Raw genomic sequence first — 72,089 nt, forward strand, 5'->3', positions numbered from 1 at the left:
TCCACACCAAACATAAAAAAGAGGGTGGACAAAAGTATTGGCACTGTTCGAAAAATCATGTGATGCTTCTCTAATTTGTGTAATTAACAGCACCTGTAACTTACCTGTGGCACCTAACAGGTGTTGGCAATAACTAAATCACACTTGCAGCCAGTTGACATGGATTAAAGTTTACTCAACCTCTGTCCTGTGTCCTTGTGTGTACCACATTGAGCATGGAGAAAAGAAAGAAGACCAAAGAACTGTCTGAGGACTTGAGAAACCAATTTGTGAGGAAGCATGAGCAATCTCAAGGCTACAAGTCCATCTCCAAAGACCTGAATGTTCCTGTGTCTACCGTGCGCAGTGTCATCAAGAAGTTTAAAGCCCATGGCACTGTGGCTAACCTCCCTAGATATGGACGGAAAAGAAAAATTGACAAGAGATTTCAACGCAAGATTGTGCGGATGGTAAAGAACCTCGACTAACATCCAAATAAGTTCAAGCTGCCCTGCAGTCCGAGGGTACAACAGTGTCAACTTGTACTATCTGTTGGCATCTGAATGAAAAGGGACTGTATGGTAGGAGACCCAGGAAGACCCCACTTCTTACCCCGAGACATAAAAAAGCCAGGCTGGAGTTTGCCAAAACTTACCTGAAAAAGCCTAAAATGTTTTAGAAGAATGTTCTCTGGTCAGATGAGACAAAAATAGAGCTTTTTGGGCAAAGGCATCAACATAAAGTTTACAGGAGAAAAAAGTGGCATTCAAAGAAAAAAAACACGGTCCCTACAGTCAAACATGGCGGAGGCTTCCTGATGTTTTGGGGTTGCTTTGCTGCCTCTGGCACTGGACTGCTTGACCGTGTGCATGGCTTATGAAGTCTGAAGACTACCAACAAATTTTGCAGCATAATGTAGGGCCCAGTGTGAGAAAGCTGGGTCTCCCTCAGAGGTCATGGGTCTTCCAGCAGGACAATGACCCAAAACATACTTGAAAAAGCACTAGAAAATGGTTTGAGAGAAAGCACTGGAGACTTCTAAGGTGGCCAGCAATGAGTCCAGACCTGAATCCCATAGAACACCTGTGGAGAGATCTAAAAATGGCAATTTGGAGAAGGCACCCTTCTAATATCAGGGACCTGGAGCAGTTTGCCAAAAAAGAATGGTCTAAAATTCCAGCAGAGCATTGTAAGAAACTCATTGATGGTTACCGGAAGCCGTTAGTCGCAGTTATTTTGGCTAAAGGTTGTGCAACCAAATATTAGGCTGAGGGTGCCAATACTTTTGTCTGGCCCATTTTTGGAGTTTTGTGTGAAATGATCAATGTTTTGCTTTTTGCTTCATTCTCTTTTGTGTTTTTTCATTTAAGACAAATTAAATGAAGATAATAATACCAAAGAATTTGTGTTTGCAATCATTTTCAGGAAGAAACTGAGTATTATCTGACAAAATTGCAGGGGTGTCAATACTTTTGGCCACAACTGTACACTATCTCAATCCGGAGCTGAATGTGCCGAGCAGGGCAGAGTCTGGTCTCTTATACCTCTAGTGATGCTGTGCGGCCAGCCAATCACTGCATGACAGCAACAAAGATGGCTGCGCCATTTCATTGCCTGGCAGATAATCGCTACATCGTGATTGGGTGTGTAAAGTCCGCCAAAAAAGCTGGGTGGAGACCCGAGTTCCCACCCAGTAATCCCGGAACTGCTCGGTGCTCGCCAAGTACACCGAGTACCGTGATACTCGGGCGAGTAACAAGTAGTGGCGAGCACGTTCGCTCATCACTAGTGGGGAGATATTAATCTTACACAGCTGTCAGCTTGGGTTTCACAGCTAGCTAGGTTGTTAGCATGGGTCTGACAGCTGGATAGTGTTATAAATAAAATATATGTGGGCGCCCCTTCCTGTGCCGTGTTGTATGAATGAATGAGCCTCTGAGTGCACAACACTGAGCACAAGAAAGCAATGATAGAGGCAGAAGAAAGTATGTTGGAAGATTATCAGTGCTTCAATGCTGAGTGGTGGCAACTTCAGAAAAAAAAAAAATGTGTTGGGAGATACTGATCTTGCACAACTGACAGCTTTGATCTCACAGCTAGCCAAGCTATCAGCGTGGGTCTGAAAGCAAGATAGTACTAGGTGCGTCGTGCAGATATTAGCTAGCATATAGTTCATTCATTCATACTGTACAACACGGCACAGGAAGGAGCGCCCCCATATATTTTATAACACTATCCAGCCGTCAGACCCACTCTAACAGCCTAGCTAGTTGTGAGACCCAAGCTGACAGCTGTGTAAGATCAATATCTCCCTACACATCTTTCCCCTCTGCTGTCACTACTCAGCGCTTTGAAGCACCGACCTACCCAGCTTTTCTTAAACACTCTGCAGCCCAGACCACTCATCCAAGGAGGGAACACTGTCAGCAACAAAGGTAACTTTGTCTATGTAGTACATGGCTACATTTGTTCAATACATTTAACTATTTGTATCACTGCTGATACCTCTGACGGTCTCTAACGTTTGAGGTCTTAGGGAAAGGATTTTAGTGAATTAATCTTATATGTATATAATTTTATTATTTATTTTGTTTTTGTGTATTTTTTGCTCCTATTTTAGGTGTATCCTATTTATCATACTATTTAGTAACTTTATAATTCCGGACTCCTGGTTAGACACACTACTTAGTGCCACCATTTCATTGTTTCTAGGAGGCACATTTTTATTAACCACTCTGTCTCCGGAGACATTAAGAAATATCCCTCACATTGGGGCTCTAAGAGCAACATTTTTTGCATGTTTTCCCTTGAACCCCCTCTTTCTGTGTGAGGACAGACTATACACTAAGTTTTTGTAAAAGATGTATCTACACACATTGGGGTGTTCCTCACTCTGTGTCACTTGTGTATATATCATTATACACTTATGCATATATTATATATAATATATATAATATATATATATATATATATATATATATATATATATTTATATTATAATCCATATTTTTTATTTTTATATATTTTTTATTTTCATGTCTATATGGGTCTGGATGTAACTCATTGTGCATTAATGCGTTACTAATCTGTGAATTGAATATTATATACCTTGCTCAACGGTGCATATGGTCTTGCATTGGTTTGCATAGGGTGCAAATTTCTTATATTACTACTAGAGATGCGCCTTCAAATTTGTGATCGATTCCAATTGCTAGACTGCACTGACAGATTGGTAGAACGCATATCCCGAGACGATCGGCGCGTCATTCTCAGGCGCCGCTGTATAGTGTAGGCGGTCTGATGACATCACCCGTTGTCTTGGTGACCAGCACTGTGAGATTATCGGTGCGCATGTCTCGTATTTAGAGATAACCGGCGCGTTACCTCCGGCGCCGTTTAATGACGTGTGCGGTTCAGTGACGTCACCAGTTGTTCTGGGTGAGCCGCACCGCCATCTTGGCGCCGTCTGTTGACGCGATCTCCGGGTCCTATTGTGATGACATGCGCCATCTATGATGATTCTCTACAGCTGCGATGGGGTGATATAAGGGAGAGTGGGACAGAACATGCCATCACAGCCCCCCGACGAAGCCCACGCGAAATGCGCGTAGGGGCTACACGTGTGGCATACTAATCAGCTATGGGTAAGCGTTTTTGAATGGTTTTCAATATGTGGCCTCCAAATTGAGATTTTGAGCTATTATGCTGTGACAGTTTACTACTGTGAGGGGGTCACTTTGTGGGATGTTTTGGATATCTGAGAGTAAGATTTGAAGCACTGGCACTTTATTCATATCTATATATCCATTATACACTTTTTACTCCATTGCTCTTAGTATTGCTGCATGTGTGTTTTTTCTGCACCTGAATTCTTCATCATATGGAGCTCTTTAATCATGTGACCCGTCTTTATGTGTTTCTTGTTTATATCATGAATCTTTGAGAATAAAACTATTTTAATTATTCTTCTTGGTGGATGTCTTTACTCCAAGTGTTTTTGTATACAAGGTATTGGGAGTTATTCCACAGCTAGTGCATGTTATGGGGTGGTCACCATGGGTCAGGGCCACCTGTAATCATATGTTCACTGCCCTTGAAATCTTGTTTGCTATTATTATTGTCTGTGTTTTCACAGTTTCCATCTTGGGACAGATGGACTTTCGCGAGCGCGAGAAAGCGTGGCGCACACAACTTGACAGAGTATTTGATGAGGGTTCAGGTGCTGTTAATGATTGTAAATCCAAAAATGGTGGAGAACTTTTTAAAAAATATAAGGAACTGTTGCTCAAAAGAGCCCGCTTATGGTGGAACAAAGCATTCCTGGAAAAATACATCATGTGTGGTCTGATTCCGAGAGGACTAAGAGTTCAAGTCTTCCCTTCCTTTCCTGTTAATGAGGAGGTTTTCATTAAATCATGGGAAGATGCAGCATCATTGTGTTCAAAAACATTTATGGAATTATTAGCGAAATCCAATCAATCAAAAATGGAGGAACTAGATGAAGAACTCAAGATAGTTCAAGATGAGATGAATCAACAACTCACTCCAGAGGAAGTGTTGAGATATAAAAATGAATTGGATGTAGAGTCACTGAAATGGGAGAAGGAGATAGTGCAAAATAAGACAAAGAAATATCAGCGTGATGTGGCTGATTCACAAAATGGCCGGATGTACAGGTGGAATAATAAAAACAATTCAGCTTTTAGATCACGGTCCAGAACACGTTCTGTCTCCTTCTCATCAGTCTCATCGACTGAGGAAAGGCCTCAGGGTTCTGATCACTCAAAAATTCCGTGGGACAGAAGAGACTTTTTAAGGACCCTCGTTCGGGTAGTTTTAAGAAAAATTCCAAACGTAAAAATTTATCCTCTCCTCCTGTTGATAAAAAAGCGACTAAAACGCAGATAGAAGTTCTTGAGTTGGGTTTATCTTTTTCTCCATGTAACAATTTTAATTTTTTCACAGCGCTAAAGGATTTACACCTATTTTCCCGTAAGCTGGTGTTGAAAAAGCTTCACTCCAGAAATTCTGATGATGTGGGAGGGGTAATATCAGAACAAGAGGCCCTGGAAATATTGGAGGAATTGGAGAGAGAATCTACTGCCGGTATTTCAGGTATCTCTTTTCCTCACATCATTTTTGTTACCAGCAAACGTATCTGGTAACTTAACCAGGGATTCAGGTGGGACTAAAATGTAGGGATGGGCTAATCTACTCGTTAGGATTCGTTACTCTGCGAGTAGTAGGGGACTCGCAGGAGTCGGTACTCTGCGAGTTTCCAAGCGATTACTCGCACAGTAACGAGTCCAATACAAATCAATGGCAATCCTAGTTTTTTCAGAGTTTAATACAAGCAATCCTAGTTTATTAGCGATTTTGTGTCCCCCTGCTGACACAAAATCGCTAAGAAACTAGAATTGCTTGTATTAAACTCTGAAAAAAAAAAAAATAGGAGTCTTAGCGATTTTGTGTCCCCCTGCTGACTAGTGTTGAGCTTTCCGATTGGCTGCCGAAATGACGTCATCATGATGCGCTGTCTGTGCGCATCATGATGCGCCGTCAGTTCGGGCCTTCAGGGGGGCTGTGCCGACTGTCCGGGGGTCTGTACCGGCATGCCGGTGGTCTGTGCCGGCCTGCCGGTGGTCTGTGCAGGCTCCGGTGGTCTGTGCCGGCCTGCCGGTGGTCTGTGCAGGCTCCGGTGGTCTGTGCCGGCCTGCCGGGGGGCTGTGCCGGCCTGCCGGTGGTCTATGCAGGCTCCGGGGGGCTGTGCCGGCCTGCCGGGGGGCTGTGCCGGCCTGCCGGTGGTCTGTGCAGGCTCCGGTGGTCTGTGCAGGCATCGTCCGATGGGACTACAAGTCCCATCGGGCGATGCCTGCTACCATGACAGTGATTGACACATTAGCCAATGATGGGACAGTAGTAGTCCCATCATCCGGCTAATGTGTTGAATGTAAAAAAAAAAAAATTACATGCTACATACATACAACATGCATACTACATATATACTACATGCAACATACATACTACATGCATACTACATACATACTACATACAACATATATACTACATATATACTATATATACTACATGTAACATACATACTACATATATACTACATGCTACATACATGCAACATACACACTACATGCTACATACATACTACATACATACTACATACATACAACATATATACTACATATACTACATGTAACATACATACTACATATATACTACATGCAACATACATACTACATACATGCTACATGCATACTACATACATACACTACATGCATGCAACATGCATACTACATATATACTGCATATATACTACATGCATGCAACATACATATATACTACATACAATACATACATATAGACATACAGTACATATAACATAGAGTACATACTTACCGTCACTTGTCACTTTGATCCCCGAAGCCATTGTCACCTGAGGGTTAAATATCAAAATAAAAAAACACCAATATACTTACCCCTATCCGCAGAAGTCCACGAGGGTCCCACGTCCATCTTGCGTGGAGAACAGCAGCATCAGCTGATGCTACCGTTCTCTACCAGCTCCAGGAATACAATGACGGAAGGTAGGTATCCTTCCGCACTGTATTCCTCCACCACTTTAAAAAAAAAAAAAAGTCCCTAGTCTCACTTTATGCCATTGCTGCGTGGGAATTTCCCACGCAGCAATGGCATAAAGTGAGACTAGGGACTTTTTTTTTTTTTTTTAAAGTGGTGGAGGAATACAGTGCGGAAGGATACCTACCTTCCGTCATTGTATTCCTGGAGCTGGTAGAGAACGGTAGCATCAGCTGATGCTGCTGTTCTCCACGCAAGATGGACGTGGGACCCTCGTGGACTTCTGCGGATCGGGGTAAGTATATTGGTGTTTTTTTATTTTGATATTTAACCCTCAGGTGACAATGGCTTCGGGGATCAAAGTGACAAGTGACGGTAAGTATGTACTCTATGTTATATGTACTGTATGTCTATATGTATGTAGTATATATGTATGTTGTATGCATGTAGTATATATGCAGTATATATGTAGTATGCATCTTGCATGCATGTGGTATGTATGTAGTATGTATGTAGCATGTATGTAGCATGTATGTTACATGTAGTATATATGTTGTATGTATGTAGTATGCATGTAGTATGTAGCATGTATGTTGCATGTAGTATATATGTAGTATGTATGTTACATGTAGTATATATGTTGTATGTATGTAGTATGTATGTAGTTTGCGTATAGTATGTATGTAGTATGTATGTTGCATGTATGTAGCATGTAGTGTGTATGTATGTAGCATGTAGTATATATAGTATATATGTAGCATGTATGTTGCATGTATGTAGCATGTAGAGTGTATGTATGTTACATGTAGTATATGTAGTATATATGTTGTATGTAGTATGTATGTAGTATGCATGTAGTATGCAGCATGTATGTAGTATGTATGTTGCATGTATGTAGCATGTAGTATATATGTAGTATGTATGTTACATGTAGTATATATGTAGTATGCATGTTGCATGCATGTAGTATATATGGTGTATGTTGCATGCATGTAGTATGTATGTAGTATGTATGTAGCATGTATGTAGTATGTAGCATGTATGTAGTATGCATGTAGTATGTAGCATGTATGCAGTATGTATGTAGTATATATGTAGTATGTATGTTACATGTAGTATATATGTAGTATGTATGTTGCATGTAGTATATATGTAGTATGCATGTTGTATGTATGTAGCATGTAATTTTTTTATTTTTTTTTACATTCAACACATTAGCCGGATGATGGGACTACTACTGTCCCATCATTGGCTAATGTGTCAATCACTGTCATGGTAGCAGGCATCGCCCGATGGGACTTGTAGTCCCATCGGACGATGCCTGCACAGACCACCAGAGCCTGCACAGACCACCGGAGCCTGCACAGACCACCGGCAGGCCGGCACAGCCCCCCGGCAGGCCGGCACAGCCCCCCAGAGCCTGCACAGCCCCCCGGCAGGCCGGCACAGCCCCCCGGAGCCTGCACAGACCACCGGCAGGCCGGCACAGCCCCCCGGCAGGCCGGCACAGACCACCGGTGCCTGCACAGACCACCGGCAGGCCGGCACAGACCACCGGCAGGCCCGAACTGACGGCGCATCATGATGCGCACAGACAGCGCATCATGATGACGTCATTTCGGCAGCCAATCGGAAAGCTCAACACTAGTCAGCAGGGGGACACAAAATCGCTAAGACTCCTATTTTTTTTTTTTCAGAGTTTAATACAAGCAATTCTAGTTTCTTAGCGATTTTGTGTCAGCAGGGGGACACAAAATCGCTAATAAACTAGGATTGCTTGTAGTAATATCTCTCTCCCCAGCACAGGAATCGCTGCAATACTCGCATCCCCATTCATTAACATTGGACTCGCTAGACTCGCAACGAATAGCGAGTTTCCGACTCGGACTCGTTACAGTCTAGCGATTCCGAGTATTTCAGGATTCGCCCATCCCTACTAAAATGACATCTTTATTCCCCACCTGCTGAAAGCCTGCGGAAAGCGCCCCCTGAACGGAGTCCGCAACCTGCCGTTGGGACTGGGCCAGAGTTTGGTGTTCCAAACTTAGCTTCTGCAGCGTCTGAGTCAAGCATTTCACCTGCTCAGATAAAGCATGCATTGGGTCCATGCTGCAGAAGTGAGAAAAAAAAAGTTCACGGTCAGTTATAATGTCAGGAACACCGCACTGCACTTGCTCACTGAGCCAGTGCATGTGTCCTGAGTACGACAAACTGTGCTCTAAGATACCTGAGGAGCGGGCAGCAGTGGTGAAGATGCATGCTTCAGATCAGCAGGTCCTAAAGCACGTGACTGCTGGGGACGTGGCCTAAACTCCAGAGAGCTAGGAGCTGAAGAAAAACTCCTAGCAGGATAACTACGGGAAAAAGTTACCAAGGGGTATAGACAGGGACGTAAACAGATCAGGCCGGGGTCAAAGCACGAGATAGCATGACAATATCAAAGGATTAGACAGAACGGATACTCAGGACGTAGCCAAGAAGTCAGAAACCAGAGAAACAGATATACAGTACAGCATCAACAGGCAAACTCACAACAGGGGACAGAACCGGGTCAGAACCATGTAAGCAAGCTAAAAGACAACAAACAGGCACACAGGGGTCAACACACTCGGCCAAAGGCAAAAGTATAACTGACGGGGATTGGAGTTTCCCCAGGGCTATAAGAAGCTCTCCCTGAACCAAAGAGAGGCCACAATAATTAACCCCAGGCATGCAAGTCAAAGCCTGCATGGGGCACCAGACATTAACCCCTGACGTGCAGGTCAAAACCTGCACTTGTTCAAGACAGTGTCATCCCCGCCATACACAAGTACGTGCCCCATAACATCAACCGTGCCCTGACCAACACAGTTACTGGAAAGGTCCACTTAACCACCGACATGTGGACAAGTGCTTGTGGCCAGGGATGCTACATTTCATGGCACACCAGGCGAACCTTGTGGAAGCCGGGACCAAGTCGTACCCTGGGATGGCACACGTGCTACCGATGCCTCAAATTGCGGAACTAATTCAATCAGGGTTTCTCCCACATCCTACATGTAACGCCGATGTATTTGTACCTTGTTTCTCCGGCGTTACTTTGCATGTTTCTGTTTTAACCCTTTGCTCCCTTCACCCTAATTAGCTGGGATACTGTTGTCCGTTACATGTATGGATGCTGCTCAGTTCCCTGCTTTGCTGCATAGCCGTATATGTGTTGTGATGTCTTTGCCCCGCTGCATGACCATCTGCATGCGTGGTATCTGGCTGCCGCTGTGGAAGCTATCCGCCTGTTGCAAGGTCCTCTGCAGCTGATGCATAACTTTCCACGTGTGTCCAGGCTTGCAGCCGCTGCCAGGTGACTTAAGCCTCAGTTCCTGTGCTGTTTGTGCTGTAACGGTTTCTGTCTGTGCTTAAGGTGTGCGCAGTCACACCTTCCCTGCTTTTATTAGGGTTACTGTGTGCACTTGGATTGCTGTCCCCAGCCTATTGCTGAGGGGCAGCTCCTATATATAGTTTCTCTTTCCTTTTGGGTGTTCCTAGAGCTTTGCATTAAGTTCCTGAACCTTGCCATGTGTGTTTGGTGTTCAGCTCCTGTTCTGCCTGTGATCAGTTCTAGGAAAGCTGATGTCTTTTGTCCCTGGATCTGTCCTGTCTATGTGCTGGTACCAAAGTCTTTGTTTTGATTCCTGCTGTGTTAATTTCCTGAAGTCCTTCTGTGTCTGGAACCATGTACCGAGTGACTTAGTTCCCTGTAGCTCGTGTCCTGTGAACAAACCTGGGTTCGTCTTTTGAAGATGGAGTTCGGTGGTTTTGCTGAGTGTCTACTATGCTGTGCTCAGCTGGTTATGCGGTGCTAGTTCTGTCCAGCTCCAGTCCAGTCCGGTGGTGCTTGCACCATCCCGCTTGAGTTCCTTCTTAGGTCCCATGTCCAGAGCCTGACGATCGCTGCCTGGAGCCTGGCGATCGCTCCCTGGTGTCTTGAGATCGTGTCCGATGTCCAGAGTCCGGCTACCGCTGTCTGGTGCCCAGAGACTGACTTCCGCTGCCTGGTGCCTGGAAGTCATATCCGATGTCCGGAGTCTGGCATCTGCTGTCTGGTGCCTGAAGCCTGACGATCACTGACTGGTGCCTGAGGGTCGTACCTATGTCCGGAATCTGACGACCGCTTCCTTATCTCCTGTCAATGTCCTGCCCATGTCCCAATGCCTGGCCTATGGTCCTTGTTGTCCAGCCTGTGTCCAGACGTCGGGTCCGTGGTCCTCATGGTTCAGTCTGTGTTTCAGAGTCGGTCCCGCCTGTGTTCTTGGGAAGTCTTCAGCCTTGTTTCCCGGTGACGGCTCTGCCTGGATCTTACCAGCCAATGACCTGTGTTGCCATGCCGGTGTTCCTATTCCTGTACTGTCTGGGTCCCAATGTTCCGCCGGTTCCCTGGGGTCCACCCTGTGATGACGTCTGTCCTGGATCGATGTCTGATGATCTCCTGCTGAACCTGTGCTACGCCTGAGGCCTGAGAGAGAGGCCCTCCTAGTATGCCCATGCCAGATGACCCTGGACAGCATCAACCCATGATGACCTCCTGCACTCGTACCTGAGACGTGTATCCTTCCCTTCCCTGATGTGTGGAATCGGGAGCCTGGCATCATGTTCTGTTTATGTACTGTGACTTTGTTAAAGCAAACATTGTTTCTTCATACCTGAGGTTATGCGGTGTCATTTACTCCTGCATGTCGCCATCTTGTCCACATGCTCAGCTGCCACAGACCCTGTTCTCTGCCCTTCCCTAGTCTGGGTAGGTCCAGTGAGTCTACATTTCGTTCCCACCTGGGATGCCTGCCCCACATCGACATGGTCTGGCAACGTGGAGGTGTTGGCTGAGCCGCAGCCAGAGGCGTATCCGGGGGGGCAGCCGGGGCAGTTGCCCCGGGCGCAGCCAGCAGGGGGTGCAGTCGGGCCGCCTAATGCAGCGGTCCGCAGTACAATTGAAGCTCTGACCGCTAGGTCAGAGCGACGTCAGCAGCGTGATCAGGTCATGTGATCACGCTGCTGACGTCACTCCCTGGCGCCCAGAGCGCTCCACTGTGGAGCTGAAGAACCACCGAAGATGGGAGATGGGGGGATGTTAATGTGTGGGGGAGTTAATGAGTGGAGATGGGGGTTAATGTGGGGATGGGGGTTAAGGAGTGGAGGGGTGTTAATGAGTGGAGATGGGGGTTAATGTGTGGGGGCACGAGAGAATCCTAACAGCGTGCAGTGAGCACTGTGAGAATTCAGAAGTCTGCAGTCACATAGAATGTCTGCAGACTCAGCACAAACCTGTACAACCCCATTAATGCTCCTAACATAAATAAAAACATGAGAATAAGTCAGTATCACAAATAATATTTACATCCAGGTACCTTATAGATGACGTCGTCTCTGCAGTCATTCTTCTTTTCTTCTTCTTGTCCAGACCCCATGATGAGTTTTCTCATCCACAGCCGTCTCTGCAGACTTCCATCTTCTCCGATCTTCTACAGCAAATCTCCACACGATGCCCTTAAAGATAGAAGTGTCATTATAATTCTCCTAAATAAAAATTTCTGCAATATACTGTCGCCTCACACTATTCCCCTCCCTCCTCATACAGTCTCCTCTAACATCCCACCTGTTCACCATACTGTCTCCTCATATATTTACCCCCTCACTCTCTATACTGTCTGCTCACACATACCCGACTTCCCATACTGTGCCTACACACATGACATCACCCTCACTCCCCATACTGTCTCCACATACATTTCTCCCATCGCTACTCATACTGTGTCCACATACATTTACCCGTTCGCACCCCTTACTGTCTGCACCCATCCCGCAAACCGTTTCCTCATACATGCCTCGGTGTCATGATCCATGACGGGGTTTCGCTTTGGCCCGTCATGATCAGACTGGGGGTTAATTGTTCCGCCTCTCTCTGGCAGAGGACGGCTATTTAATGCTCACTGGACCTAGGTCCGGTGTCAGTTATACTCCTGCCCTCGGCTGAGTTAGTTGACCTTGTGCGTACGTGTGCCTTGTGCCTGATATCTTGCTTGCTTGTTTGGTTTTGATCTGGTTCTGTCCCTGTTACGAGTTCTGCCTGCCCCTCTTGTACTGCGCTACCTCTCGTGTATGACTCTCTGCTTGTGACCCGACTTCTCTCTGCTCGTCTCCTTGGTACCACGTCGCCCTCTTGTGTATGACCTTTGGCTTTGTCTGACTACCCGTCTGTTTGTTCCTCCATACGACATCCGTTTTGCCCGACTCTGAGTTGTTGTATGGTGTCCTGTCATATCTGAAAGCAGGACGCTAAGCCCCGCCCCCTTGCAGTCACCTGACCATAGGTCCTGTGCCAGCTTGCTAATTTCAGTGTCCGCAGGTCCTGTGCCTCTTTTCTTTCCAGCGCTGACTGGACCCTGACATTGATAGTTTGAAGCACGCATTGTCACCTATGCTGCCCGCTCCACAGCTATCTTTTAGCACTGTTTCTGTACTCAGGACACGCGCACTGGCTCTGTGAGCGAGTGTAGTGCGGTGTCTCTGACACTCGGCAAACAAAATTTATGAAATATAATGCTCAACTTTATAAGACTAAAGCAATTCTGATAGTTATTTCAATACATATATGCTGATACAAAGAAAGTACCTCGATTACCACCACAGAGATAAACAGTATTTTATCTCTGTGGTGGTAATCTGAGGTATTTTCTTTGGATGGATGAAATGGATTAAAAAAACGCTACATGGTACATCCAATGACAGCCGCACAAATTTATCAGTAGTTCAAACTGTAGAATAGTCACAAATAATACTATAAAGGCCAAAAATAGCCAAAATTTTTGTACTGACAGCAATGCCCCTAGACTATAAAATACTATGCCAAAACCACATGTTAAGCCATCAACAATCAGGAGACCATGAAAAGTGTATAAAAGTATATAATAATACCTGTAGTATTCTGACCAAGCTGCTGCTGCGGCCGAGTGGGGGGGGGGCATTGTCATTTGATGTACCATGTAGCGTTTATTTCATCCACTGTAGTTTTTTCTGTGCCCAATCTAGCTGCATGCGTTTTTTTTCCTAGTTAGTTTCTTGAGGCATTTATATCTACATATTGATATGATTTTATGTACTATTATCTTGTTGTGAATAAAATTATGCTATTTTTCCATACACTCCTTGTGCCATCAATTTATTTTTGGCTTTGAGTTAGTATAGTTGAATACGGAGTGGGACCTATGTTGCTTAGGCTTTAAGGACTAACATGTACAATATGCATTTGCAATGGTTCATGTAAAGAACATGCTGTGATGAAAAAAATCAATCTACCTACCGCAGTGGAAATATATTTAGTTATCCCACCGCTGCCATCAAATGTGATTAAAATAAATCTACCGACCGCAAGGGGAATATGTTTAGTTATCTCACTTCTGCCACCAATATGTCACGAACTGCAGGGATTTATGTATATCCCACTTTCCAGTTCCGGTTTGGAACTCGCATTTCTCCGACGACCCCCTTACCCTCAAGGTCAGTCTGGGAACTGCACCTAGGATAATTAGTCACCAGACAGGCCGCCTGGATGTGTACTGGCTATTAGGCACACTGCAGCGAGGGAAATATAACTACTCCCAGCCACAGCCAGGCAATACGCTTATAAAACCCGTTCCATCACTGCCAGCTTTGCCCAACAAGCCCAGAACACACTTCGCTGCCACCAGCCCCTATTCCTTAATTAATAATGGGTCAGGGGCCAACCCAATCAGTAACAAATTTAGCCTCAGAGGATGTGATGATACGTTATAGAGCAAGGAGAAACTAAGCTAGTAATTTTATATATTTTACTGTAAAAAGAATAGGCAGTGTTTACAAAAGGTCTAAAAGATATTACAAGGTGAGACAATTGAAATATGTACAAGGCGATTACAAAACAACAGGGATTAAAATTAGAATGGCACTTACAATTGCTTAAGTCATTTCACAGCAGACCATGTGGTGCGGGGGATGGGCGATACATCACAGTGCATCACAGAGCCTCGCTGTAACAGGGTTCCAGGACAAAGACCCCTGCAGACTGAGTGTATACTACCTTATACCCCCCTGGTCGTGACATCACTGAGGGGGCTGAGTTATGGCAGTCTTCCTCTTTTCTCAGAGGGGCTAACACGTACCGAAAACTCATGAGTATCATATCTTGGGGAGGGAACCTCGTATGGCGACGAACAAAGTATCATCTTACTCAGCAGGACATTGGTGTTCATTTAAGTCCAAACTCGAAGTGCCTGTATGATACGGTTAAGTAGGAATCCATTTCTTGGATTCTGCTGAAGCTGGAGTCTAGAAAACTATAAGGTGGCTAGTTCTATCGGAGCACATTCCAAATATGTAACTTTCATACTTATAATACCAACTGGGGTAAAGATATGCCCTCTTACATATGCCTAAAGCACATGGCTTCAGACAAAGGATTGGTTTATGCTAAGTAACACATTCCTGAGGGAGGGGTAGTAGGGGTTTAATATTACACACACAGGCAGAGGGAGAGAGAAGGCAGAGAAATAGCTGCAGCCGTGACGGGGGGGGGGGGGGGGGGAGGGGAAATCACGCACTGGTGTCTCACATTACAGAGAGTGTGTAGCAAGAAGGAGCTGAGAGGGGAGGGGGGGGTCGAAAAGCCCACAGCGTGTCTTTGCACAGCTATGGATGTAGCAGAGCTCAGTGTGTGTGTGAATGGAAAGTTCTAGAGAGGTACCTTGACTGAGCATTTTCGTAGTATCATTACACCTCCCCCTTTTGGACTGTGCTACGGAGGCAGGACCTCTCGGTACTCTTCCATGCGCACCTCAGCAGGTTCGCCTCGGTGGTACAACCCATCTGCTTTGCCATGCTCGCTGCCCTTTTTGTGTTTCACGGTGAAGTCATACTGCTGGAGGGCAAGGCTCCAGCGTAGCAAACTACCGTTGGTTCCGGACACGGTGGGCAGCCAGCTCAGGGGGTTGTGGTCGGTCACCACAGTGAAGGTGCGACCGTACAGGTAGGGCTGCAAAAGTTGCAGTGCCAAAACCATGGTGAGTCACACCTTCTCTATGGTGGAGTAGGCCACTTCCCTCAGCAGAAGCTTCCGGTTCAGGTACAACAAGGGCTGCTCTTGGTTCCCCGAGTCCACCTAGCTGAGCACAGCACCGAGACCAAACTCGCTGGCGTCGGTCTGTCGACTGCTTTTAACACGGGAGAGTTGCACAGGGCTGTTTTCAAAGCCCGAAGTCCACCTCACAGCCATCTGTCCAGTCGACTGTTTGGGGTAGCTTCCTCTTGGTGAGGTCCGTCAAGGGCTTTGCAAGGCTGCTATAGTTGTGTACGAATTGCCTATAGTACCCTGCAGTGCCCAAGAAGGACATCACCTGTTTTTTGATCCTGGGGGTGGGCCAGGACGTGATTGTATCCACTATCTCTGACTCTGGTCTCATGGAGCCCCCGCCTAACCGATGTCTCAGGTAGTGGACCTCACTCATGCCCATCTGGCACTTTCCCCGCTTGATGGTCAGGCCTTCTTGGTGAACACGCTGGAGCACCTCCTGGAGATGCTGAAGGTTTTCCTCCCAGGTGGAACCGAAGACGGCAATGTCATCCAGGTACGCCACCGTGTATTTCTCCAGTCCCTGAAGCAGGTGGTTGACCATCCGCTGGAAAGTGGCAGGGGCATTTTTCATGCCAAAGGGCATGACCATGGACTTGTACAGTCCGAAGGGGGTGATAAAGGTGGATTTCTCCTGCACCTCGGGACTCAGGGGAATCTGGCAGTATCCCCAACTCAAATCCATGATGGATGGGTATTCTGCTTTTGCTAACCGCTCAAGTAGCTCCTCGATGCGTGGCATTGGGAGCGTGTCAGAGGCTGTGATGGCATTGAGCCCCCTGTAGTTCACGCAGAACCGGGTGGTCCGATCCTTCATAAGGCACGAGAACTACAGGTGAGGCCCACGCATTTTTGGACCGTTGAATCACCCCCAGCTGTAACATCTCATCGATCTCCTGGCGCATAATCTGCTGCACCTCGTCAGAGATCCATAGTGGGGCATGATTCCCGGTGTCCACTGTGTGGACCGCTAACTCTGTCCTTCCAGGTCGGTTGGAGAACACGGCCAGGAAGGGTTCCAGCGTGGTCCGCAGCTGTGACTGCTGGGGTTTGGTTAACAATGCGCTTACCTCCGTGTCCTCAATGGACCCACCGGCCTTAGCTTGGGCCAGCATGTCCAGGAAGGGGTCTTCCTCCCCGTCCTCGGGCAGGTTGCAGACCGGTAGGATGCAGGCCTCACATTCGTGATGAGCCTTAATCATATTGATGTGAAAGGCCTTTCACCTACCCCGAGCGTGGTCAAGCATGACCACGTAGGTGACTGGGTTGAGCTGTTGGTGGATGACGTACGGGCCTTCCCAGGCTGCCTGAAGCTTATCCTTTGGTATGGGGACCAGCACCCACATCTTTTGACCCATGTAGTAGGTCCGCTCCCGGGTGTTCTGGTCATACCAGTGCTTCTGGTTAGCTTGAGCCTGCGTCACGTTGTCATGCAACAACTGCGTCAAGGTCTGCATTTTGTCACGGAAGCGCATGACATACTCCACGATGGACACTTCTGAAGGGTTCGGCTCATCTTCCCAGGATTCCCTTACCAACCTAAGAGGTCCCCGGACTCGCCTGCCATACAGGAGCGCGAAAGGGGAGAACCCCGTTGAGGCCTGCAAAACCTCTCAGTAAGCGAATAGCAGGTGTGGGAGGCACCGCTCCCAATCGTGTCCTTGGGTCTCAACCAGCACGCGGAGCATCTGTTTGAAGGTACCGTTGAAGCGCTCACACAAGCCATTCGTCTGTGGGTGATACGCACGCGATACCAGATGCTTCACTTGCATTTTCTTACAGAGAGCCTCCATTAGGTGAGACATGAATTGGGTCCCTTGATCGGTAAGCATCTCCCTGGGAAATCCTACCCGTGAAAAGATGGCCGACAGCGCATCCGCCACCTTATCCGCCCTGGTTGAGGACAGAGCTACTGCCTCTGGGTACCGGGTAGCATAGTCTACCACAGTGAGGACGTATTGCTTTCCAGAGCTGCTGGGGACGGCCAGCGGGCCCACAATGTCCACCGCGATCCTCTGGAAAGGCTCCTCTATCACTGGCAAAAGGATCAGGGGAGACTTAAGAGCAGGCCCTGCCTTTCCCACTCTTTGGCAGGTGATACAGGAGTGACAGTATTTGGTCATGTCTGTCCCATCTGAGACAGCCAGGCTTAAGTTTTGCTGATCCTCAAGTGTCCAGCAAGTGGAATCTCATGGGCAATCCGCAATAGCTCACCCCTGAATTGATAGGGGACGACCAGCTGTCTCTCCCTCAACCACTCCTTTTGATATTTTTCGGGTACTGTCTCCTGGTACAACCTTCCTCGTTCCCAGAACACCCTCTCCTTATCAGTCACGGAGGTGGGCATCTTGGCAAGGCGTCTCAAGTTCCCCAGGCTCGCATCTGAGTGCAGAGCGGCCTGGAACTCCTGGCTGGAGGCAGCCAGTAGTGACGTCAAGGTCCCTTCCTCACTGGGACCCTCTGGGATCTGCTCTGGGTCCATCTCTGGTTCAGTCAACCTGGTGGCTGAGGAGGTTCCGGAAGGCAGGGCGTTACCTGCGTTCTGGGCACTCTGACTGCGGGTGACAGCGGCTATGTAGGCTGTCTCCCCGGGGATTTCTACAGACCCATCAGCCGGCGCTGTTATGGGTTCTACCTCCCCATCCACCCCCAACACTTCAGGAGCAGTTCTATTTATGGGCCAATTACCTTCTTCGGTGGCACTGCTCAGTTGCATGGCATCACCTTCTTCACGGTTCCCATGCACCTCCCCATTTCCTTTAGCACCGTTGCTTGCTCCCGTTAGGGGTTCCTCAGCCATCTCACCCCGCAGAGTGACATGGCTGAGCACTCCTGCTCCTATGGACACTTCAACCTTTTCAGAAAAATGGTTATCAGACACAGCCTGCACATTTACATCACCATCATCGCTAGGGAAAAAATGGTTATCAGATGCATCATTACTCGGTAAAGCATTGTCAGGTAACACATACAGTTTCCCATCATCATCAGCATCACCCTTATTATCGGATTAGGTGTCAGGGACGTAATATGCAACCATCCTCCCCAAATCAGTCCCCAATAAAACATCGGTAGGCAACTTTTCAGTCAACCCCACTTCTTTCACCCTGCTCCCGGCACCCCAATCAATAAAAACCCGGGCCATCGGCAAGGGACAGCGGACGCCCCCAATCTTGGTGACAGTCAGGGTTTTCCCAGGAATAATCTAATCCGGGGGCCGCCAGTTCGGGTCGGATGAGGGTTCATTCAGCCCCGGTGTCCTTGAGGCCTCTAGCAAGATGGGCCCCCATGCGGACTTGCTGCACATTGTCATCGGCCCTCCTAACCACCCCACCCACCAAAACAACTGCTGCATTAGGCCCGGTGGGCTTGGCTGGAGGGTTCTTCTGCTTCTTCGGACAGGTGGAGCTGATATGTTCAGTCCGTTTGCAGGAAAAACACTGGCGAGGGTCTGATGTAGGCCTGGGGTTAGCAAATGGGACAGGGCCTCCAGTGTCGACTGGCAGGGGCACTGGGGTTGTTTGCAGGCTTACCCCTTTTTCAGCTGGCAGTGACTGGCTTCTGCACCTCTGGTTTACGGTTGGCTTCATAGGTGCCGGCGATCTGCGCTGCTTTGTCCGAATCCTTTGGCTCTCGGTCCAGCACAAACTGTCGCACTTCAGCTGGGCAAAGATGTAGGAACTGGTCTTTGATCATCAGGTCCCTCAGCTGCTCAAAGGTGGTTGCTGACAGTCCTTGGATCCTCTAGTCAAAGTAGGTCCTGAGTCCTTGCACCACATCGTTGTAACTGTCGTATGGGCCACGTTAGAGGTTCCGGAAGTTCTTGCGGTTTATCTTGGGTTAGCCGGTATTTCTTTATCAGGGCCTGTTTGATGGCCTCATAATTTCCTTCTTGTTCTGGAGGGAGAGAAGCAAAGGCCTCCAGAGCTTTTCCTTTCAGCCCTCGGGTCAAATATCTGGCCCATTGGTCCTCGGGCAGCTGATACTGTCTTCAGTCTTTCTCAAGGGCTCGCAGAAAAGTGTCCAAGTCCCCATCCTTTTCCATCACTGGAAAGTGCTCTGGCTGCAGCTTAGGACTCTGAGCGCTGCTGGGCTCACTGCTCAGTGCTGTGGAGGGTACCACCCCCAGCCGGGCCATCTGCAGTTCATGGTCTCTCCAAGCTTGGGCCTCCCGCTCAGCTCGCTCCGCCTCTTGCTGGGCTTGCCGCTCGGCTCTCTCTGCCTCTCAAGCTTGCAGGATCAGCTGCAGACGTCTGTCCGTATTGCCTGTGGGGCAGTGTTGTAAGGCCATTTGCAGATATCGGTCCACGGCTCCCTGGCTGCAGGTAGGACCGTCATGCACCAGCTGGACCTCTGTGGCGGCACCATCGGCACTGGTGCTGTCTTTTGGGCCCTGGGTGCGCTCCTAGCTCTCTTCCAGTTGCACCAGAGCCGCGACCAGCTGTTCTTTGGTTTTGTCGGGGACATCGATCTGGTTCGACGTGCACAGGGCAATGAGAGCGTCCTTGAACTGCCACTTACAATAAGCTTCTCCCCGCTTAGCCATGGTTGGCAAATAAAAGATAGGACAGAAAAACAAAGAGAAGGGAGGGTCTAATCGCTATACACACTATTGTCTCAGGACTAATAAACACTGAGTTCGTTCTCCAAAACTATTGCTGCAGGGTCTCCGCAAGAATCGTGCAAGTTTTTAGTGAGAGGAATGATTGCTCAGACCAGATCCCTAATGCTATTATCCCACCGCTGCCACCAAACGTGATGAAAAAAAATCAATCTACCTACCGCAGGGGGAATATTTTTAGTTATCCCACCACTGCCACCAAATGTGATTAAAATAAATCTACCTACCGCAGGGGGAATATTTTTCGTTATCCCACCTCTGACACCAATATGTCACAAACTGCAGGGATTTATGTATATCCCACTTTGCATTTTTGGTTTGGAACTCGCAGCTCTCCGGTGTCCCCCTTACCCTCAGGTCAGTCTGGGAACTGCACCTAGAATAAATAGTTGCCAGACGGGCCGCCTGGATGTGTACTGGCTATTAGGCATGCTGCAGCAAGGGAAATATAACTACTCCCAGCTGCAGCCAGGCAATACACTTATAAAACCCGTTCCATCACTGCCAGCTTTGCCCAACAAGCCCAGAACACACTTCGCTGCCATCAGCCTCTATTCCTTAATTAATAACGGGTCAGGGGCCAACCCTATCAGTAAGAAATTTAGCCTCAGAGGACGTGAGGATACGTTATAGAGCTAGGAGAAACGAAGTTAGTAATTTTATATATTTTATTCCAAAAAGAATAGACAGCGTTTACAAAAGGTCTAAAAGATATTACAAGGTGAGAAAATTGAAATATGTACAAGGTGATTACAAAATAACAGGGATTAAAAGAAGGAAGACACTTACAATTGCTTAAGTTATTTCACAGCGGACCATGCGGTGCGGGGGATGGGTAACACCTCACAGTGCATCACAGAGCCTCGCTGTATCAGGGTTCCAGGGCAAAGACCCCTGCAGACTGAGCGTATACTACCTTATACCCGAATGGTCATGACATCACTGAGGGGGCTGAGTTATGGCAGTCCTCTTTTCTGAGAGGGGCTAACACGTACCGAAAACATATAAGTATTGTTAGGAGTCGGGTTCCGGTTGCTGTATAGCAGGAATCCCGAGCCTTGCATTCGGCAGTCTCCCATTCCTCTCCGGCCGCACAGGAGGCTGCTCAGCATACTCATTGATCCAGGCGCTCTGCTCAGACCAGCTCTGTAGGTTTAGTTGCTGCTGCCACCTCTGGTCCAGCTGTAGCAACGCAGGCTGGTCAGCAGCAAGATACTCCAGGGACTAAGTCCTCCTTTCGGTCCACTGAGCATGCCCGTGGGACGATCTCTCATTGGAGATCGGAGGTCACATGCTCACGTCCTTCTCCAGCTCGGATTGGACCATCAGAAAGGTCAGGATGGTCCCGGAAGGACGCGACTATAAAAGGTTCGCATCGCCGCTCGGCCATGCGCTAGTATAGACTGCATTACCAGACCATGAGGAGTGAGTGTTGTATGCATGTATGAATGTCTCTTGTGACTGACTCATTGGAAACCCCTACCCTTGGTATGCATGTGTTGTGCAGCCTAGCCTGTTAAGCGCCCAGGCTTAGGTGTAGGTAGAGGCAGAGTCTCAGACTAACATCAGTGTTCACCTGTGGCTCTGCACGCCACCTTATTCAGCAGCTATAGTGTCGTCTGCAGGTGCGACGCCGCGTGCTCAGTAGGTCTAGAGGGACTCAGACCTCATGTCCTTGGGGCTGAGTTCTGTGACCGCATACTGAGCGCTCTCTTGCCGAATTCTGTGATTTTAACAGGCTCCGGCATTTAGGTTCAGCGGTGGCGCGGCTCTGTGTCGTAACAGAGTTCGCTTCTGTTCACACTGTGTGACGTTAACGCACGTGTGACCTCTTGTTTACCGCTTTATACTTCCGCCATTACTAAGCGGCAGTTTACCACCCCTGCACGGTGGACCCCGGGCTGTGAACGCACCTTACTATTATTTCATTATTTGGTGTGTTCCGCCAGCCCTAACAAGTATCATATCTCGGGGAGGGAACCTCGTATGGCGACAAACAAAGTATCATCTTACTCAGCATGACATTGGCATTCATTTACGTCCAAACCGGTTAAGTAGAAATCCATCTCTTGGATTCCGCTGTAGCTGGTGTCTAGAAAACTACAATGCTGGTAGCTCTATTGGAGCACATTCCAAATATGTACTTTCATACTTATAATACCAACTGGGGTCAAGATATACCCTCTTACATACGACTAAAGCACATGGCTTCAGACAAAGGATTGGTTTCTGCTAAGTAACACATTCCTGAGAGAGGGGTAAGAGGTATTTAGTATTACACATGCAAACACATGCAAGCAGAGGGAAAGAGAAGAGAGAGAAAGAGCTGCAGCCATGACAGGGGGGAGGGGAAATCACACACTGGAGTTTCACGTTACAGAGAGTGTGTAGTGAGGAGTTGAGGGGGGGGGGGGGGGGTCGAAAAGTCTTTGCACAGCTATGGATGTAGCAGAGCTCAGTGTGTGTGTGAATGGAAAGTTCTAGAAAGTTACCTTGACTGTGAGCATTTTCATAGTATCATTACACATGCCTATATGTTGTGAACTCATTTTCTGGTTTACCTCTGGCTTCTGGTGAGGGTGATGGAGCTGGATGTGTTGACAGAGGAGTCGTGAGTTCTCCATCCGGGCTCCCTCTAGTGGTAACAATAGGTAAGGAAGCTGATCTAAATTGCAGAGACCTGCCACCTGAGGAGGAGGACTGTGAGTGGACATCAGGAGTCTCTGACTGGATTTAAGACAGCCGACTCCCTAATTTTGTGCTGGTGATTTTTTCCTGCCCTGAGGTTCTGGTTTCCAGTTCTGTTCCTGCCTTCTCAAGCTAAGTGTGCTCTATTTTTTCACATGAGATTTGGTCTTGTTTACTCAGTTTTTGTGGTCAGCCAGCCCCTGCTGGGGCTGTGCTGAATTTCCATTCTTATGTCTCTGTTTATGCCAGTTCGCTTTTTGTCCCTGATCAGATTGGTCTCTTTTTGCTCTGTCTTCAGAATATACCAGAGTGCTGATATAGGGAATTGAAGTCTTGTGACTTCAGGGTTTTTGTTATCAGAAAGTGTTGGACATTTTTTGGCAGGGTTTTGTGCATGATTGCAGACAGCATTTTTCCTTTCCTGTCCTTTCTAGTTAGTGTGGGCCCCATCGTTTGCTCAGCCTATTTTTCTATCTGTGTTTGTGTTTTCATCTTGTCTCACCGACAATACATGTTTGGGGGCTGTCTATTGCTTTGGGATCTGCTCTGAGGCAGTTTAGATTTCCCCTTTTCTTGCTTTGTTTATTTAGTTCTCCGGCTGTGACGAGGCATCTAGGATCATCGTAGGTACGCTCCACGGCTACTGCTAGTTGTGTGGATAGGATCAGGGGTCTGCAATCCGCTTAGTTACCAACCTCTCTGGTTTTCTGTGGCTTAGCTTGTTTTTCCTCCTCGGTGACTCATTCATAACACCTATAACTGTGAACATTTGATTTTCTTTTTATTGTGAAGCAAACGACAAATAAGACAAAATAACTGAAAACTTCAGTGTGTATAACAATTCACCCCCCTAAAGTCAGCACTTTCTAGAACCTCCTTTTGCATCAATTACATCTGCAAGTAGTATGATTAAGTCTCTATGAGCTTTCAATTGGGATTTTTGCCCATTCCTCAAGGCAAAACTGCTCCAGCTCCTTCAAGTTAGATGTTATCCTCTGGTGAACTGCCGTCCTAATCTCAAATCAAAGACGGACTGAAACAGGTTTTGCTCAAGAATATTCCTGGTTTTTGCATCATCCATCTTCTCCTCAATTCGTACCATTTCCCTTGTCCCTGCTGCTGAAAAACATCCCCACAGAATAATGCTGCCACCACGTTTCATTGTGGGGATAGTGTTCATGAGCTGTGTTGGTTTGCTGCCATAGTGTTTACCTTGATGGCCAAAAAGTTCAATTTTGGTCTCTGACCACTTTACCTTCCTCCATACACTTAGTGAGTCTCCCACGTGTTTTGGTAAACTCAAAATGAGCCTTACAATTTTTGTGTGCAAGTAAATTATTTTTTTCTGCCCATTATTCCATAAAGGCTACCTCTATGGAGTGTACAGGTTTTATGTTGTCTATTTGGAAACTCTGCAACTCCTTCAGGGTTACCTTTGGTCTCTGTGCTACCTCTCTGATTAATGTCCTCCTTGCTCGGGCCTAGAGTTTTAGTGTGCAGCCCTCTCTTGGCAGGTTTGTTGTGATACCATGTTCTTTCCATTTGATGATAATGGATTTGATGGTGCTCTGGGGGATCATCAGAGATTATGATTTTTTTTTTTCTGTAACTCAACCCTGACTTGTAATTCTCAACAACTTTGTCCTATACTTGTTTGGTGATCTCCTTAGTCTTCATGGTGTTGTTTGATTAGTGGTGTCTCTTGCTTAACCCTTTAACGAACGCCAATACGCATACAAACAGCTTCCACTAATGGGCCTTATTCCCTCATCACCGTTTTAAAATGGCGACCGGGATTAAGCCTATAGTGCCGCCGCAGAATCCGAAAATCTCCAGGGTCTCAGCTAACGAGATTGGAAAGGCAAATAATTCTGGCACTCACGTATTGAATAGTAGCTGTTTTATTGCAAATCAAAGCAAATCCATTAATGGATTCACTTTAATAGCAATAAAACAGCTACTACTCAATACATGAGTACCGGGATTCTTTGCCTTTCCATTTCTACTTCCTCCACAAGCACCACATCGGAACGGGGAGTGTCAACCAATTCTAGCTTTTTCAGTTACCAGGATTTGCTGAGATCCTGGAGAACACAATTAGGGTTGGTTTTTCTGGTCCCCGATCATGGGATCTCCATTATTCAAAGAATAATGGCGATTACTCTAAAAAAAAGTGTTCACTATGAAAATCATTTCTCCCTCCTTTGGCATAATATAACATGTCAGAGGAAAGAGAAATGATGTTCCCAAGCCCCACTCAGTACCTCTGCCATCCCAAATCAGGTCACGTGACCACCTACTTGCACGGAAAATATAGAGGAATAGTGATAGTGTGCACATCACACGCTGTCAGTGTGACGGCTCTGTTGTCAGGTGTCGGAGGACCAGGGGCTCCTTCCCTGTCCCTAACGCTAGGGGTGCCCTAGCTCGCCCTGTTCCCCAGATTACTTCTGATGGTGAAGACGACAGGGCCACGTACCTTGCCTTAGCTCAGTGGTCCCCCAACCTTTCTGACCTTGAGAGCCATAGTCAGCTTAGACAGAGGGTCACGAGCCACATTCAGCATAGAGAGGGTCGCGAGCCACATCCAGCTTCCTTCAACTTCAAAGTAGTGTCAACAAAAGCCCCCATTACAGTTATAATCATAACCAATGATTTTCCACAGAAATCACTCCAAATCAGTACACTGAGATCCAGGGGTTCCCACAATACCCCCATTCAGTATTCTCCCATCAAGGACTCCCAACACACTCTCATATTCAGCTTTGAGCACTTCCTCTAACAGGTAGTACCATCCTCCAGCGTACCATACCTAAAACATCTCTAAACCCCTAAGACCAGTAAATGTCCATCCAGATCTGCTCTTCTCTGCAGGGCTACTCACAAAATTCACCATTTTGAGATGTGCTCTTCATACCTGTTTGCTAGACCTGGACCTAATGCACCAAGCTGGCAGACAGCCGCGAGCCACAATTCATGGGACCGCGAGCAACATGTGGCTCCCGAGCTACAGGTTGGAGACCCCTGCCTTAGCTCCTGAGTCTGCCCTCAATCTGTACCCTTCCCACACGCAGGGAAGAGGGGAGATTAGTAATGCACCGTAATACACCAACCAGACTAACCAGGTAAATACAAACAGGGATACAGGAAGGAAAATACCAAATATACTTAAACAAAAAACAGAGGAATGCACCAGGGAATGGAGGATGGGGAAAAACTAAAGTAGGAGAAGGAGGGAAAATTAGAACGCACAAAAAAGCTAGCAACAGTCACAGATAAATCCACCAAATGCCTTCTCAAATAACACCCACCAACCTCCCACCATGCAGCATAAGCTTGTTCTGACAATGAGTGCTAGCCAGGGCCCAGATCATATAGGAGATGGGAGCGACGAGCAGGGCACAGCTGAGAACCATAATGCAAGAAAGCTCGAAACGGAGCAAATTAAACCCTGCACTGCTAAAAGAAACCTGCACCATTTAATATGAAAGTGAAGTGCTTCTAATCATTGTAGGAGTAGGAGAAAGCAGAGGCTGCAGTCTGGAAGGCCACAAGACTGGATAAATCTTTTAAATAACCATTTAAAGGGACAGTGTCAGCACGGAATCATTGTTCAAACCACGTACAGGCGCTCTGTGCATCATGGCCGGGCCAAACATTTATATACACCTTCCCACCTGCTTGTTTTCCCTCTTTCTCCACCAAGTCTTCTTTGCTTGACAGCTTGGGCTTCATAGAGCTACTGTAGAGAAAGGTGGAACGAAATGGGAAACAAGCAGATGGGAAGGTGTACATAAATTATTGGCCCCGCCATGGAGAACCGAGTGGCTGTACTGGGTTTGAGCATGTCCTTCTGTGCTCACAGAGTGCCTTTAAATTACACACTGTGATGATTTCCCTTTGCTCCGTAGGCCTGACAGTCCTTCAAAAGATGGTACCTGCAAGTCCTGATGATCACAACAGCATGGCTGTGGTTGACATTTTGACACCTGTTTTGTTGTGGAACTAAAGGAGGATAAACAAAAGCAGACTCAGAATCGAGATCACCAAGACCGACACTTTTACCCTGACAGCCCCGGACTAAGCAGGTGGTCCATCACTAAAATCTGCTAGGATATACCTGAGTGAGGTAACAGGGGATTGTGCATTTAACGTGCAACGTATGGTAATATAGAGCTAAAAAAAAACAAAAACCAAGAGCTAAAGCTACCTAGTAGGGCTCTGATCACACTTTTATTTGTCGGTTCCATTTAGAGGAACAAATAGAATGTAGTTGGAAAAATGGATCTGTGGCACTGCTGAAAAAACAGAGGCAGAGTGACTGCTGAATATTTTGGGGTCAGTTTTCATAAGATAAAGTGCTGCATAAATAGGTTCTAAAAGCTGATACAAAAAGTGTCCCAGCTGGAGCCCCCCATAACCCATGGCCCCCGCTGCTTCTGACTGCATGCGTTATGTTATGCATTGCACGTGAACTTGTGTCTGCTCCTCTGAATAGAAATGTGAACGTGGCCTAAAGAAGAGGTACAATGGGGACATATAACGGGACGAGAGTCAGACATGAAGAATGAAATAAACCACCTCGTACTTACATATTGCTTCATAAATCACGAAAACTCCTATGTAGAAAGCCAGGATAACCCACAGGATGCCCTGCTGCCACTGATCGCATGCACACACCTGGCAATGCCCCACATCACTCCTGTGCCCACTGGCTGCTTTACAGAACTGGCAACAACAGAAAGTTCTTGATTGCCTAGGAAAATACAGGGATCTTATAGAAGTGGGAGGATTGCGGCTTGCAAGCCCATCATAATCTCCGCAGTGCACCGTGTGCGTCTCATCAGAACGATCGTAATGGATGACAGCTGCACCGGACAGGTCACAAAGCACGCAAGCTGCAGTTATGAAGCAGGCGCGCAGAGGGCAGCAGAGAGCAGCGCTCGCAGACACCGATCACGTGAGTGGATTCCTGGAAAGTTCCTGGAAAGCAGCCTTTACATTTACCAGATATGGGGAGGGAGAGACAGCGGAGGAGATCACAGACGGGGGAGGGAGGCGGCTCCGCACATCCACACACTGGGAATGGGGAGGTGAAATCACTACGCGCACACAAACAAAGCCACGTTACTGCTGCAAGGAGCCCGGGCACTGAGCGAGGAGGTGCGCTGCGTGTGAGCGGTGTAGGGCAGGGGTTGTGTGAGGACGGCCGGCTGCATGCGAAGGAGTGCCGCCTGTTCCTAGACAGCCGGGGATGCTGCTGTGTCCTGCCAGCTGCTGGGCGAGGAGCCTGCGGGTGCTCCGACACTAGGCATATGGAAGGCTGTGACATGTAAATATATATGGGAAGTCGCATGCACGATGTAGTCCGCTGCGATCTCCTAGAAGAATGCGGTACAAGTCGTGTGCGGCCAGGCACCTGCGCGGGAGCGTATGGTCGGGGCTGCGCCTTCCGACACAGTGATGTGGCTGCGGAGACCTAGGATCTGCCGGTAGTGGGGCTTATCGGAGTCTGGGACAGGAGGCAGCGAGGACTGGGGGGTCGGCGATAGGTTGCATATGTCACGACTAGAAACGTGAGTGTGTATATTGGGGACTGATCACTGCTCATCTGCTTTCCAGGAAGGAATCTGCTACAGACCCCGACCTTCCAGCCGCCGCAGCACCGTGATGAGGATGCGGTGACGTGGACCCCCGGCGTAGCCCCTGTAAGTGCCAATGACCCTGAGATCTCCCCACACTGCTGACAGCACCGGTACCATAGACAGCGGAGCCGGGCACCGTGGCACCCCACCGGGGGACGCTCAGGGGAGCACCGACAAGGACGAGCGTATCGCGATGTCCCTGGGAGAGCTCCGCAGGTCAGGTAGGTTCCTTGTAGGCGTGTGGGAGCTGCCGGGAGTGGTGACTGTATAACGCTCGGGGATGACGGCGCAGGTAGCTGTGCACGGGAGAGCGGCTGCCATACACAGCTGCGGTGCTAGGAGCGTGGGTCTCCTCACTGTCCTGTTATGTATGGCCAACACCTGAGCTCCGAGCCGCCGACATTACCTCACACCGTGCCTGTCCTGCCTCAGTCCCGGGGCTGCTGAGCTCGGAGCCCCCGACATTACCTCACACCCCGTGCCTGTCCTGCCTCAGTCCCGGGGCTGCTGAGCTCGGAGCCCCCGACATTACCTCACACCGTGCCTGTCCTGCCTCAGTCCCGGGGCTGCTGAGCTCGGAGCCCCCGACATTACCTCACACCCCGTGCCTGTCCTGCCTCAGTCCCGGGGCTGCTGAGCTCGGAGCCCCCGACATTACCTCACACCGTGCCTGTCCTGCCTCAGTCCCGGGGCTGCTGAGCTCGGAGCCCCCGACATTACCTCACACCCCGTGCCTGTCCTGCCTCAGTCCCGGGGCTGCTGAGCTCGGAGCCCCCGACATTACCTCACACCGTGCCTGTCCTGCCTCAGTCCCGGGGCTGCTGAGCTCGGAGCCCCCGACATTACCTCACACCCCGTGCCTGTCCTGCCTCAGTCCCGGGGCTGCTGAGCTCGGAGCCCCCGACATTACCTCACACCGTGCCTGTCCTGCCTCAGTCCCGGGGCTGCTGAGCTCGGAGCCCCCGACATTACCTCACACCGTGCCTGTCCTGCCTCAGTCCCGGGGCTGCTGAGCTCGGAGCCCCCGACATTACCTCACACCGTGCCTGTCCTGCCTCAGTCCCGGGGCTGCTGAGCTCGGAGCCCCCGACATTACCTCACACCCCGTGCCTGTCCTGCCTCAGTCCCGGGGCTGCTGAGCTCGGAGCCCCCGACATTACCTCACACCGTGCCTGTCCTGCCTCAGTCCCGGGGCTGCTGAGCTCGGAGCCCCCGACATTACCTCACACCGTGCCTGTCCTGCCTCAGTCCCGGGGCTGCTGAGCTCGGAGCCCCCGACATTACCTCACACCGTGCCTGTCCTGCCTCAGTCCCGGGGCTGCTGAGCTCGGAGCCCCCGACATTACCTCACACCGTGCCTGTCCTGCCTCAGTCCCGGGGCTGCTGAGCTCGGAGCCCCCGACATTACCTCACACCGTGCCTGTCCTGTAGCAGCTCCATTACACTGCGGACTGCTCTACCATGGCACAGCCCGTGCTAAATTCCTCCACTGCTGCCGACCTGTACTAATAAAGGAAGCGTAACTTTCATCAGCCCTGTGGACGCACTAATTTTCTACTTTACTTTTTTTGTGGTATAAGGTTTTTCATTTAACTTTATGGTCACAACCAACTTGGTTTTATATTTTAATTTATCTTCTAAGAGCTGTAGTTTGACGTACTGTAACATGCGGGCTTGTCTTTGGGGAGAGGAGTTGAAGTTTTTGAAATATACCATTAATTCTACCATTATGTATGTATCCTTAAAACAGTACATAAAGGCAACATTGGTTGTCACCAGTTTCTGAAACACCCCTTTTTTTTTTTTTTTTTTTTTGTTTGTTCAATTTGTCCCCTAACGTATCATAGAATCGTAGAGTTGGAAGGGACCTCCTGGGCCATCTGGTCCAACCCCCTGCTCATTAGGTTTGCGTGTACCTCTGTTAGACATTGCCGTTTAACACCTTCATTCCAGACGTGTCGTACAAACATACTCCTATGTATGTGTCCTTATGATGCAGGCAGCAAGGTTTACGCTATAGGCCTTTGTTTTTCCCCACAAGAATACCAAAATGTGTCTGGAAACCTCCCCAAAATGACTTGTTTTTGCAATTGCTCAGTATAAAGCTATATAAACAGGGTTTTCTTGCAGACATATAAAAAAAAAAAAGGCTGAAAACAGTATTTGCAGATTAAATGTGATTTTTTTTTTTTTTTTTTTTTTTTTTTCTGTAATACATGTTTAATGTCTTTATTCACCAAAAACTCTGCAAAAAAAAGCTAAATTCACATTCTGCAAATTTGTGATGAACACTTGCTTTGCAGCGAAGTTTCACCAGTGACAACATCTGTGAGGAGTTTGTATGTTCTCCCAGTGTTTGCGTGGGTTTCCTCCCGCACTCCTAAGACACACTGATGGGGAAATTTTAGATTGAGCCCCATTGGGGACCGTGATGTCCGTAAATTGCTGCAGAATTAATGGCGCTTTAGAAGTGAGTAAAAAATTAAATACATTTTAAAAAAAAATCTGCAGTTTTCACTCAGTCAGGGAGAAGGGGGGGCATGTGCTTGAGTTTTCTGAAATATTAGGCCACGTTCACACTTTAGAGTGTTTGCATTTTTACCTCAGTATTTATAAGCTAAAACCAGAAGTGGTGACGAGTTTCTATTATACTTTTCCTCTGACTGTCCCACTCCTGGTTTTGGCTTACAGATACTGAGGTAAAATACTGAAGGTGGGTTTATAGCTCTTTCTGCTACTGTAAAAGGTAGATTATTTGGGTTAAATGCTGTGGGTGACATGGACTACGGTAATTGCCCAACTTGTGAGCAAAACACTCATTCGTTGAGTGAAACGACTCTTGGGCCACATTAACTATTTGCAAGCCAAAACCAGGAGAGGAACAATTAGAGGGAAAAGTAAATAGAAACACGTCACCACTTCTGTATTTTTCACCCACTCCTGGTTTTGGCTTGAAAATGCTAAACGTGGCTTCTAGATTGCTTACAAATCATTTTCTACTGCACATTGTCCTGTTTAGAAGAAGGAGCCTATGTACACAGAATGACCTATGTTCGCGCATCAATACCTGGCACTGCAGTCGGGAGTGTGTATTTCTATGCAGCCGCACACTCCGGTCCTGAGTGTCGGCGGCAGTGCCGGGTATTGATGTGCGAATTTCTTGCATCACACTCAAAAGTGTGATCCCGGCCTTAAACTAAATGTTTGACACCCCCCCCCCCCGATAAAATAATCTCTCGTGCTGGCTCCATACCAGCGGTGTCGGCACTCGCGGTCCCAGGGCTGTGATGTGGTGTTGTGGCATGACATTGGTGCCCAATCAGCATTGGCGTCACTGTTGCCTCCTTCAGAAAAACTTAACATGAAGAGGAAGTCCAGGCTTCAGCTGTTCCCTGGCTTCTTCATGTTCAGTTTGTCCAAAGGCGGAATGGCTGGAATCAAGAGTGGATGCCACGTCGCATTTGGAGAGCCCCAGATGTGCCTAAACAGTGGAAACCCTGTTTTGGAAATTAGACCCCTCAAGAAATGTATCTAGATGTGTGGTGAGCAATTTGAACCCCCCCCCCCAGATGCTTCAGACCTTTATAATGTTGAGCTATGAAAATATAAAATCACATTTTAGCCCTTAATTTTTTTTTTTTTTCTCACTATGGTAACAGGACAAAATGGACCCCAAAAATTGTTGTGCAGTTCCTCCTGATTACGGTACCCTATATACAGGACTGGTGTTGGTGACAGGCAGATTAGGCAGCTGCCTAGGGCCTCCGCTTCTCCAGGGGCCCCCAGCCAGTGGCATGCCGCTAATAGCAGCACACCACACAGCTGATAATGGGGGGCCACCCATGCGCCACATTCAACTATCGGTATCAGACACCAATACATTTGAGAGCAATGATGGAGGAGAAAATGTCAGCTGATGCTCCTTCCCCCTCTGCCTCTGTCACAGCCTGTGCGCGATGATATCACTACATCGCGTACCCGCTGTGTGCCGGGCAGTGCAAATGCTGAGACCAGAGTAGATCCTGGAGCAGTGCAAGGAGGAAGTGAGGTTTGTGGGGTTTTTTTTTTTTTTTTCCATATATCAGTGAGTACTGGACTGTGGGGCTGTATTATATTATGAGGGGGCTACATTATAGTCTATGGGGGACCTGCATTGTGCTCTGAGGGGGCTACATTATATTCTGTTGGACTATGGGCAGTGCATTATACTATAGGTACTATATGGAACCAGCATTATACTGTATCAAGGACTATGGGGAATACATAATACTAACGAACTATGGGGGTGCATTATACCATATGGTCCACGGTATTTTAACCCCTTAGTGACCAGACCAAATTTTTAAAACCTGACTAGTGTCACTTCATGTGATAACTCTGGAACACTCCAACACATCCAGTGATTTTGACTGTTTTTTTTCGTGATACATTATAATTTATGGTAATGATAAATTTAGGTCAATATGCCTTGTTTATAAAAAATCAAATTTGACAAAACTTTAAAAAAATAGCAATTTTCAAACTTCAAATGATTATCCCTTTAATCCAGATAGCAACACCATAGCAAAACATTAATAACCTTTTCCCTCATGTTTGCCCTACATCAGCACGATTTGTAAAATTTAATTTTGTTAGCATTTTAGGAGGTTTAAAAGTGTAGCAGTAATTTTTCCTTTTTTTCCAAGGAAATTTGTAGGGACCTATCCAGGTTTAAAGTGACTTTGGGGGTCCTATATGTTGGAAACCCCAAAACGTGATACCGTTTTAAAAATAGCACCCCTTGCCTTTTTGAAAACTGCTGTTAGGTAGTTTATTAACCCTTCAGGTGCTTTTCAGGAATTGATGCAAAGTGGCATGACAGGATTGGAAAAAGTGTAATTTTACGACCTAAATGTCAGTAACTTCTGAACAGATCGCTATAGTCAGCAGACTCTTTAGGCCGCTATTTGGTCATAAATTGCCATGGCAAACATCAGATCCACACAATCATGATCTCAGGGTACCGAGGAGATAAAGGAGCCCCATAGTGTATGGCCGACAGCTGCTGGATTGTCACCTGTGTGGGAATGCTATTCTCTTATCTCAGGTCAGTAAAAAGATGTATTGACAGTCATTAAGTGGTTATTATACGGAGGACTATGGAGCACATTATATTATATGGAGGACTATGGCGTGTGCATTATACTACATGTGAGACTGTGGGGTGTATTATACTAAACAAGCAAAATGCTGCTCATTCGTCGAGTGATAGGATTGTTTATGTCAGAACTAAAATAATTGTTCTCAGCAGCGCATCGCCCGGTGATAACTGCAGATGTGCTGCTAACATGATACTGTATGGGGACAGATTGATCTATTAGTAGCTATTGTAGAATTTACCATATAAATAAAAATTTTATACCTATATTTCTCTTCCGTATCTGTGCATCATAAATTGTGGTAAGTTTTAAAGGTGCCCACTGAGACTTTCGCCCGGGGCTCATGAAAACCAGGAGCTGGCCCTGACTACAACGGCAGTCTGCAATTTTCAATTGGCAACATCCACTGCTGCTTGTTTCCAGGAAACTGCACATGGAGTCAAAATAGTCTCTACACCTGTAGATAGATTTTTCAAAGGGGTATAACTTCTAAAATGGGGTCACTTGAGGAGGGATTCTGCTCTTCTAGCACTTAGGGGCTCTGTATATGCAGACAGCAAACTACTATAGAAAATTATGTGCTCCCTGATGCCTCATGTATAACAGTACTGCTTAGCCATACGTGAGACTCAGAAGGTACAGAGCGCTATTTGCCAAAAGCACAATGCAGTAGTGTACAGCCATATATAGGGAATTTCTACATTCAGCAGAAATTGTGGTACACGTTTTAGTGCCATTTTTACCAATTTTTCAGTGTGAAAAATACAAAATCTGGAGCGAAAACAAAATTTTGGTGGCAAAACCTTATTTTTTTTTTTTCTTGCCCAATGGTATAAAATTCTGTGCCCCACCTGTGGTGTCAATATGATCACTCCACTCATAGATGAGTCGCCGTTTATATTCGCATATAAGCCAAGATTGTCAGCCCATATTTTGGGGGGCTGAAAGTCCCCCTCTCGGCTTATACGGGAGCCATATACACCAGGGGGGGCGCTTCTCCCGGTCTCGGGATCCTTACTTCAGTGGTACCACTCATTACATTCATGACTCTAATGAGCGCTACCACGTGACCGCTGAAGGAAGGAGCCTGAGACCAGGAGAAGCGGGGCTGCAGACCTCACGCCAGGAGGGGGTAAGTATATGCAGTATTCACCTGTCCCCGGTCCATCGCTGAGCGCTACTGTGTCCTATGGCTGTGATGTTCAGGTCAGAGGGCATGGTGATGTAGTTAGTGTGCGCCGCACCCTCTGCCTGAAGTCACTGACAGAGGACCCGGAAAAGACAGAGCAGTGACAGGTGAATATCGCAAGTGCCAGGGCCCTGAGCCAGCGGTGACATAAACACCTGTCCCCGCCTGCTCAGGTCCCTGGCACCTGGCCCCCAGCGATGGGGAGGTGAGTATGTAATACTTCATATTATTTTTTTTTTTTTTTTTTTTTTTTTTTTTTGCAGCATTTGGGGGCATAATCTACTGGGCATCTTATGGGGGCATAATCTATGGGGCATATTCTATGATGTGTGTGTATAAATATATATTTACACACATGCAGGGGATGGACAAAATAATGGAAACACCTGGGAACATCAACAAAAGTTAGTTTAATATGGTGTAGGTCCACCTTTTGCGGCGATTACAGCCTCAATTCTCTGAGGTATGGATTCATACAAGGTGTGAATTGTTTCCAAAGGAATTGTAGCCCATTCTTCAGTTAAAACACCCTCCAGTTCTTTGAGCGACGATGGCGGCGGAAATCGGCGTCTAACTTGAATCTCTAAAATTGACCATAAATGCTCAATAATGTTGAGGCCTGGGGATTGTGGGGGCTAGATGAGATGCTCAACTTCATTAGAATGTTCCTCGTGCCATGCTTTTAACGATTCTAGCTGTATGAATTGGTGCATTATCATCCTGAAAGATGGTGTTCCCCTCCGGGAACAGTGCTTGAACCATAGGATGCACTTGGTCGCCCAAAATGCCTAAATCTCGGCTGTTAATTCTTCCATGAAGGGATATCATTGGCCCGGCGGATCTCCATGAAATAGCACCCCAGATCATCACAGAACCTCCACCATGTTTTACGGCTGGGAGAAGGCAGTCTGGATGGAATGCTTCTTTCGGCTGTCTCCAAATGTACACTCGGCCGGAAATGGGTTAAACGATGATTCGTCTGAGAATATCACATGTTTCCACTGCTCGAGGGACCAATTCTGGAGGTTTCTACACCACTGTAAACCCTTGGAAACATTTGTCATTGAGAGCAGCGGTTTTCGAATTGCAGCTCTTTCGTGGAATCCAGATTTGTGCAGTTCCTGACGGACAGTTTTTGTGGAAACTGGGTTCTGTAGGTGATCATTGAGCTCAGCAGTGATTTTCGGAGCAGTGGTCTTGCAATCCTCTCACAATTCGCTTTAGAGTCTGACGGTCTCTCTGTCAACTTCGACTTTCGGCCGGACCTGTGCTTTGCTGCTGTTGTTTTTCCTTCTTTTAAACGCAGTCATTACTTTGGAGCCAGTACCTCTTGACATGCCAAGCATTCGGGCACTTTGTTACACTAGCGCCTGCCATACGAGCACCAACAATTTGCAATTTGGCCTCTTTGAAAATCCGAGAGGTCTGCCATTAGTATCAGGTTCTCATCAATGTTCTTACAATGCTGCAAAACAAACATTAATTTACATACACCACGTAACACAAATAATCAACTACAAAACATTACTATGTCACGGTTTGCATGTTTATAACATGTTCGAAGATTATGATGCCAAAACGTTAGGTGTTTCCATTATTTTTTGTGTGTGTGTATGTATATGTATATATATAATATATTCTCAAATTGGAGCAGAAAAAAATGTTTTTTCACGGCTCAATGTTATAAACTCCTGTGAAGCACATGGGAGTTCAAGGTTCTAACCATACATCTAAATAAGTTCCTTAAGGGGTCCAGTTTCCAAAATGTTATTGCTTGTGGGCGGTGTCCACTGTTTAAGCACATCAGGGGCTCTCCAAACACAATATGTTTTTTGCTAATTTAATCCAGCGTTTCTTACATTCTAAAATGTCAACTTGCGCTCTTGCCATCTATCTATCCAAACAGCGGTTTTCCCCCACATATGGTGTATCTGTATGCTCAGGAAAAATTGTACAACAAATTTTGGGGGCCATTTTATCCTGTTACCCTTGTGAGTATTGTATCTAAAGTAAAAAAAAATCGTCATTTTTCTTCCATGTTACAAAAATTCCTGTGAAGCACCTGAAGGGTTAATAATAATCTTGAATGCCGTTTTGAGCACCATGAGGGGTGCAGATTTTAGAATGGTGTCACTGCATCTTCTGTCATATAGACCACTCAAAGTTGCTTCAAATGTTAATGTGGTCCCTTAAAAAAAAAAAAAAAAAAAAAAAAAAAAAATTGTAGCTTTTGAGAAATTGCTGGTCAATTTTATTTTTTTGTTGGGAAGCTACAGTGTTTCAGAAATTGTGATTATGTAAAATGGACATGTGGGAAATGTTTAAGAACTACTTTGTGTGATATGACTCTCTGAATTTTAGGACCTAAAAATTAAATAAGCGCAAGTCATATCAAAGAAATTTCACCCTCATTAAGCACAGGGTCATAAAAAAAAACAATCTCCGAATTGGTGGGATTCCTGGAAGCGTTCCCGAGTTACTACATAAAGTGACAGTGGTCAGAATTGTAAAATTTGACCCAGTCATGAAGGTGCAAACGGGCTCAGTGGTGAGAGGGGTTAATTATGTTGTCTTCCACTTTTTGCTCAGTGGTATTATAATAAAGCATCTTGTTCTGCCTATTTATATCTATCTATCGCCCCTGTGCAGGGTCAAGTAGTTGCGATTGATGCCACTTGTGATTTCTCAAATCACAGCTGCCATCAAGCCCTAGAGTTGGTAATGGAGAGGTGTCTATCAAGCCCCTCCTTCATTATGAACCCAGTATTAACCACTTAATGACAGCCAATACTTCTTTTACTGACCTGAGATATAAGAGAATATCATCCCCATACAGGCGACAATCCAGCAGCTGTCGGCTGTTCGCTATAGCTGACAACTTGCTGCATCAGCCAGGATCAGTGTTGGCACTGTCCATATCTGTTTAACCCTTTAGTTGCTGCAGTCAAAAGTGACTACATCAAATAAATAGTTAATGGATTGTGGGGGCTTCCACTTTAATCTAACTGACACACCGAGATCATGATTGTGTGGTCCTGATGTTTGCCATAGCAGTTCATGGCCAAAAAGCAGCCTTAGAGTCTCCCGGCTATAAGCGGTCAGTTCAGAAGTTAGCGACATTTAGGTGGTAAACAGACACTTTTTCATTCCTGCTATACCACTTTGCATTCCTGAAATTCACCTGAAGGGTTAATAAACTATCTGACAAATGTTTTCAAAATGTCAGGGGGTACAGTTAACTAACAATTGTTTTCAAAATGTCAGGGGGTACAGTTTTTAAAATGGTATGTTTGGGATTTTCCAATATATAGCACCCCCCAAAGTCACTTCAAACCTGGATAGGTCCCTCAAAAAAATAAATTTTGTAAATTTCCTTGAAAAAATGACTGCTACATTTATAAACCTTCTAAAAGGCTAACAAAATAAAAAATGGAGCTGATGTAAGGGAGACATGTGGAAAATGTTAATGCTTTTCCGTGGTATGACTATCTAGATTAAAGGGATGATCTTTCAAAGTTTGAAAATTGCAAATTATTTTTTTTTTTTTTTTTAACAATACATATCAACCTAAAGTTACTATTATCATAAGTTATGTGCCATGAAAAATCTCATAATCACTGGGGTTTGTTGAAGAGTTCCAGAGTTATCACCACTTAAAGTGACACTGGTCAGAATTTTAAAAATTGGCCCCATCACTAAGGGGTTAAGTAAGGGTGTTTAAGACTCCCCAACCAGCCCACCCTCACCTTATTCACCAATTTATTAAAGAAAAATAAAATTCCTTGCAGGTCTGCAGTAATCCACCAAATCTGATGTAGTCCAGAAATGGTCACCTGAAAAACATAAAATATTTATTTCCGTCTTATGTCTTTAAAATGTTCCCACAAAGCTCTGTCAAAGTTCCCCAACTCCAGAGACTAAATGGCAGTAAAGTGACCGCTATTCAGGCGCCAGGTACTGGTGTCAGCGCTCAATGTTGCCGTGTGTTGCTGAAATTAGTCAATTTCCTTCAGATCAGGGGCAGTTGTTGTGATATCTGTATATTAATAATTTTTTCATCTTGCATGGCTTTTGTGGAAGATTAAATGCTTAAAATTCCTTGAATAATTTGCTTTTTTTTTCTAATATGTTAATTTCAGTAGGGCACTGCCTATAGAGCTTCTTTTTTTTTTTTTTTTTTTTTTCCTACGTGAGCATGAAATATTTCAATTCTTGAGGTGTTTCTGCTAGCAAAATTGCTCTAAACTTGAGTTTTGCTCAAACCCACAATGCTTAAAAAAAAAAAGTAAAAAAAAAATTATCTGATCACAACACCATGGATATGAAATAACTGGTACTGAAAAGTAACTTCACATCTCAGAGAGACAGGAGGGTCTGGGAGTATAAATTTATGATGACCTTTGACACTCAGTGCTGGAATGAATGTGTCGCATGGATTTACGTATGTCTTTTTACATCAATTAAGGAATTTGCTCCTAAGACCTTGTGGGAGCATCACCACACATTAGGAGACCCCAATCAGAGGACAATATAACATCCAGACTCCTTATCTATGAACTGGTTCAATATTTGTTTCTCCCACAATGATAGTTCTGCTTCGCATCACTTGTCTCATCTATTGCATTTCTTTCTGTGCTGTGTTGTGCATAAATATGTGACTCTTCAGATTTTGTATTAGTCAGTACCTGATGAAGAGACCTGAGTAGTCTGGAAAGCTTGCAATGTGTTACCTTTTAACGGTTAACTGAAAAGATGGTATCAACCACTGAGGACTCTCAATTCTGAATATTTTTCGTAAATCCACAATATATTTGTGGCTTTTTTTTTTTTTTCTGCCACTGAAATCGATGGTTTGTTTGCTCGGAATACTTGACACTGTACTTCATGTGGTTCTTGGTACAAAATCCACTTTATTTCTTCCAGTAATTCATAAGCTACCTGTAAAATTGACTGTGTGTATAACATAATTTTTCACATGTAATTTGTGATTGAAACTGGTAACAAATGGTTAGACTTTTGTGTGAAATTGATGGCTCGTGTCGGACATCTGCCATTGAGTATACAAAATGTTCTAAATGAATCTTGCAGCAAAAGAGACAATGTTGTATTACTGCCTGAGTTCTAGGTGACATGTAGGATGTCTCATATTGCTCTAACATCAGACCGTAACAAACCATCTCTCCGGCACTTCAAAATGAAAGTAAAATGTCATACTCGAGCGCTCTAGGAATTTGCAGACTTCTGGTGACAGGATGAGATGTGAATGTTAAACACTATTTATTTTTGCATCACATCAGGGATACAAGCGGATTTCCATTCAGGTGAAGAAAGCTGCTGGTTACCCCCCCATCGCCCTCCCACCAAGGTTTTCTGTAAGACTGTTCAGACTACAGAGACCGCTTCTGCAACTTCTGGCATTATTTGTTGTCATATCAGATTGTCTTCTGTCTGTGTCCCACTCTGTGCTGCAAATATTCCATCCTTTTATGTAGCCCTTTACTGTAAGGGTATGTTACCACAGTCAGTGAACGCTGTGGGTTGTATGCTGCGTACATCCGCAGCGGCCAGATGTTACAGCATAGTTTGAGATTTAAAGAAATCCCATCTCCACTGTGTCCAGATGCCCACGGATTACCCACGGAGATGGGCATGCAGCGCGTCTTTCCAGACCGCAGCATGTAAATCTTGCGGAGATGCGAGCTCTCAAAGATTATTATTTATATAGCGCCATTAATTCCATGGTGCTGTACATGGGAAGGGGGGGGTTACATACAAAGTTGTAGATATCGTTAACAGTAAACAAATTTACAATGACAGACTGGTACAGAGGGGAGAGGACCCTGTCCTTGCGGACTTACATTCTACGGGATAGTGGGGAGATACAGAAGGTCGGGGATGCAGCAGCTCAGGTGGTGGTGAGGTGGCAGAATGGTTATTGCAGGCTGTAAGCTTTCCTGAAAAGATGGGTTTTCAGGTTCCGTTTGCAGGATCCGAGGGTGGTGGCTAATCGGACGTGTTGAGGCATGGAATTCCAGAGGATAGGGGATGAATCTCACCCGTACAATGTATTGGATGCAGTGAATCCCCACTGTTCAATGGAACACATGTGGAATCGCCTGCGTACAATAATCGGCAGCGCTCTGGACGCAGCACAATCCGCTGCATCCAAAGCTCTGCCGATTACTGACCGTGGGAACGTAGCCTAACAGATTTGGTTAATGGCAGCTGCAGAACTCAATCCAGTGGAGACACTTGTCACAGTACTTTTCCTGGGAGTGGTGCATAACATTAGATCGTAAAGTGATTACTGTCAGCTTTAATGCCCTTTATGAGAGTTCATGTCTGCCCTGAGGAGAATTAAATGCGTGGAATTGGCTCAAAATACCTAGTACTAAAAACATTTTTTTTTTTTTTCTTCAGGTGCTCTCTTCCAGTTTCCTTGTAATGCTTTCTTAGTACAGAGCCTTAGAGCCACTTCTTGGAAGTCGGATGCATCTGTATTGAACAATTCTCTTCTCATCTTTTATAGGCAGGGCTGCATTTTGCTGAATAGGAGTGTGAAGTGCAGCAGTTACATCATCATACAAGTACACAGTACTGTAGGGTAAGCGGCTGTTACATAAACACAAAGCCAGCTTATACTTCTCCCACAACTCTCATTCTTACACATTGATGAAAAATGTTAGCTTAAACTTCTGTGCATGCATTCTTGGCACATGTTATACTGGCAAATGTAGGCGTTAAGACTGAGTCATGAGACATGCAGATGTTTGCTCACATGTTTGTGGTTACTTCTACACACGCTACTAGGTGGCACTGAAGGCATGTTCAAAGTGATACTTAAACTAAATATTCAGTTTATGCTGGCTGGAGATGGAGGGGGGGATAAATGAGGGGTGTGTGTGTGTGGGGGGGATCCCATTCCCACCTCTCTCCCCTCCTCAGTTTGTATTTGGGTTACAGAAGGTCTTTAAAGTCAATAGATTATACACAATTCAACATTGATCAGAAGTGTCTCTCCCTATGCAATGGAAGCTGGCTTATATGCAGCCAGCTTCCTGGGGCAACAGCCAGGATTAAAGAACTTGAAGGACTTGTGCAGGCAACAGTGTTTTCGGTCCAACAAAGCATTGGATCGTACTCTGGCCAATGTCCTATGGCTCATGCGCCTGTCGGTTGCCACCCTTCCCTCAGTCCGAGAAGATGGGGATGGGGGAGATGGCAGCATGCACATTTTGCATACAAGAATCAGCTCACGTGCAATTCAGTGGGCCCTTTTTCTTTTTTTTTTTTTTTTTTTTTTTAACTGTTTGGTACAAACTAACTACAAAATACTACCACAGCATGGAACGACTTTTACCAGCAGAAATGTCGATCTGCTCTTACTCCTAGGCAAACTGAGTATTTGGCTAACTGCTGCAGTCAGTCATCTAGGCAATTGAAGGGATATCAGCTTGTGGGCCCTATCTTCTGCAATATGATGGGTTCATGTTTTCCTTGATTTTTGGGGGGGTGGATATGCTGACAATATACTGTAATATAAGAGTATTGCAATTACTGCGCAAGCCATAAAAATGGGTGTGTCTCTAGTTTATAGTGAGAATTTTTAATCTTGCTGCTGAAATCTCAGATGGTTGGGTCTTGGGGTGAAGATGGATGGATACCCTTGAGTGGTGTCACTGCTCCTGACTTGTTTCAGGCTACATAATACAATGCTGCATTTATTGCAGAGTTCCCCAACTCCAGTCCTCAAGGCCCACCAACAGGTCATGTTTTCAGGATTTCCTTTGTGTTGCACAGGTGGTGCAATTATCACCTGAGCAATTCTAAGGAAATCCTGAAAACATGATCTGTTGGTGGGCCTTGAGGACTGGAGTTGGGGAACCCTGATCTATTGGACCTAGCGATCACATGATTTTAGAGTCTGGTAGTTTTTTTTTGTGTTAAAGAACCCAACCCCCTCTTAATGTGGCTAATTTCTGAAAAAGACTTGCACATTATTGGGTATCCACAACTGTAATAGCATTATAATTGTAATATTTCATCAGGTTATGTAGTGTGGAGAAGAAAATTAATCCTTTATGTATCAAAGGGTTGACATTGACTTTTAAGATTGCTACTTACAGGAGGTGGCACTAGGCTCCAGTACTTTATCTAAAGGGGTTATTTGCATACTTAAATCCTGAGAGTAGCATTAACTGGTCTAGAAGCCGCCTTACCCGAATTTGGCACTCTCACAAGGAGAAACATTATCTCCTCCTTAGACTATATGAACCAAGATTCAGGGATGGTTTTAGAATAATAAAATGAGCTAGTCATCAGTTTTAACCACGGTATATGCAGAGCAGGTTCTTCACCAGTCTCTATCAGCTGGGAGTGACTGGATGCAATAATGTAATTCAAGCCATATGGCTCTCAGAATTTGGCAACACAAAACCACTTTTAATTTTACACTTTTACAAAATGTAGCAAACTACGACTCGGAGTCCCAACCTATAAAGCTTGTTTTAAGTCATACTGAACAGCAGAAGTGTCAGTTTTACCATACAATGAATATTGTAAAAATTAAACCCAAGAAAATATTTTTTTTTTCATTTCTCCATATCCCCAAACACACAAACTTCAATCCACTATATGGGACATTAAATAATGCCATTTAAACCTATATATTTTGTACAGAAATTTATGAATTGGTTTTGTTTGACTATCGTCTGAATAGGCGTATTAACTGCCATCCATACGTGGCTTAATGATAAAGCGGCATGTTGGTGAGCTTTTATCTTTCAGAACAAGATCTGAGATGTAATTGAGGATTATTAGTCCTGACTCTTATATGCCTTGTGGCATTACAGTCTAATACATGTAAACAATCTTCCAACTTGCTAGAAGTATAGCATAATGAGATGATATAGACAGGACACGCTGACATTTGACTGTAAGATTTTGGCCACAGCCTTTATAAAGAAATTTAAATATAACGCTAAAATTTATAGCCAAACAGCAGCTTAGGCCTGTTTCACACATAGGTTTTTTTTCAGCCGAGAGACCTGGCATTTAGGGTTAAATTTCCAGCAGAGGCAATTCTTCCGGGCATGCGCAGTGTACAAATGCGGATCCGGCCAGCAAAAAAAGTTTCGGTGTCCGTCCTGTCATGTCTGCGGATGCCAAAATTTTGGCGGATCCGTAAAAAAACGGATCCAATGGATGACCATCCGTCAAGATCCGCCGATAATGCAAGTCAATGGGAAAAAAAAGGATGCGCCAAGAAAAATGGCGGATCCGTGTTTTTTTGTTTTTTTTTGGCAAAACGGCAGATTTTGACTGATGGTGACAGACGGATGTGTGAAAGAGGCCTTAGCGAAAGCTCGCTCCCGTTTACCATTTACTATCCCTATTGACCATTCAGTTCCCTGAATGACTTGCCCAACAACCTCCTTGATTAGCAGTAGGCAAGAGTAGCCCAGACCCACCAAGGGCCATCTCATTATCATCTGCAAATTAAGGTAAAAAAGATCAGTGCCTATGTCTGATAGATGCACCCAATTGCTCATAAAAAGGTCTAATATTCCACCCTCCAAGTCAATGTGCCTAAAAGAAAAACTGCCAATAGATAGTATAAACTTGCTAGTGGACCTATTCAACCTCTTTTTTGCATTTTTTTTTTTTTTTTTTTTTTTTTTTCACAAAATTTTAGATTCTACCCAAAGTAATCTCAGCACTATTTCAAAAAATACTAAGTTAGCATTTGGAGACATATATTTCTTAACTCTAACCTTTGTTTCATCTGGAATAATCGATTGTGCCGAGCTTTCCAGCCTTGTTGCCTCCAAGATGGATGATGTTGAGCAATGGAGAACTTTTGCACATCAGTCACTTCTTTCCATCTCTCACCTAAGTTTGGCTCTGATTACAATTATTTTAGTATGCTCCTAAATTGTAATGAGCAATTTATTCCTACAGTTCACAGCATATAGAACGCCCCTGCTGCTAGACTTGATATTTGTTCCTGACTCCTCTATTTATCTATGCTCAATGCCACCTTCTGGCCCAACACTCTGTTTAAGAATATGCCAAAACCACAGGTGACAGCATCTATAAAGAAAAGCAACTGCTCATCTGAGACAAAAGATGAACTTCAAATCAACCGACCATTAAACGACTCTTTAAAATACTTACCACACTTCTAAATCTTTTTACGTCCTTCGATATGCTAACATGGATCCCTAATAACCGCAATGCAGGAGGACAAGCGCCTACAAGTAACCTAGCCCATTGGCATAATTTTATCTGCATATGCTAATAAACCCAACAGTGACTCTACTAATTTCACACTTTCCTCTTACTCAACAAGCATTGTACCACCTGTCTGCACTTCTCAATTTTAGCCATTGGCAAACGAAGCTCACCTTTAACAGTGTCTATAGTAATACCTAAAAATTAAATACAATTAACTAGCAATACTGTTTTGTGCTAACGGGATACCAATGCCATTACAAACATGGAATGTATGCAGGGTTTCCTCACACACCGCTGAGTCTTTAGCTTGACAATTTTCTGTTTTTAGGACCTAATGTGCTATACCCCCTTCATACATTCCAAAACCCCCTTCATACATTCCAAAGCTGTTACTCATTCAACAAGAGGCAAAGGCTTCAAGGCAAAAACAAGAAACAGAACCAGTCGGTAAACATTAGTCAAAATAAAAATAGGTTTTCAATTTAATGGCCAACAAATTGAACCCACTAGGATGAATGGGCAATAATCTAAACGCTGATTCAAAATCGGCCATCATAGCTTCCGGCCCAAAATCTCAAAGCCGTTGAGATGATTCATCAGAAAATTATAAGTAACTGATTGTATTGATGATTTAGTATGATTTAACAATGAACCATATGGGTAAAATAAGTGATGGATTAAACTGAAAGCATTCGGGTCCTTCTTTGGAACTGCCCCCAGAGATGACAAACGGAAATGATCAAGGGTGGTGCCGTAAATGGACCCTTCCACATACAATTATTTTTTTTTTTTTTTTTCTCTTATTTCCTCTATCACCTCTGGTTGCCGCTCTGATTTTGTAAATTGTTCCAAATACTACCATCACCAGCTAACTTTGGGAATTGCAAAGCCTTCAGTTAGTAGTTTGACCATCCTGCGATCTGGATTCTAACCACCATTGTATTTTCTCCAGTCTTAATGGGCTCACTCCTTTTATTATTAAAGTCCTCTGTGTGTTTGGGGTGGGGTTTTTGTTTTTTTTTGGGCTGTTCCACCAGGTTTGCCTTTTTAAAACACCTGGCCATTTGGTGCGATCCTCCACAAAAGTAACATTCGTGGTTTGTACCTGCAGGAATTCGGCCACTTTGTGCTTCATTGAAAGCAAGACATGTACCTTTTCTAAATGTGGTTTGAGTTGGTACCTGACGTTGTGCGTTAGATTGCTTACCTGGAAGCATTAGGTTGAGCCATAAACCTACATCTTTAACACCCCGTTTCAATGATGGATATATAGCTAACTTTTGTCTAAAGTTTTTGTCATAGAAATACCAACTCAAATTAACAGTTTTTGTATGCCTCCAATACTATTTCTACATGTTGAAATAGCCTCGAGCATTTGTTGGGGCAACATTCCCCCATAACACTGGCATATATACAAAATGCTTAAAGCCAATTATTAAATGACCTGGCTATGGGTCTACTCGTATCCTCATCCTTCTCCAGCCTTGCTAAAAAAAAAAAAAAAAACTTGGAGGCTCGCAGCAAGGACAGGATATCTCTAAACTCATTATGCCATATTTTATCTTTAACAGTTGCAGACAAGTGATAACCTAAGGGGGAGACTGTACAGACTAGTGCTTCCTTATAACAATCCACCCCCAACCCTTTAACACCAGAGGCTGTTTGTAACTGTAGACTCGTGTTCTCCTTGCCTCCCCTCCAGGCCATCATCCAGGTGCCTCCATACCTCTGCTAACCCTAGGGCCCTAGAGGATATGCTAGCTGAGCATTTAGTGTCTGTTGGTTGGAGTAGCTTAATGAGCCCAGCACCTGTGACAGCTAATGTAATGTGTATGAGGTGTGTGCAGATTGCAGCTCAAACTTACCGCCCTCAGATAAGGTGGCCTGGGCTTGGTCTCACCTGAAGACCTGTCCTTCAGCTTGAGGCCTTGCAGCCCCATGACAAGCAACAGCCACGTTCGGCCGGTGGTCTACTGGGGCCAGTCTTGTCCTTTCCTTGTGCAGGGCGTCTGACCTTGATGTCTCCCGTAGCTCCTCTGGCCGTGTAATGGAGAATAGGAGAATATACCACTCTCCTTTTCCTGGACCCAGAGCGTACCCTCAGATGAAGTCATTGCAACCTTCGGCGCTTCTGACACCCTCTGCCTGTGCTTCCTGTTCCGCGATTATTCTACATCCGGCGCTTGGTCGGCGGACCTCCCAGGCAGCACTGTAAGCAGGCTTTCGCTGCTTGCTCGCCCAACTTCTGTCGCAGCTCCTCCAGGACGGCTTCTAGGATGACGAGGTACAGCAGCTGGTAGCATTTCCTTATGGCAACATTGAGGAATGACAACCCCCCCCCCCCCCCCCCATCTCTGCCCCTTATCTCTCCAGCTCCCCTTTGTTTACAAACCATTTGCCCTATCGGACGTCGCTGGGGAAAAAAATTACACTTCACCCAGTGATATGCTGCTGACAGGCCAGACCCTATACCCAATCCCTGTACCCTAATCACTAACCTAAAACTGAGAACCTTGGCGGGAGAACTTTTCATGCCAAGATTAACCCTTTAGTGGTGGGTTATACTATGGCCTGGTAATGCCATGCATTGTCGTCCTACTGGTCCAGGTGCTGCCATTCTAGTCAGGGAGCTGGCCTGCTACTGCACTTGAGCCACTAAATGCTTCATACCCAAGTACCATAAATGGGCTGTCTAAGATGTTACAGAAGCCAGGTAAGGACAGGAAATGTGATTGGCTGCAACTGTCGTGTGAATATGTGACCTGCACTGCAGAGGATTAAATTAGGTGAGTAATATCTGTTTTATGCCATAAAATAACAATGGAGTGGCCAGGCATCACCCATATATTAATGGCATTAATCAAACAAGTCAAACATTTAAAAATGCATGCTTGAAACCTCTTTCATAGACAAAGAATTGTGGTGAAAAGCACCTGAGGAGCAGGGACTGACAAGTACTATGGTGCCCTGTGTGGACATCTCTGGATGCTTCACACAACAGGAGAATGGGGTCTCCTCACCTGACGAGCACTCCAGATAGTAGTATGGAAGGTAAATGGGTGACGTTCATAGCTATGACTCCACTGTCATTTGAGTTGTGAAATATTGGGCAGTAAGCACCACGTTCTGTAGCCTATTGTAAAGAGCCAAATCTAAATACAAATTCTTCAAATGCTGTTTAAATAAGCTGCCTGCTGGTTTTGCAGGAAAATGTTCAAAATAACCTGGGGAAAAAAGCATTGTGTGCACTATAGGATTTCACCCCCCTCCCCTTCCCCACTAAGGTCAGTCTGAAACATATTCAAAGCATATTTTTGTACTTATGTAGATGGCTACAGTGCGGGCTTACATTCTACAGGGTAATGGGGAAGGAGACAGTAGGGTACGGGTTGGGGATGTGCCGGTTCCAGTGGTGCGGAGGGGGCAGCATGGTCATTAAAGGAAAGTGGTCTCAAGGAGATGGTTTCTCAACTTCTGTCTCTTAAAATTCCAAATGTGGTGGAATTCCAGAGGATAAGGGGGATACTTGGGAGGCGACTGGCTGAGGAAGCATGTGTGTGGAGGAGAGGATGTGGTCTTAGAGGATCGGAGATTACATGTTGGAAGATATCAGGAGATTAGGTCGATTTATACAGCTGAAGACCGATTTATTGACTGCTTTGTAGGTCACTGTTTGAATTGGATATGTTGGGGAATTGGGCGCTTGTGAAGGGATTTGCAGAGGAATGGTGAGGAGAGGTGGATTAGTCATGCAGCAGAATTAAAGATGTACTGATGAGGTGAGTGTTTGCTAGAAGGCCACAGAGGAGCATTAAGCGCCCACGCATATTACAGGAGATGGCTTCCTAAGGTTCCCAAATGGCAGAATAACCAAGTGACCCCCATCTTGGAAATGTATCCCTATTGATAAAATGGGAGTAACATTGAGGGCTGTGTTTTGCTTCCATTATGTGAACCATGGTTTTAGCGTTGAGTTGTGGGTTAACCAAGAAATATGTTGGACTGTAATGTCTGCTACATGTGCAAGGCAACAAACTTCATGTAATCTAGCAGATGGGAGTTCACAGCAAACTTGATGTTCATGGGTTATTAATCTTTGGAAAAGTTGTGTAGTCTAACTCCACACTTCTACATATGTTTCAGTAATTCTATAAATCTTTTTCTTTGACAGGCTGGTATTGGGGCCACATGACTGTCAACGAGGCCAAGGAGAAACTGCAAAATGCTTCTGAAGGCACTTTTCTTGTTCGAGACAGTTCACATACAGATTACCTCTTGACTATCTCTGTGAAAACCTCAGCAGGACCCACAAATCTGCGCATTGAGTATAGAGAGGGGAAATTTAGGTTGGACTCTGTTGTATGTATACGCTCCAGACTAAAGCAATTTGATAGCGTTGTCCATCTTATTGAGTATTATGTTCTTCTATCCAAAAACAAGAAATTGGATGCGGAGACTCTACCCAACAGAACAGTGCACCTATGGCTAGTAAAGCCACTTTACACATCTACCCCATCCTTGCAGCACCTTTGTAGAATGGCTGTTAATAAATGCACAAACAAAATCCATGAACTCCCATTACCCACCAGATTGAAGGAATACATAACAGAATACCGCTATCACGTGTAAATTATTTTTAAAGTCACGCCTGTGGCATGGGAAATAATATTGTATCACTTCCAAATCCAGTTAAATCAGTGGCCAATTCCAAGAAGTTTATGACTTCATTTCAAACTGATTGTTATGAGACTAGGAGGCCTTGGATCATTGGTGCTGTATCTGCTTTCTCCATACCTTAGTGATCTATTGTGGAACAAGAATGTGATTCTCGATAATGCAGAATGTTTGTCTAGTTCCAAGGGTTAACTTTTTTGTCCATCTAACTACTTTAAAGAGTAACTTTCACGTTAATTTAAATCAATGGTGCACACGAAAAATAAGCAATTTTGGAGAAATCCTGGATTGATTGACTTTCATTTCATTGTTAAAATCTGTACTCGGTGAAGACAGATTTTCCAATAACTACGGTAGGCGCTTATTAAATTGTATTGGGAGGAGCTAGAGGCAGACATGGGCATTCTGCTTCAAGTTCCCCTCAAACCACAGTTGCCGTTCTTTATAGAACTTTACAAGCACCAACTGCCCTGTATCTCAGTAACTGTAAAATCTGTCGCCACTAAAGACAGTTTACATTTCAATTCAGAAGTTTGGAGAATGAATAAGACCAGGAGAAAGAAGCAGATTTTTCTAATAAAATATACTATTTTTTTTTTTTCTTCACGTACTACTGATTTATGAAAAAAAAAATTAAAATGGCAACTTTTCCAGCCTCGCTTCCTTTTCTGTGGTATGTGTTAAGATCTAATTACTCATAGACAGATGTCCTTGCTGGAGAGAAACTGACTATCCTGTTGAAAACCGAGGATGTTGGTGCATGTCTAGAAACAAACCTGTCAGACATGAATCATCTTGTCCTCTCACAGCTGACAGCAGGGAATGGGATGAGTTTTGTGGTCAAGCCATCACCATCTCAACATGCAATATAAATCTGAGAACTTGAACATTTAGTTGCTTAAAGGGAATGCGTCAGCGCTTTTTTTATTTTTGGTATTTGAAAGCAGCTTAATGTAGAGCAAGTGAGCCAGATCACAGTAATTTGTCACTTATTGGGCTGTGTTGTAGTTTCAATACAAGTGGTGTCTTATCACTAGAGGGCTGCAGTCAGGTTAATATGTGTAACCATGCCTTCACCATTGATTGTACTGCACACACACCCATTCACCAAACTGTCAAAGCTCCGCATTCTGACCACTCTGTCTACAGTGGAAAAAAATGGGGATTCTATCAAAACTTCACTAATCAATTCAGTAAATAATACATCATTGGATGCAAACTCTCTTGCCTTATATTATGCTGCTCTAAGATTGTGGCAGAACCCTGCAAAAGTTCCCTTTTTAAGCGACTACTAAACAATGACCTTACCCTTGCAGAACTCATGGTGTATATGTTCATTAATTTACTTTTAGCAATATGGTCCTGGCCACATATACAGGATCTTCACTGGCTAACCATTGGTGTCGGTTTATTACTGCGTGCTATGCCACTGGAATCTGTTCAACACAGAATGGTGGAAATAGACATTTGTTAAAATCAATATTTACATTATAGCAGTATTGAAAGTAATTGGCATGCTCCTGGATGTATAAATGTTATGTGCATTTTTTTTTTTTATACTGGGAAGGATTAAAAAGTGAAATGTTTATAGTATGGTGTGAAAAGCATATACACTGTGCAGAACAAATATGGTAACTTCTTTACAGACTAGAAAATTATCTCCGATTTGGCAAACCATATAGGGTTTCATTCAGATAGGATGCTGAAACACTTATATCACTGCATTTAAATACAGGTTCACGGTCATGGAAACTGCAAACTGGCAATTTCCATATTGCATCTCTGCTGCCCAATATGAGAATAGTGTCTTGTGTGTAACCACTCGTAATGAGTTAAAATGGAAAAAACGCTCTAATTTCTTCAGTCATGACTTGTATCGACCTGTGGAACACTAGAATTAGACTTTCTAAATGACGCAGCTGAAAGTATATATGGTCTAGTGTTTCCTGTGGGGGAGCCTTATATTAGAAGAACAGGTTATACATTTCCTTGTATCCCCAGGTATAACAAATGCCTACCATGTTACAAATGCAGCCAAATGAAAAGTAAATCCTTGTAAGTATGCAGGAATTTATAACCTGGCCAAACACTGGAAAGCTCTATCTTGGAGTAATTGGAGGTTAAGGAATCAAATAGTGCCAGGGATCAAGACTGAGATGTTCTCAGCACCCATTGCTTATTTAGAACGCAGGAAAATTAACCATCAGTTTCATTGAGTGAACAGCAGACTACACAACATAAACCTAAATGCCCTTATGCAATTATTTCTTTAAGGCTGGGATCACACTACCGTGTGATGCGAGAAACTCGCACGAGTCTCAGCACCCGGCACTGCCACCGGCACTCAGGACCGGAGCTGCAGCTGCATAGAAATACATGCATAGAAATGCATGCGGCGGCAGTGCTTGATGTTGATGAGAGAGACTCGTGCGGCTTTACTTCATCACACACTGTATCGTGTTCCCAACCTAACACTGGCACACTTCTCCGTTGTGTAGGAGCAGCCACAGTGACTTGCAAGGGGGGGGGGGGGGGGTAGTAACAGAAATGGTACCAAAACTGTCAAATTTGTCTGCACCCTGGCAATGCCTTTTGTAGCTTATGCTAATATTTTAAACGGTATTATCCAGGTTTTGTACCAATGTGTATCTTTACTACACAGAGTATTTTTAGCTCCAAGCTGTAACGTACAAAATTGTCAAAGTATGTTGCTGTGCAATGCAGTTTGTTTCAAATCCAAACTTTTGTATATTACGTAAGGCAGACTCTATTCTTCGGAGCATTAGTCAAAAGATGGCTTAAAGGGGATATCCATCCAGGACTTTAGAAAAAAAAAAAAAGCCATGTAGTTAACAGAGGTGAGATCCTGTCTGTTGCACCCAATGCCGGTCATTGACTGCTCCTGCCAGAGATTCAGCTACTCCCCGTCAGAGCAGCAGTTTCTCGTCCTGTTGACAGGACCATTAGTGTCATGCTGATTGACAGCTGCCTTCCCCCATTTAGGCAGCGGAGAGCAGGTTGTCAATCAGCATGACACTAGTGGTCCAGCCCTGTCAACAGGAAGAGAAACTGCTGCTCTGATAGGAAGTAGCTGAAACTCTGTTGTACCCAATGTCGGTCATTGACTGCCAGACAGGTAATCACCTCTGTTAATAACTACATGGCTTTTTTTGGGCCCAGAAATCCCCTTCAAGGAGTTATAAAGTGCCACTATTATTAGACACTGGACTTACATGTGTGAAGTCTGAGCAGTTAGTGACAATGCCATGGACCCCACTGGGAAAGAACAGGTGACTGGACTCCTGAATCCCATCTTCAAAGGGGAAAACAGTGACAACAAGGTCCAGCCATAGTGTCTGTTGTGCATATGCTGCTCTTATGTAGAGAATGAAGGCATCCATGAGAGTATCAGTGTCTGTTAATAGCACTATATTTGTCATGGGTAGCTCCACTTCATTCTAATGTAAAATAAATTCTACTTTATCTCCAGTAAATGGTACTTGGCCTCTATACCCTATTATGCAGTTACTGGTGCTGTATTTGGCTTGTAATAACCTAAATTGCCTTACAACCAGCGTAATGAGCTGTATGGCTGAGACAGGACTTGCCATTAAAATGACATTTATATTGCAGTAATCCCCCTATTAGTCTAAAGTGCCAATACCCTCTTCTAGGTTTTATTTTGGGATGGCATTTAACTTGTATTTCAAAATTTCTACATCTTTTTTTCTTGTCTGCATTTTATTTTTTTTCTGTAATAGACACCTAATGCTATAAATTGGAGACTTGCATTTTGGCTGGTATGCAGGGTAAGCAGCCAGAGAAGTAGTGATATTTGGATTCATGGGGCGAGGGTTAGAGCTCGTAGACCATTCTGTCTGAGCTAAACGGCATAAATCCATAATACCTGAAATAAAATAACTTTCCAAAACCTGTCCATATGCTCACTAGGTATCTTTCGCACTGTGCAAATTGTAGACTTTTGGTAATAACCAAAGTTGTATGGTGGATTAATATGTTGTAAAGTAATTATTAATCTCCTTGTGCTCCATTGACACTAGCTCTTATTTTATTCCATCTGTTGCCTTTGTTTCTCCAGGAGTATGTTATGGGTAGGCAGTAAAGAATAATATGCTTCTTTATAAGAAGTTCAATAGCGAACGGATAACTCATGGAACACATTATCAATGTGATCTAATAAGATCTGCTTATTCTTCCAATTTCATTGCTTAGAAACTGTTCCCTCATACATACTTTGGTGCAGAATTAGGTCTTGTCCATGTGTGTAACTGACCCATCTAGCGGTATTACTTACATTATAGTATAGCCCCCATGCACCATCTACTGTATTGCTTACTGTTGTGGATCTGAAGGATGTTTCATTGCAAATTTTCAATGTTATGTTTATATCTGCTGGGAATAGCAGCAGTTGCATTTACTGTCTACAATGTAGGACATCTTTTTATATATAAACCAGATTATTTAACAAGTGTATACCATGTAATGTAACAATGGCAAATTAAATAAATGTATGCAAAAAATGTGTGTTTTGGGGGTTTTTTTTCACCTCACTGACCACACCCTTCCTCCACCTCCTGAAAATGAGGCTAGTTTTGGAGGTGATTTACAGATGAATAATACTGTGTGTTAATACACTGCTCAAAAAATAAAGGGAACACTTAAAAAATAGAATATGACTTCCAAGTAACTCAAACTTCTATTAAATCAAACTGTCCACTTAGGAAGCAACACTGATTGATAATCAACTTCACATGCTGTTGTGCAAATGGAATAGACAACAGATGGAAATTATTGGCAATTATCAATACCCACTCAATAAAGGAGTGGTTCTGCAGTTGGGGACCACAGACCACATCCCAATGCTTTCTGGCTGATGTTTTTGGTCACTTTGAATGTTGTTTGTGCTTTCACACTCGTGGTAGCATGAGACGGACTCTACAACCCACACAAGTGGCTCAGGTAGTGCAGCTCTTCCAGGTTGACACATCAATGCGAGCTGTGGCAAGAAGGTTTGCTGTGTCTGTCAGCGTAGTGTCCAGAGGCTGGAGGCGCTACCAGGAGACAGGCCAGTACACCAGGAAACGTGGAGGAGGCCATAGGAGGGCAACAACCCAGCAGCAGGACCGCTACCTCCGTCTTTGTGCAAGGAGGAACAGGAGGAGCACTGGCAGAGCCCTGCAAAATGACCTCCAGCAGGCCACAAATGTACATGTGTCTGCATAATGGTTAGAAACTGACTCCATGAAGATGGTCTGAGGGCCCGACATCCACAGATGGGGGTTGTGCTCATGGACCAACACTGCATTTGCCACAGAACACCAGGATAGGCAAATTCACCACTGGCGCCCTTTGCTCTTCACAGATGAAAGCAGGTTCACACTGAGCACATGTGACAGAGTCTGGAGACACCATGGAGAGCGATCTGCTGCCTGCAACATCCTTCAGCATGACCAGTTTGGCAATGGTGTGGGGGTGGCATTTCTTTGGAGGGTTGCACAGCCCTCCATGTGCTCGCCAGAAGTAGCCTGACTGCCATTAGGTACCGAGATAAGATCCTCAGACCCCTTGTGAGACCATATGCTGGTGTGTTTGGCCCTTGGTTCCTCCTAATGCAGGACAATGCCAGACCTCATGTGGCTGGAGTGTCAGCAGTTCGTGAAAGATGAAGGCATTGAAGCTATGGACTGGCCCGCCCGGTCCCCAGACCTGAATCAGATTGAGCACATCTGGGACATCATGTCTCGCTCCATCCACCAACGTCCCGTTGCACCATAGACTGTCCAGGAGTTGGCGGATGCTTTAGTCCAGGTCTGGGAGGAGATCACTCTGTAGACCATCCGCCACCTCATCAGGAGCATGCCTAGGTGTTGTACAGTAGGGAGGTCAAACAGGCACGTGGAGGCCACACATAATTCTGAGCCTCATTTTGACGTTTTAAGGACATTACATTCCACTTTAATTTTGTGTGTGACTCCAAATACAGACCACAATTGGTTAATAAATTTGATTTCCATTGATGATTTTTGTGTGATTTTGTTGTCCGCACATTCAACTTTGTACAGAACAAAATATTCAATGAGAATATTTAATTCATTCAGGTCTAGGATGTATTTGAGTGTTCCCTTTATTTTTTTGAGCAGTGTATATATTTACAGTGCCTTATATCCATTTCACATTAAAGGAGTGCTCTCTATAGGCTTCCTCTTCGGTAGAAGTAGAGCAGAGACTTCTTGAAATCCCATCCACTATACTGTAACACTTGAACGCTGCGGATGTACACAGTGTCCAACCCACAGCATTTACTGACTGTGTGCAGATACCTCCAATATATCTGCAAACAGGAAATCACTTTTTTTTCATTCCCAGAAGCCAACTTTCAACTGGTTTTATTTCAAGTGACAAAAAAAGCATGCATCAAAAACGCAAGTGACCTGCCAGTGACATCAGATGCAGATTTCATCTGCATCAAATCCTGAACAAATATTGAGTCATTCCTGATTGTGTGCACATACCCTTACTTACTTCAAAAGACTCCTTATGAGACTTGAAGCTTCAGTCATCCGATCACCTGGGCTACACATAAGGCTATGTGCACACGTGCGGAATTGCCGCAGATTTTATGCGTTTTTGCCGCTAAAATGCATAAAATAAGCAACCCATTGTATTCAATGGCTGTAACGGGGTCTACCAAGCTGGGGTACCTCATTGAGTACCACCCCGTGTTTTCGGAGGTCCGCTCTGTGTTGGCTGGAGTCTGAATGAATGACGCTGGCTGGAATTCCTTGGTTACATGGGCGCATATAAAAGATCACTGCTTCTCCACGTATTTCCAGTCTGACAACACTTTACTCACAGGACACAGAATATATCACACAGATACAGAGGGCCGGCCAGACATACATTACAAAAGCCGCAGGTGGCCGGAGCCTGCCGATGTTTACTGTGGGAATTACAAAGGTGGGGGGGAGGGCGGACAAAAGGAGAATATCGTGTCCCATTTGCCCAGGGGCGCAGCCTGTGAACTGATGCATTAGGGATATGCATCTCACATGGAACCTGTTATACATACATATAACTGCACAACATATTCTGGGTGCTGAGTGGTTCTGTAGCACGTAACACGGCTCCCCTTTTCAGCGACGCGATCGGCATACACAGTCTGATCCTCAACGGATCGGTTTGGGGATGACCGAAGTTTATGGGGTTGGCACAAGTTCCGTTTGTCGACTTAGTCCATTGGCGTTACCGTTTGGTTTGCCGGGTCTGTGGTGGATGGTGAAGTCCAGAGGTTGTAGGGCTAAACTCCACCGCAGCAATCTGGCGTTGTCTCCGGAGACCCGATTAAGCCAGACTAGGGGATTATGGTCCGTTAGGAGGGAAAACTGTCGTCCATACAAATATGGTTGCAACTTCTTGAGTGCCCATACTACCGCCAGGCACTCCTTCTCGATGGCCGCATAGCTTACTTCACGGGGCAGTAGTTTCCGACTCAGGTAAGCTACCGGCTGTTCTTGGCCGTCCGGCCCGACTTGGCTCAGTACTGCCCCCAATCCAAACATAGAAGCGTCTGTGTGAACCAGGAAACGTTTAGTTGGATCGGGTGCGGCCAATACAGGGGTATTGGTGAGGGCATCCTTTAGTTGGCGGAAGGCTTCCTCACACTCTGAGGTCCAGGTTACCTGGCGGGGTTGGTTCTTACGGGTCAGATCAGTGAGGGGCTTGGCTACGCTGCTGTAATTGGGAACGAATTTCCTGTAATACCCCGTGTCCCTAGAAACGCCATGACCTGGGTTTTAGTGCGTGGGATGGGCCACTTGGCTATGGCCTCAATCTTGGCTGGTTCTGGTCGCTGTTTCCCACTTCCCACCCAATGCCCTAAATACTGAATCTCTGCTTTGCCCACGTGACACTTGTTTGGGTTCAGGGTGATTCCGGCCTGGTGGATCCTGTCCAATACTGTCTCTAGGTGATTTAGATGCTCTTCCCATGTCGCTCTGTAGATGGCGATGTCATCCAGGTAGGCACAAGCATAGTCCTGGAGACCATCCAGAAGCCGGTCAGCCAGCCTTTGGAAGGTCGCCGGGGCATTCTTCATCCCAAATGGCATAACTCGAAACTGCAATAAGCCGAACGGGGTGACAAATGCCGACTTGGGAATAGCATCAGGACTAAGGGGAATCTGCCAGTAGCCTTTGCATAGATCGATGGTGGTCAAATACTTTGCCCCCGCCAGCCGGTCTAACAACTCATCCACACGCAGCATGGGGTATGCATCTGTCACTGTTTTCTCATTGAGCCTACGATAGTCTACACAAAACCGTGTAGTCCCATCCTTCTTGGGCAATAACACTACGGGGGATGCCCAGGGACTATTGACTCTTCAATGACCCCTAAACGCAGCATCTCTTGTATCTCTTGTCGCATCCCCTCTCGTACAGACGCAGGGAAGCGGAAGGGGTTTTGTCGTAGGGGGGTCTGATCCTGGGTCTCAACCTTGTGTTGTGCCAGGCGAGTGTACCCTGGTCTCCCCGAAAACATCCTCTGTCGCTGCCTCAACAACTCCTCCGCCTGCTGTCTCTCCCGGGGGCCTAGGTCTTCACCCAAGTGTACCTGGTCCCATGTTTTAGACTGAGTCCTTTCCCCTAAGACATCCGTCAAAGGAAGTCTGGCTAAATCCTCTGCTTCAGGTGCACAGATGGCCACTACCTCTTCAGGGCGCTCCCGGTAGGGCTTCAGCATATTCACGTGGAACATGCGGATAACCCTGGGGTCATCACAATCGGCGACATTATAGGTTGTGTCGGCTATTTTCCCAACTACCTGGTAGGGCCCCTGCCATGCAGCTTGGAACTTATACTGCTTAGTGGGCTCTAACACCAGGACCTTCTGTCCTATTTCCAAAGTGCGCTCTCTGGCCCTCCGATCGTACCATATGCGCTGGCGCCGCTGGGTCGCCTGCATGTTCTCACGTACAGCCTGAGTCAGCTCCTGTAGGCGGTCCCGGAATTCCAGCACATAGGGTACAATAGATACCCCTTTTATGAGGTCCACCCCTTCCCAGTGTTCCAGCACTAAGACTAGGGGTCCCCTTACCCGTCTCTCGTATACCAGCTCGAACGGGGAGAACCCCGTGGATTCTTGGGGCACCTCCCGATAGGCAAACAGGAGGTGTGGCAAGAATTTCTCCCAGTCCCTGTATGTCCTGGTAAAAGTCCCAATGAGCTGTTTTAATGTCCCGTTAAAGCGTTCACACAACCCATTGGTTTGCGGGTGGTACGGGGAGCTTCTAATGGACTTTACGCTGCACAACTTCCACAGTTGGTTGGTCACCTCTGCTGTAAACTGGGTACCCTGGTCCGAGATAATCTCCCGGGGAAATCCAACCCGTGAGAACACCTTGAGCAGGGTGGCCGCCACCATCTCTGCCAGTATGTTAGGTAACGCAACCGCCTCTGGATACCGTGTGGCATAATCTACCACTGTCAATATATACTTTTTCCCTGACGGACTGGGTTTGGCTAACGGCCCTATCAGATCGACCGCTACTCGGCTAAATGGTTCCTCCACAATGGGGAGGGGGAGTAATTTGGCCTTGCATCGATCCCTCCTCTTGTCAATGCGCTGGCAACTGTCACAGGTCTGGCAGTACTGACGAACATCATAGGTTACCCCCAGCCAAAAGAAGTTTTGTGTCAGACGATGCCTGGTGCGACTGAAGCCGAAGTGCCTGGCTAAGGGTATGTCATGAGAGATTCGCAGTAGCTCCTGCCTATACTTCTTGGGAACTACCAGCTGTCGTTTTATAGTGGGGCTCGTCCCTGTGTGGTGCTGCTCTGTGATCCGGTAGAGGAGTCCCTGCTTCCATACAAACTGTTCCCCTTCCAGTACCCCTCTCCCCTCCTGTGCCTTCCCACGATATCCCTCTAATGAAGGATCCTCAAGTAACTCCCTCTTAAATTCATCTGGGGTGGCCCAAGAAACGTGTCTGGCTATGGGAACACGTGTAGGGCTGGGATGTCTTACCTGGGCCTCCTCTGAGTGTGATTCCGCCTCCGCAGCTCGAGCTTGTCTCCGGGTGGTCACAGGATATGTCTCAGCCAGAGGGACCACCGAGAATGCAGACAACATGGGCCCCAAGTCATTTCCCAGCAAGACGTCTGCAGGCAAATCCTCCATCAAGCCGACCTCAATAAGGCCATCCTCGACTCCCCAGTTCAGGTGAATCCTGGCAGTGGGCAGTGGATGTATGGCTCCCCCTGCTACACGGACTGCCACTGTTCGGTCCGTCTTCTCTTGGTCCCGGACGAGATGAGGCTTCACAAGGGTCAAAGTTGCTCCGGAATCTCTTAATCCCTGCATACGTTTCCCATTAACCCACACGACCTGTCGATGCTGTTGTCGATTATCTGCCCGGGCTGCCTGCACGGGGTCTATTTCATGCAACACTTCCTCCATCGCTTCCATACCTTGGTTAGTCGTAGCCCCCAATGCCGGGTCAGCTTCGCCTTGGTAGCAGTGTACAGCAGCCCGGCTGAAGGTAGCTGTTCCTGCCTTTGGCCACTGGGTATGCTGAGTCCGGTTGGGACATTTTCTTTGCAGGTGGCCCAGCTGACGGCAGGTGTGGCATCGCGCCCCAGGGGGACTGTGGTAGGCCGGGTTTCTAGCTGGTCCCCCTACAATCTTCGGTGGTTTGGGGCCCTTCAGGTCCATGGGCTGGCCCCTAGTGACCATCTTTGATCCGGACAACTGTGGCCTCCTGGCATCATGATGTTCATCTGCCAGACGAGCGGCTTCCTCAAGAGTCGTTGACCGCCTGTCCCGAAGCCATTCCTGTGTCTCGGAGGTTAGTCCATGAAAGAATCGTTCTAACAGGAAGAGCTGGAGGACGTCCTCCTTAGTGGTTGCTTGGCTCCCTTGTACCCACTGTAGCAGTGACCGCTGTAATTAACAGGCCCATCCAGCGTGGGTATCGGTTACGCGTTTTATAAGTCCGCAGAACTTTTGGCGGTAGGCCTCTGGTGTCAGCGCATACTGGGCCAAGATCACTTCTTTGATCAGCTCATAGTCCATACAGTCCTCATCAGGTACCGTGCGATAGGTGTCCGCTGCCCGGCCTGTCAGCTTGCTGGCCAGAATCTGTACCCGTTCCTCCAGCTTGACTTGATGAAGGGCACACTGCTGCTCAAAGTCCTGCAGAAAGCCATCAATGTCTTCCTCTGCCTCCCCCAACTGTCGGAAGGCATTACAGTGGATTTTTTTGTGGCTTACTGTTGAAGGTACCTGGTCAAAGGCCAGAGCTCCCCCTGCTCGCTGACTCTCCTCTCTCCACTCTGCCATCTCCATCTTGGCCAGCTCCACTTTGGTCCGCTCTGCCATCTCCATCTTGGCTAGCTCTATCCTGGTCCGCTCGGCCATCTTTTCCTTTAGATCAGTACGCACATCAGCCATCACCTCTTGTATGATCTCTACCGCAGGGTTAGGGCCATAGAACGCCAATCTGTTCTTTACCTCCCTCTGGAATTCGGTCTCCTCCACGTTCACATTGGGGGGCGCTGCACTGCCGTTTTCCATGATGGCTGCTATCAAATCCGCTTTTGTTTTGTTGCTGGCGATCAACCCTCAGGCTTCCACCAGATCTTTTAATGTAGTCTTCTTTAACTTCTGGTAGTTATTTTCCATTCATTCCTTTCCTCCTGTAGAAGGGGTATCATATCCCGCTGTCTGCCACCAGTGTAACGGGGTCTACCAAGCTGGGTACCTCTTTCAGTACCATATCCCTGTTAAAAAGAGAGACTTTAACTAAAAAATCGTGATATTCTCACCTTCCGGCGTCCCCTGCAGCGTTCCCAGGCCTCAGCGATTCTCCCGCCAACTCCCGTTCCCAGTGATGCCTTGCGACAATGACCTGTGATGACTTAGCGGTCTCGTGTGATGCTACGTCATCTGGGGTCATTGTCGCAAGGCATCGCTGGGAACGGGACTTTCCGGGAGCATCGCGAGGATCGAGAAGGCTGCGGGGGACTCCAGAAGGTGAGAATATCACGATTTTTAACTTTTTTTAATTATTTCTAACATTAAGATATTTCTAATATCTTTTACTACTGATGCTGCATAGGCAGCCTCAATAGTAAAAAGTTGGTCACACTTGTCAAACATTATGTTTGACAAGAGTGACCAACCTGTCAATCAGTTTTCCAAGCGATGCTGCAGATCGCTTCGAAAACGCTAGCATTTTGCAAGCTAATTACGCTTGCAAAACGCTAGTTTTACGTGGGAATTCCGCATGCGGATTTCCTGCGAATTTCCCATGGCAGGGAGTTGCGGAATTGCCGTGGAAATTTCTGCGAAAATTCCGCACATGTGCACATAACCTAACAGGTCTTCAGTCCTCCTATGTTAGCAGAAATAATCCTCTCCTATGAACGCTGGCCACGGGCCAGATCTGTAATGAATGGCACAAGCTGTCATGCAAACCCATCAGGGTCTCGCGATCATGTGACAAGGGTACCGATGGGCGGGTCTTATGACTCTCTTCCGGCACGCTCCAGTTAAATGCCGCTGTCAGTGATTGTTGGTGGCCTTTAACACATTAACCCCTTCGCAACATGCAGCGTACTAGTACTGCTCTACAGGAGGTGTGATTGTGCTCGGAGCAGTAATAATACAGTGCCGCGGCGTGCGAGTGTCAGCTGTATGTGACAGCTGACAACCCGCAGAAATGACCATGATCGGTGCCATCACGGATCGCAGGCATTTAACCCCTCTGATGCCGCTGTCGGTAATGACAGCGGCATAGAGAAGCATCGCGCAGAGCCCCTTCCCTGCGCGCTCTCACCAGAACAAAGCGATACGATTGTGTTGTTCTGGTGGTCTCCATGGAGACCCCTGGCACCAGGATGACCGCAGGGTCTTGCAGGGAGGTGGCTTTTCAGTGCCTGCTAAGAGCAGGACCTGAGAAGCCTCATTCCCTGCCTGTCAGATAGCTGATCTGATAGTAAACAGTGTAAAATGTCAGATCAGTGATCTGATGTAATATAGTGATGTCCCATACAGTTCCATAGAGCTCAGGAAATAGATCTACCATCCTTCGGTCCTAATCTGAGCAACCAGAATGAGAAGCTAAATTACGTAGATGGTAGGAGGTGTCTTCTGCGTTATTTAGAAGTAGCAGAGCCCTGGAGGAAGCAGAGGGCCCTGTTTGCATCCTTTCAGGGGTCGAGAAAGGGCCTTAGGGTGTGTGCACACGCTGCGGATTCTGTTGCGGATCCGCAGAGGTTTTGGCCCTGCGGATCCGCAGCAGTGTTTGCTGCGGTGTACAGTACATTTTATATTCTATGGAAAACAAAAACCGCAGTGCACACAGTGCGGATTTTTCCGCACGGATTTGCTGCGGTTTCAAAACCACAGCATGTCACTTCTTTGTGCGGAATCCGCAGCGGTTTCACACCTGCTCCATTGTAGAGGTGTCAAACCGCAGGGAAAAGCCGCAGGCTGATCCGCGGATTTACCTGCGGATTTTACAAAATCCGCACGGAAAAATCCACAGCAGAATCCGCAGCGTGTGCACACACCCTAAAGATGTCCAAGCAGACTATAGCAAGGTGGGTGAGAGACGCCATAAAGCTAGCTTATGTTAGTGCAGGCAGGGCTATTCCTGAAGGCCCATTCCACGAGAGTCATGGCGACATCCTTGGCAGAGAGAGCAGATGCCTCCATTGACCAAACTTGCAAGATGGCCACATGGTCCTCTCCTACTTTCTTCAAGCACTATAGGTTAGACCTGTCTGCTTCCTCTGACTTCACATTTGGAAGAAGGGTTCTTGTTATGATTGGGTCACCGAGGAAGGGAGCAAGACCAAGCTAAGCCACAGAAAACGAAAGAGGTTGGTAACTAAGCAGATTGCAGACCCCCTGATCCTATCCACACAACTAGCAGTAGCCGTGGAGCGTACCTACGATGATCCTAGACGCCTTGACACAGCCGGAGATCTAAATAAGCCTAAAGCAAGAAAGGGGAAATCTAAACTGCTCCAGAGCAGACCCCAAAGGAATAGATAGCCCCCAAACATATATTGTCGGTGAGACAAGATGAAAACACAAGTGCAGGAAGGAAAATCGACTGAGCAAACCATGGGGCCCACACTAACTAGACAGGAAAGGAAAGACACTGTCGGCAATTACGCAAAAAAACCCTGCAAAAAATGTCCAACACGTCTGATAGAAAAATACTGAAGTCGCACGACTTCGCCCACTATGTCAGCACTCTGGTATATTCTAAAAGCAGAGCAAAAAGAGGCCAATCTAACAAGGGACAAAGGCAAACCGGCACAAGCAGCAACATATGGATGAGATTCAGCACAGCCCCAGCCGGAGTTGGCTGACCACACAAAACTGAAATAGACAAAACCAGATCAAATGTGAACAATAGCAAAAGAACACTTAGCTGAGCATGCAGGGACTGAGCTGGAAACTAAGACCTCAGGAGGCAGGAAAAAATCACCAGCAGGGATAGAGGGAGTCGGCTGTCTTAAATCCAGTCAGAAACTCCAGATCTCCAATCGTCCTCCTCATTATCAGTTGGCAAGCCTCTGTTAATCAGATCAGCTCCATTACCTCCGGTAACCACCAGAGGGAGCCCAGAAAGAGAACTCGCGACCCCTCTGTCAATACAAACAGCTCCACTACCTTCACTAGCAACCAGAGGTAGGCCAGAAAGCGAATTCACAACAGGTTCTATAGGCGGTGGTCCCTCCCTAAGAATATAAAACTCTGAAATTCTCTCAAGGTGGCGTCATGGGTGACTGAAAACCACGGGTATTACTTACATGGTAATGTGTTTTTTCGTAATCCATGATGGCATACTTATATTCCCTCCTTATTTTTGATCCCTCTTTTGTTCGGTGAATCTTCATATTTAACACTCCCTTGGGTGTTGGCAATTAAAAATTGAATGTATATATGGATGTATTATTTTGCATGTACACTAATCCGCAGAGTTCCTCTCATGCTCTGTAAAACAACTGATGCAGAGAGAGGAGCCGTCCTTTTCATCTTGAAGGTTTACTGTCCTTGAAGGGCGTGCCGCAATTGGTTACGAAAAAACACATTACCAAGTAAGCACCGTAATACCCTTGTTTCGACCACATATGGGGTATCTGTGAACTCAGGAGAAATTGCACAACAAACTTTTGGGTCCATTTGCTCCTTTTGTCCTTGTGAAAATACAAAATTTGTAGCTAAAATAGATTTTTGTGGAAAATTTTTTTTTTCTTTTTCACAGCTTAACGTTATAAACTTCTGTGAAGCACCTAGGGGTTCAAGGTGCTCAATACACATGTAGATAAGTTCTCTAAGGGGTCTAGTTTCCAAAATAGTGTCACTTGGGGGGTTTCCACTGTTTAGGCATATCAGAGACTCTTCAAACGTGACAAGGCGTCTGATAACTATTCCATCAAATTTTGCATTCAAAAAGTGAAATGGCGCCCCTTCCCTTCCAAGCCCTACCATGTGCCCAAACAGTAGTATTCCCCAACATATGGAGTATCGGCACACTCAGGAGAAATTGAACAACAAATTGTATGGCGCAATTTCTCATTTTACCCTTATGTAAATGCAAAATTTGGAGCTAAAAAGATTTTATTTGGGAAAAATGTGTTTTTTTTGTTTGTTTGTTTTTTATTTCCACGACTCTACGTTATTAACTTCTGTGAAGCACTTGTGGGTTCAAGGTGCTCAATACACATCTAGATAAGTTCCCTAAAGGGTCTAGTTTACATTCAAAAAGTCAAATGGCACTCTTTCCTTTCCGAGCCCTGCCATGTGTCCAAACAGTAGATTTCCCCCACATATGGGGTATTGCACAATTTCTCCTGAGCATGCCAACAAAAGGTATGGTCCATTTTCTCCTGTTACCCTTGCAAAAGTAGAAAAAAAATACAGTAGGTCTAAAGGAAAATTTTGGTGATAGAAAAGTAAATGTTTCTTTTTTCCTTCCACATTCCAAAAGTTCCTTTGAAACACCTGAAGGGTTAATAAACTTCTTGACTGTGGTTTTGAGTACCTTGCAGGGTGCAGTGTTTAGATTGGTGTTACTTTTGGGTATTTGCTTTCACATACATCCCTCAAAGTGGCTTCAAAGATGAGGGGGTCCCTAAAAAAATGGTTTTGTAAAATTTGTTGAAAAATTGCTGGTCAACTTTTAACTCTTATAACTTACTAACAAAAAAATGTAGCTGCAAAATTGTGCTGATGTATAGTAGACATGTGGGAAATGTTATTTATTGACTATTTTGTGCAATATGACGCTCGGATTTAAGGCATAAAAATTAAAAGTTTGAAAATTGCGAAATTTTTTCACATTTTTCGCCAAATTTGCATCAGGTGCTGGAACCTGCATCAAAGGGAACGACAGGACCTATGACGTACCTATTTGTCGTGAAGGGACTAAAAGCCATCAGGGAGCAAGACTGCTCGGTACACTAGTCAAACAGGTCCGCGGTGGCTTCTCCCTGCCTACTGTGCTGAATTGACAGGTCTCTGCCTACATTCAAAACTGTTCTGGACCCGCGTATCTGACTAGTCAGCGCACCTACAGTCAGTGTCCCAGTGTCTGATCCTTGCTGCACATGGATTTGTCAACATGCATTGGGTGTGAGGTTCACTTTATCCCCTTTCCAAAGTTGGGCGTAATAATACGCCCATGTTGGAATTCCTCCCTTTGATATGGGCTCCGATGCTAAGACCACATCTTTCCTGGCACATGTCAGCTCTTTTGAACAGCTGACATGTGCCTCTAGCAGCCATGGGTGGAATCGCGATCCACCCGCAGCTGTTAACCTGTTAAATGACGCTGTCAATCTCTGACAGCTGCATTTAACTTACGCTTACCGCAAGCACATTGGAAATACCGCCCATTGGTGACCCTGTCACATGATCGTGGGTCACTGATGGGTTGGCATGACAACCAGAGGTCTCCAGCAGACCTCTATAGCTGTCATAGCCAGATTGCTATGAGCGCCGCCCGGTGCTTGTGCTCATAGCAAGTGAGCATTTCTACTACACATAGGCGATCAGTATCAGTAACTGCATTTCATAGTCTCACTATGGGGGAAGAGTCCTGTGGAGATCATTTGCATATATTTGCATATTCCCAGTGCTTCCAGGATAAGTGAAGAGTCTCCGCGAGCTCAACGATCACTGGGTTTTGGCCGTTGCAGCTGAAAAGAGGAAATCGGAAAACCAGGGGAAGAGTTCTGAGGAGATCATTTGCATATTCCCAGTGCTTCCGGGATAAGTGAAGAGTCTCTCTGCGAGCTCAACGATCACTGGGTTTTGGCCGTTGCAGCTGAAAAGAGGAAATCGGAAAACCAGGGGAAGAGTTCTGAGGAGATCATTTGCATATTCCCAGTGCTTCCGGGATAAGTGAAGAGTCTCTCTGCGAGCTCAACTATCACTGGGTTTTGGCCGTTGCAGCTGAAAAGAGGAAATCGGAAAACTTTTGGCTCATCTTTCATCGTTTTTAAGAAATCTCAATATGGAAGAGGCCAGGAGCCATTTGCTGAGCTGCATTTCTTGCTACATGTTCACAGACGTACCAGTGGAATAGCCAAACTTCACATGCCACAAATGCAGGCTTGTGTCCCTGTTGGAGGAAAAGTTGCAAAATCTCGAAGAGAGGTTAGCTACGTTGAAGATCATTAAGGAAGGTGAAGAGTTCTTGGACAGAGCAGAATTATCTCTTCATGTTACAGAAAGAGAAGAAATTCGAAGTGCACCTGAAGAATGATGATTGGAATACAAGACTAGAAGGATACAACTTATTTGCAAGAAACAGACATGATAAACGAGGAGGGGGTGTCGCATTGTATGTTAGAAACGCGTATATCTGCACAGAGATTGAAACTTCAGAGACTGGGAGTTCTGTGGAAACTGTTTGGGCAAGAATACAAGGACAGAACAATGGAAAGGACACCATTGTAGGCATTTACTACAGGCCACCTGTACTGTACAAGCTGAAGATATGGATGAACTCTTTATGCATCAAATGGCCAAGTTCTCCAAAAAATATGATATAGTTGTCATGGGAGATTTCAACTATCCAGACATTTGTTGGGAATCTCTATCAGGCAAAACTAACAGGTCAAGGAAATTCTTAGCCTCTCTTGCTGACAACTTTATCTTCCAAAAGGTAGGGGAGAAAACAAGGGGAACTGCTACCTTGGATCTAATCCTTATAAACAGGGAGGAAATGGTTGAGGAGGTAAAAGTGGCTGGAACCCTAGGAGGTAGCGACCATGCTAATTTAGAATTTTGGATAACTAGAGGAGGAAGACCTGTGAAGACTCAGACTTCAAGGTTAGATTTCAGAAAGGCAGATTTTAAGGGATTCAGAAAGAGAATTGGAGGGATCCAATGGCTGGATATCCTTAAAGACAAAAATGTGCAGGAAGGATGGGAAATCTTGAAAAATGAAATTCTCAAAGCACAATTGTTAACAATTCCGAAAAGAGGGAAGCATTTAAGGAAACCAGGATGGATGAACACAGAACTTAAGCACATGCTAAAAAGGAAGAAAGAAATGTTTATAAAATGGAAAGAGGGAGGCATATCTAAAGAAGAATATAATGATGTCTGCAGAACCTGCAGGGCACAAATCAGATTATTAAAGCTGACAATGAATTGAGGCTTGCAAGAGATGTCAAAAGCAATAATAAAGGATTTTGGGGGATATGTCAAAAGTAAAAGAAAAGTCAAAGATGCTATAGGATTTTTACAGGATGAAAATGATGAAATGGTAAGACAGGATGTTGAGAAGGCCGAACTTTTAAATTCCTATTTTGCATCTGTTTTCTCTCAGAAAGGAAATGTAACATCAACTGTTCTTCACAGTCCTATTAAGGGAATAGAAGAATCCAGGATATCCATAAACAGAAAGATAGTGAGGAAACACTTAGCTAACCTAAATTAATTCAAGTCTCCAGGTCCAGATGAATTACACCCCAGAGTACTGAAGGAGATAGCAGAAGAAATTTTTGAACCCCTCTCCATAATCTTTGAAAATTCTTGGAGAACAGGAGAAGTCCCAGAAGACTGGAGAAGAACAAATGTTGTTCCTATCTTCAAAAACGGGAAGAAGGTGGACCCAGGCAACTATAGGCCGGAGAGTCTGACTTCTATACCAGGAAAGATCTTTGAACAAATTATTAAACAACATGTATGTCAGTACCTGGATAAGAATGAAGTGATTAAACAGAGTCAGCATGGGTTTGTAACTAATAAGTCATGTCAGACTAACTTAATTTCCTTCTATGACGGAATCACTGATTGGGTTGATCAAGGAAATGCTGTAGATATAGTATATCTTGACTTCAGCACACATTTGACAAAGTATCTCATACAATCCTTATTGAAAAAAATGACTAAGTATGGAACGGACAAGGCAACTGTTAGGTGGATTCAAAACTGGCTTACTGATCGGACCCAAAGAGTGGTTGTAAATGGCTGCACATCCAGTTGGAAGAATGTCTCAAGTGGGGTACCACAGGGCTCTGTCCTGGGCCCTGTATTGTTTAACATCTTTATCAACGATTTAGATGAAGGAATTGAGGGTAAACTGATTAAATTTGCTGATGACACAAAGCTAGGAGGGATAGCTAATACTAGAGAAGAGGGAGAGAGGATTCAAAAAGATATAAATAAACTGGAGCAGTGGGCAGCAACTAACAGAATGTTTTTTAACAGGGAAAAATGCAAAGTACGACATCTGGGCAATAAAAATGAAAAAGCATATACAGAATGGGAGGAATAGGGCTAAGCAACAGCACATGTGAAAAAGACTTGGGTATACTAATAGATCACAGACTGAATATGAGTCAACAGTGTGATGCAGCAGCAAAAAGGCAAATGCAATTCTAGGATGTATTAACAGAAGCATACAATCTAGATCACGTGAAGTCATTATTGCCCTCTACTCCTCTTTGGTCAGACCTCATCTGGAATATTGTATCCAGTTTTTGGCACCACATTTTAAAAAAGACATCAACAAACTGGAGCAAGTTCAAAAAAGAGCGACCAGAATGGTGACCGGTCAGCAAACCATGTCTTATGAGGAAAGGTTGCAGGATTTGGGAATGTTTAGTTTGCAAAAGAGAAGACTGAGAGGAGACTTAATAGCTGTCTACAAATATCTAAAGGGCTGTCACATTGTAGAAGGATCATCTTTATTCTCATTTGCACAAGGAAAGACTAGAAGCAATGGGATGAAACTGAATGGGAAGAGACACAGATTAGATATTAGAAAAAACTTTTTGACAGTTAGAGTGATCAATGAGTGCAACAGGCTGCCACGAGAAGTGGTGATTTCTCCTTCAATGGAAGTCTTCAAACAGAGGCTGGACAGACATCTGACTGGGATGACTTAGTGAATCCTGCTTTGAGCAGGGGTTGGACCAGATGGCCCAGGAGGTCCCTTCCAACTCTACGATTCTATGATTCTATGGAAACTATTGAAGCATACAAAAAGTAAAAAAAATCAAAGTTCAAATCACCCCCTTTTGCCCCATTCAAAATAAAACAATAAAAAAATCTGCTGCTGTGTGAAGACATCAGTGACACAGAGCTGTCTCATTCACACAGCAGAGGCTTTGTCACACAACAGATTATATCAGTGACTGCCATCCCCTGTGCAGATTAGAAGCTGCAGACCCCCATCACTGGCCATCGCACAGTCTATTCTCACTGCTGCCAGCAGCCTGGGACAGTGAGGGAAGGAATTACTGATAATGAGTTATGTATTGTAATCATGGAGTGTCCCAGAATACAGGACGATTTTCCCTCCTCACTACTTTCACTTTCCATAGAACACTGTTCAGTGTGTGTCTGGGGGAGGAGCAGCTCTCTGCTCTCTGCACTGAGGCTGCTGGAGGGGAAGAATTCGTTACTGTGTGATGAGGGCTTCTTCATGTGGACGGGGAGGGCCTGTAGTTATGGAGGGTGGGGTTGTTGCTATAGAGGGCATGTTTGGAGTAGAGTAGGAGGTTACGACTAGTTCTCATTTCAATGCCATAACACCCCCCCCTTGGACGTTCTGTTCAGAATATCTAGAAAACCGTGCAAACTAGTGACAGAAAGTAAATTACTTATTGTCATAATTCTGCAGCCCAGATATGTACTGAGATTATGTGAAAAGCCCGGACAACCCCTTTAATGGAAAATTGAGTGGAAAGAAAACGTGGTATAAAAAGGTGCACAAGCAACCAGGATAACCACAGCCTTAAAAGGATTAAGAAACAGCCATTCAAACATTTGGGGGAGATTCACAAGGAGTGGACTGCTGCTGGAGTCATTGCTTCAAGAGCCACCACACACAGACGTAACCAGGACATGGACTACAAGTGTCACATTCCTTGTATCAAGTCACTCATGAACAATAGACAATGCCAGAAGCGTCTTACCTGGGCCAAGGATAAAAAGAACTTCTTACCTGGGCCAAGGATAAAAAGAACTGGACTGTTGCTCAGTGGTCCAAAGTGTTGTTTTCAGATGAAAGTAAATTTTGCATTTCACATTTCATTTGAAAATCAAGGTCCCAGAGTCTGGAGAGGCACACAATCCAAGCTGCTTGAGGTCTAGTGTGAAGTTTCCACAATCAGTGATGGTTTGGGGAGCCATGTCATCTGCTGGTGTAGGTCCACTGTGTTTATCAAGACCAAAGTCAGCGCAGCCGTATATGAGGAAATTTTAGAGCACTTCATGCTTCCCTCTGCCGACAAGCTTTTTGGAGATGGAAATTTTATTCTCCAGCAGGACTTGGCACCTGTCCACACTAACAAAAGTACCAATACCTGGTTTAAAAATAACAGTATCACTGTGCTTGATTGGCCAGCAAACTCGCCTGACCTTAACCTCATAGAGAATCTATGGGGTATTGTCAAGTGGAAGATGAGAAACACCAGACCCCAACAATGCAGATGAGCTGAAGGCTGCTATCAAAGCAACCTGGGCTTCCATAACACCTCAGCAGTGCCACAGGCTGGTTGCCTCCATGCCACACCGCATTAATGCAGTAATTTATGCAAAAGGAGCCCCGACCAAGTATTGAGTGCATTCATTCAACATATAGTTCAGTAGGCCAATATTTCGGATTTTAAAATCATTTTTTCACACTGGTGTTATA

The 72,089-nt window shown here is 45.5% G+C and overlaps 1 protein-coding gene across 3 annotated transcripts; it reads left to right on the forward strand.

Moving 5' to 3' along the window:
- The first annotated feature begins 27,860 nt into the window (after positions 1–27,860).
- On the forward strand, positions 27,861–50,547 carry SOCS2 (suppressor of cytokine signaling 2). Of its 3 annotated transcripts, none has more exons than XM_073554256.1 (3): positions 27,861–27,972; positions 28,635–28,878; positions 49,392–50,547. In XM_073554256.1, exons 2-3 carry the CDS (start codon positions 28,731–28,733, stop codon positions 49,847–49,849), a joined length of 606 nt encoding a protein of 201 aa, XP_073410357.1. In that variant the 5' UTR covers positions 27,861–27,972; positions 28,635–28,730; the 3' UTR covers positions 49,850–50,547. The 3 variants fall into 3 exon arrangements, with proteins under 3 accessions (XP_073410357.1, XP_073410356.1, XP_073410358.1); XM_073554255.1 differs by lacking the exon at positions 27,861–27,972 and adding an exon at positions 28,042–28,175; XM_073554257.1 differs by lacking the exon at positions 27,861–27,972 and adding an exon at positions 28,184–28,344.
- Positions 50,548–72,089: the final 21,542 nt, after the last annotated feature.

This window comes from Dendrobates tinctorius, unplaced genomic scaffold (genome assembly GCF_039654945.1).
Source record: "Dendrobates tinctorius isolate UK_male_01 unplaced genomic scaffold, ASM3965494v1 ptg000209l, whole genome shotgun sequence".
In the NCBI taxonomy this organism is placed as follows: domain Eukaryota; kingdom Metazoa; phylum Chordata; class Amphibia; order Anura; family Dendrobatidae; genus Dendrobates; species Dendrobates tinctorius.

Coding starts and splice junctions, on each gene's coding strand:
- SOCS2 (XM_073554256.1), top strand. CDS start 28,731: ATGACCCTGAGATCTCCCCACACTGCTGACAGCACCGGTACCATAGAC. Junction 28,879..49,391: donor GGGAGAGCTCCGCAGGTCAG/GTAGGTTCCTTG, acceptor TTTCTTTGACAG/GCTGGTATTGGGGCCACATG.